The sequence below is a fragment of the Schistocerca gregaria genome, unplaced genomic scaffold (genome assembly GCF_023897955.1).
Source record: "Schistocerca gregaria isolate iqSchGreg1 unplaced genomic scaffold, iqSchGreg1.2 ptg000362l, whole genome shotgun sequence".
In the NCBI taxonomy this organism is placed as follows: Eukaryota; Metazoa; Arthropoda; class Insecta; order Orthoptera; family Acrididae; genus Schistocerca; species Schistocerca gregaria.
The window spans coordinates 1,009,726-1,081,814 of NW_026061819.1; positions in this window are offsets into that span (position 1 = coordinate 1,009,726).

Genomic DNA, 72,089 nt, shown 5'->3' on the forward strand with positions numbered 1-72,089 from the left:
AACAGGGATAATTATAATAGCAATGACAGAAGAAATTTTGGTAGGAATGATCAGCACTTTAATTCAAACAGAGAATGGGAAAATCGAAACAGGTCCTGCGGTAATGACATGAGAGAAGGTAACCCGAGGCAGGGAAACGACAGACATAGGCCTTTAAACGACTAAATGCTCCACTGGGAGTCTGTCAGTTTGAGGCAAGGAATTTTCAAAATCAGGCTAATTTCACCCGGAACAGACAGCACTATAATCAGAGACCTAACCAGTATAGACAGTATGCTATGATCGATCTGTAGATAGAGGTAATGAAAAAATTAAATTTGACAGGAAATTTTGGAACGTCATCAGAGAAAATACTAGAAACAACTGTAATAGGAACCAGGCTACCGTTGATGAAGTAGGCCTAGAAGATGATATAATTGCAAATTTATATAATCAAGAAGAAGCACCTAATGCTGAAATGAAAGGTAAGAATAACTTTGATAATTTTGGATTGTACAAACTTATGTGTGGTGATGTTTTAGATGTAAGTTGTCATAATGATGTTCGTACTGAAGTTTCTGGAGAGTCTGATATTCATGTGGATGTGGTTGGTGAAGATGGTGTTGTGAGTAATGTTGGTGATACTAGTAGTGTTTGTAGTGTAAGCTCAGGCAATGATGATGATAATGTTGATGATAAGGCTAATGGTGATTATGTACTAGAAGATTTTGATGGTGAATTGGATGGAATAGTTTATGTTGAGGTTAAAGAGAATGTTATAAGCAATAGTGTTGAGAATAGTTGTGCCAGGAACTCTAACTACATTCCACATGAGAATCAGATTGTGCCAGTTCAGCTTAGTAATACATCAGGAGACAGGGGGGTTGATTGTGCTGATGCATCTGTGATTATTTTGAAATCTATTTGGGACAAATTTAAAGATTACAGTGATGACAATGATGTTAAGATCAAATTAAGGGAAATTTGTGAACCAGTTTCTGCTTTTAAGCCTAATGAAATCATCAAACGGGGTACTAGTCAGGATGTGAGTGAGGTAAATAGTAATCCAGACATTCCAGTAAATTCCAGTAGACCTAGAAGTTTGAAGAAAGTATTGCCTAATAAAGAAAACCTAAATATGGAACAGAGGTATGATGAGATAGCAGAAGATCTTTTGTATGAAGAACAGGAAGAAAGGGAAAACACCACTATGGGTTGTCCATACATAAAAATTAAAGCTGCAGGTTGGGAAGGGTATTTTTTGATTGACACATGGAGTCCAATTAGTGCCATTTCAAGCAAATTAAGAGATATAATTAACCATGATCCTGACTTTGTTGAATTACCAGTTGTTGGAATAAAAATTAGAGGCATTACTGGCAAACTGAGCAAAATTGTTAATAGACAGATGCTGTTGTCCTTCAGTATAAATGATGTACAGTTTACTCGAGGATGTCCTGTAATAAGTGACCTAAATGAGAATGTACTGTTGGGTATGGACTGGATATTAAAAGCTAATGCAGCATTTGATTGGGAAAAGAGTTTGTTTACCTTTATTGATCCTAAGAGGAGAGTATGTTCCAGTACTGACATGTCGGTTCAAAACTGTGCTGATAAGGGAATTGAAATTAGGGACGTTACATTTTCTAAAGACAGTGGTTATTGTGTAGAGGAAATTACTGAGGATTATGATGATGGAGAATATGGGGATATAGTTCAAGAAAAATTATGGGAATCAGATAATTTGAACCAAGAACAGAAGGTAGAGTTAGAAAGATTATTGTGGAATTACTGTGATGTTTTTGATGATAGACCTGGCAGAGTAAAGAATTACCAATGTAAACTCAGGTTAAAACCACATGAGCCATTCTTTATAAAACCTTATAGTGTACCCATTGCAAAGAGAAAAGATGTAGAAAAGGAACTTCAAAAGATGGAAGAGTGGGGCATCATTGAGAGAAGTAAGAGCCAATACAATAATCCTTTGGTAGTGGTTGCAAAACGTGATGGCAGTGTCAGGCTTGTACTAGATTCAAGACACCTAAATAAGTATGTGGAAAGAGAGACCGATCATCTCGAGAATATAGACGTACTACTTCATAAATTTGAAATAATGAAATACATGACCAGTTTAGATCTCACACCAGGATTTCACCAAGTAGAATTAGAAAATGATTCCAAAAAGTATACTGCCTTTTTGTATGGGGGAAGATGTTACCAGTATTGTGTGGTACCATTTGGGCTGAATGTCTCAGTAGCCGAATTCATTAGAGCAATTGACTTTGTTTTGGGAAAAGATCTTTTATCAAAATTAACTGTGTATGTAGATGACATTTTGATCACTGGAGAAACTTGGGAAGAACATGTTAATACTTTGAGGGAGGTTTGCAATAGATTAAGGAAAGGGGGAATGTCACTTAAATTATCTAAATGTAAGTTTGGTATGAAAAAATTGAAGTTTCTGGGGCACAGTATTTCTGAGGAAGGTATTTTGCCAGATCCTGAAAAACTCAAGGCAATTCCAAAATTCCCAATTCCAAAAACCAAGAAACAACTCAAGTCAATTTTCGGGATGTGCGGTTACTACAGAAAGTTCATTAGTACCCAAGCTCTAAATGCTCCAAGTCTTAACAGATTGCTGAAGAAAAACGCAATGTGGGTTTGGGATCAGGAATGTGAAGCGGCTTTTGAAGAAATAAAAACACAGTTATGTAACAGTAATATTTTGTACCGTCCTGATTTAAGTTTACCTTTTTGCATTATGGCAGATAGTAGTGATTATGGCCTAGGTGCTCACCTTTTCCAAGAAGTAAATATAAATGGGAAAATAGAACACAGGTCTACTGCTTTTGCTAGTCGAACCTTGAAAAAACATGAGAGGCAATACACTGTTACCGAGAAAGAGCTTTTGGCCATTTACTGGGCATTTTCTAAATTCAGAAATTGTTTATTGGGAAACCAGGTAGTTGTCTACACAGACCATAAGGCATTAATTTATATTGAAGAATGTAGGTTGCATCATGGAAGGATTACCAGGTGGGCACTCTTGTTACAACAATTTAATTACTCAATAAAATATCTTAGAGGACCCGATAATGTAGTTGCTGATGCTTTATCTAGCCTACCTGTGGGGGCTGACTTTGAAGATGACAGTGGGGAATGTGAAAAAGAATTCAAAATTATGTATTTAAGAGGGGTGGACAATGAACAAGAAATCAGAGACATTTGTAATGACATCCGACAGAATCAGAAACACGATGAGAACTGTAAACTGGTCAAAAGTTATTTAGGGAAAAAGGGACATGAAAAAGTGGGAGATTATTACAAAATCTACAAAGGGATTCTATTCAAGAGAAACAGTGTACATAGCGATGTATGGAAATTATGTTGGCCTGAATAGTACATCAATGTACTCATCAAGTACATTCATGAAAGTTTTGGTCATTGTGGGATTCAAAAGTGTATCCAGAAAATCCAAGAAAATGTGTACTTTAACAACATAGCCAGGAGGGTTAGAAAAATTTTAACGGGTTGTGACAGGTGCCAAAGAGTAAAAGTATCCAACCAAACTTGTCGAGGATTGATTCAAAACATCTTACCGAAAGAACAACACGAGTTTGTCGCTGTCGACTTATATGGACCATTACCAAAGACCAGAGGAGGCTATTGCTACATTTTTGTTATGGTTGATGTTTTTTTCAAAATTCATTAAGTCATACCCTCTTCGCAAGGCAAACAGTAAGAGCATTATTTCAAAAATCAGAGGAGACTATTTTGGCAGGGTTGGAAAACCTCAGAAAATCTTATCAGACAATGGGACTCAATTTACTTCTGGAGTATGGAAAGCTTTTGTTGAAGATGAAAATATAAGTCACATTCTTATTTCAGCTTATCATCTGTCAGGAAACCCTTCGGAGAGATACATGAGGGAAATTGGGCGATTCTTTAGAACCTACTGCAATACTGATCATGCTAGTTGGATTGACTATGTTGAGAAATTCGAAGATGTTGTGAACAGCCTACAGCATTAGTGTTTTCGCCGTATGAAATACAGTATAATAGCAAACCACCACATCCAATTAGTGATTTCATTGATTTTCCAGTCTGCAAACCATTAAGTACTCAAGAGAGAGAGGAAATAGTGAGAAAGACCATGAAATCTCAAGGTGATAAGAGGAAATGTAGACATGACAAAAGATTGAAGCCTACTCAATTTAAAATTGAAGACTTGGTCCTTGTTGAAACACAAGAGAAGTCTAAAGCCATCAGTGGTGAATTAAAAAAGTTTTTTGACATATATATTGGACCTTTCAAGATTCAGGACAATCCTCATCCGAATGCTTACCGTCTAGTCTACCCAAATTCTGGCAGACTGTTTGACCTACGAAACGTGACCGAACTGAAATTGTACAAAAAAATGTAAAAAAGTATTTTAGATAATAGATGTTTATAGACTTTTATATGTAATCTTACCAGGATATTTTTGTATACTTTGTTATGTTGTATTTATCTGATTCCTCAGGGGAGCATACATTCTTTGTGTGCTAAGTGTTTGGCGAGCACTAGGTCCCCTAGCTATGCAATTGTCATATTTCATGTTCGTATTCTGGCATTGCATCTTACACTTATTCTGTGATCCTGTATAATCAATTTTCTCCACCTGTCAGTCTATCCTCTCTTAGCTTTAAGAAATTATTTAGAGTAAATTTTCTTGGGTAATTAGACTTTAGAGAATTCAAATTTCTGTGTCCTTAAAAACCGGTGCACCGACTATTAAATGCTTTTGCTAATGTTTAACTGGGTTTGACCACTGTGTGCTGTATATTCATAGCGGACTGTGCTATTGCAGCCTGTGATAGCATGCAGTGTATATGGAAACCATACGGACTGTGAAGATGAGACTGAAATACAGTGTGCGGCATTGAGGTATACCGACCTTTAAGGAAGAAGATCACTGACCTTCAAGAAAGAAGATCACCGGTCTTCAAGAAAGAAGACACCAAAGATATGTGTAAAACTTTTCTGTTTTGTAATGTAAGGACATCAACCCTTCCGTGTTTCACGTGGAAGTGCTGATGGGGGGGTTGTGTAACATTACAGGACATATTGGGACATATTGAAGTATTCGATACTGTAGACTTTTAGGGGATGTCGATACAGATATGCAAAATGTAAAGGGAAACTTTGGTGATGTTTAAATATTGTGCTGTGTCAATATTAGGACATTTTGCACAGAAAGAACAAAAATAGAATTAATGTAAATATATATTAGTGTTAGTAACCTATTTTCATTCAATTTTGTAATTATATTTCATTTTGTAATAGAAAGACTCACTGTTTGCTGTAGCTCTGATTAATTGTATAAATTATCAGTTTTGAGCTAAATTATTTCGTATAATATGGACAAGATACATTTAAAAACTCACCAGCTAAAGAGAAAGTCTGGAAATGAACGTTTAATGCACACTTCTCTAACTTTCTATGGAGAAATTCTATATTACGATCGCAAAAATACGAAAACTTGTGAAAACTTTTTCATAACCTGATTTCGAAAGACGATTTGTATCAAGAAATAGTGCTAAAAAGATTTATTTACGTTTTGAAACACGATTTAAATCATTTTACATATAAATAGTTGTTCTAAATCACTCAAGAAATATCCAGAATCAAATGTCAAGATATTTCTGGAAACACCGGTACAAATCTGGTGAAGGTTATCCAGAAGCTGGTAGAAAAATGTTATAAAATCTATTGGGAAATTATGCTTGTAAGAATTTATATGTACTGATCCTTTTACTTAATCTGTACTAAAATTCTGTAATGTCTAATTTAGTTTTAAGTCGTGAATTGCTATCGTATTGTAAACAAAACATTGTCAAAGACTCTGATTGTTTGGAAAGATATTAATACACCTAGGAGTTGTCAGTTGCCAGTTCGGATATGCAGTGCGGTTAGCTCGGAGATCCAGTTATTGAATCTGTGAAGTCTGTCAGTTCTGTTTGTAAATAAACGTCTGTAATGAAGAATTACTTGTTGTCGTCAATATGAACTCAAGACCTTTTGCACGAAGCAGACACCTCCTAATGCAACGTTTTAACTTGGTGTTGAGGAGCTGAAATGTTATAATTTGGTGCAGAAAGTCCTGGGACGTTATAATTTGGTTGAGGAAGCTGGGATGTTATAACGTGGATCGGGAAATGCATACTTTCTGTGATCTGTACACTTGTCCATACGAGCCGTCCATCCTGATATCCGTTAATGACATTTCTCATATGAGGTGCTCAACGTGACGTTCCTCCAATGGAAATGTATCGCTCTGATCCTCAGCTTAAGAGATCACGCACTCTCCGAAATACGCTTGCTCGTAGTTGCGTCGAAGACGCGATCCTGTAGTGTCTGGGTATCATTGACCGGCGTGGCGTCGGCTGAAATGTTACAAGCAATCTGGGTTGCTCCATCCATTGATAAACTAACACCACCCACTCCTTATGACGGAGAAATGCTGGAAGACGATTCTCATCACTTTATTAAACTGTCATTAATATACTTGATTTTCACTATTGTGCCTGATAAAAATTCCAGAGGTTGTGTGTCTTAACTTACATCACTTCAGCTGAGAGAATTCGTGGGAACCTCGGAGTTCGTTTCCCCAAGAGTTGTAGAACGTCCGAGGCACACAACAATGGGAGTAAGGGAGGGACAGCCTGCTCACCGCTCAGAGCATTGAGTCCCCGGTTATAAGTCAGGCAGGGCAGCTACATTGGGGCCCGCAGGGGTCACGCGCCGTTTGGAGGAGGGTGGGATCTTTGGTGTTGCGTGCGCTACTGGCGGCTAGCAGGTCTGAGTCTCAAGACCCGGCGTTAATTCCTTAGCTTTCTGGGATTGTGACTCGCGACGTCGCGCCAAAGGTACCCAGTGCTGCCGCTAGGTGTCACACTCAGCGAGTCGGCACCAGAGACGGAGAGAGAGAGACAGAGAGAGAGAGAGAGAGAGAGGGAGGCCAACGCCGCGACTGTGCGGCAACCGGGTTTCTCTCCAAAAATGTAGCGGAACATACGAATGGACGACAGCCAAGCGCAAACTCTGTTGTTGTACCTCTGACACTGAGGCAAGAACGTAAGATCAAATTGCGGAAAATGAGGTAGTAAACGAGTTTTGAAGTATTGTACGCTTACTGAATCTATAATGCACCTCCCTAGCGCTATTTACGCTAACAGTGTATACAGTTCTGTACAGACATAGTAAAAATGTACATACATCAAAAAAGTTTCGCATCACCTCGGCTCCAAGAGCTCCGGAACCTGTACACAAAATTGGAATTGAGATCAACATGAATATCCTTTGCACCCTTTTTATTGCTAATGAAAGTCAGGCATTGCATCTTGTACCACCATACAGGGACACCTTCGGAGGTGGTGGTCAACATTGCTGTACACACCTCTCCCTCTAATAGCCAGTAGCACGTCCTATTGCATTGATTCGTGCCTGTATTCGTAGTGGCATTTTAGCCATAAGTCCATCAAGGCACTGTTGGTCAAGATTGTCCCACTTCTCAACGGCGATTGGGCGTAGATCCCTGAGAGGGTTGGTGCGTCACGTCTTCCATAAACAGCCCTTTTCAATCTATCCCAGACATGTTCTATAGCGTTCATGTCAGGAGAAGATGCTGGCCACCCTAGTCGAGCGATGTCGTTATCCTGAAGGAAGTCATTCAAAGGATGTGCACGATGGGGGCGCGAACTGTCGTCCATGAAGACGAATGCCTCGCCAATATGCTGCCGACATGGTTGTACTATCGGTCGGAAGGTGGTATTCACGTATCGTACAGCCGTTACGGCGCCTTCCATGACCACCAGCGGCGTACGTCCGCCCTCCATAATGCCATCCCAAAAGAGAAGGGAACCTCCACCTTGCTGCACTCGCTGGACAGTGTATCTTGAGGCGTTCATCCTGACCAGGTTGCCTCCAAACACGTCTCCGACGATTGTCTGGTTGAAGGCATATGCGACACTCATCGGTGGATAGAACGTGATGCCAATCCTCAGCGGTCCATTCTGCGTGTTGTTGGGCCCACCTGTACCGAGCTGCAAAATGTCGTGGTTGCAAAGATCGACTTCGCCATGGACGTCGGAAGTGAAGTTGCGCATCATGCAGCCTGTAGCGCAAAGTTTGAGTCGTAACAAGACGTCCTGTGGCTGCACGAAAAGCATTATTCAACATGGTGGCGTTGCTGTCAGAGTTCCTCCGAGCCATAATCCGTAGGATACGGTCATCCACTGCAGTAGTAGTCCTTGGACGGTCTGAACGAGGCATGTCATCGACATTTCCTCTCTCTGTGTGTATCTCCTCCATACCCGAACAACATAGCTTTGGTTCACTCCGAGATGCCTGACCCCTCCCTTGTTGAGAGACCTTGTTGGCACAAAGTAACAGTGCGGACGCGATAGAATACGGTATTGACCGTCTAGGCATGGTTGAATTACAGATAAGACGAGCCGTGTACCTCCTTACTCGTGGAATGACTGGAACTGATCTGCTGTGGGATTTCCAGCTATTTTGGTGGAACGAATTATGTTTGCAGAAACAAAATAATATAGTCACATAAAACTCTCAGAGTTCATGTGATTAAAGTGAAAGAGCAAATAAATATCGTGATAAGCATCCTTCACAGAAATAGATTATAGTACTTAAAAATTCAAAAGGATAGACTGTATCTGCAGAACGATCTGCTGGTCAACTGCAAATGTGTATTGATTGCCCTTTTTGTACATACTCTAGTCACTGTGAATGTCGAGTAATTCTTTTTTCTCCATTACATGGAGAAACGAACATATAAAGCGCACCAGTACTACTGATGGAACCTTCTGGCAGATTATTCTAGTTCTGAGAGGACGTCTCATCGCAGCGCACTCTCTGCTGCAGAGTGATATTCTTTCTGGGAGTTTTATTAGTATAGACAAGTCATTTCACATGTCTGAATCAAATTTTAATTTATTTGATTTGACTCAAATAAAATCGTATTTTCATTAGAATATTATAATTCAGTATTTCCAGTTGACAAAAAAAATACAATATTAATACAATTAAAGAAACTGCTGAAAATGAGGTTCTAACCTCGAGACTGTTTCAATATGAAACTCAAATACTTACGAATAGATTTGTATTTAAGTGAGCCGGAAAAATATCTCCCTTTTTTAGAATTAACAATTTTGAGTTTTACAAAATTGTCACGTTGTTTTAGTAAACTGATGTCTGGGCACAGATTTTCGAATTACATAAATGTACGTAAAGGAAATCGAACGGCCAGTCCACAAGCTCCTCTAGCCACATAACAACGTATATATACGCTCACAAGCGTAAAATCTATACCAGCTGCTGTCTGAGCAGGGTGAAAGCACATACAGAGCGCATAACAAATCCGGCAATAACTCACGCATTACAGTCATTTTCACGCCTTGAAGAAGAAAGTTTTTCCGAGTCTGACATCCAGTGGCACACATAGTGACGTCACGAGTCACGACACCAGGAAGCTCAGAATTTGACGCTGAGTGTCTTACCTGGTAACATCTGGAGAGAACTGACCAGTTCTTGACGAGGAGCGGCCTGCTGCTGTGTGAACCTGACCTGGTGGGGTTCCAGCGGCGTTTGCTTGGCTTGTTGGAAATTCTGAGTTGTTTATACAAGGCTCTGATTCGTCTGCTGTCATTGGACAGAAGTACATAACGTTTTAAATGACATGCTTGTTGCCATGACGGCCCAAACTGAGGAGTTGAATGTGGATGATCGAACACTCTTGGGTCGATCGTCGTAGAGGAGACTTCTCGTGCTCGATCGCTGAGGGGGGGCGAACATTCTGGTGTTCTGCACTAGGAAGTCGTCCCGACAACTTAGCTCGGTCCACAAGTTCCATGGGGGCGCAGATCTCGTGTTGACGCACACATCTTAGTGTTGCAGGCCCTTTGCTGTTCCTTATCCGTATAAACGATTTGTGAGACAATCTGAGCAGTCGCTTAGGTTGTTTGCTGATGACGCTGTCGGTTATCGACTAATAAAGTCATCAGAAGATCAAAACACATTGCAAAGAAATAGATAAATGGCTCTGAGCACTATTGGACTTAACATCTGTGGTCATCAGTCCCCTAGAACTTAGAACTACTTAAACCTAACTATCTTAGGGACATCACACATATCCATGCCCGAGGCAGGATTCGAACCTGAGATCGTAGCGGTCACGTGGTTCCAGACTGTAGCGCCTAGAACTGCTCGGCCACACCGGCCGGCAAACAAATTGCAACGACCATAAGTAACGAAAAGTGTGAGGTCATCCACATGAGTGCTAAAAGTAATCCGTTCAACTCCCGTCACACGATAAATCAGTCAAATCTAAAGGCCATGCGTTCAACTAAATACCTAGTAATTACAATTATGAACAACTTAAATTGTAAGGAACACACAGAAAATCATGTGGGGAAGGCTAACCCAACACTGCGTTTTTAGCAGGTACATCGAAAAAGTGCAAAGATGGTAGCATGTTTTGCATCAACGCGAAATAGGGGGGAGAGTGTCACTGAAATGATGGAGGATTTGTGATGGAGATTATTAAAACACAGGCATTTTTCGTTGCGGAGCAATCTTCTCACGAAATTCCAGTCACCAGCTTTCTCCTCTGAATGCGAAAATATTTTGTTGACGCCGATCTAGATAGGAAGAAACGATCACTAGGATAAAATAAGGGAAGTCAGAGCTCGTACAGCCGGTCGCTGTGGCCAACCGGTTCTAGGCGCTTCGGTCTGGAACGGCGCTTCTGCTACGGTCGCAGGTTCGAATCCTGCCGCGGGCATGGATGTGTGTGTGGTTAGGTTCGTTAATGTTTAAGTAATTCTAAGTCCAGAGGAATGATGACCTCAGATGTTAAGTCCCATAGAGCTTAGAGCCATTTGAACCATTTGAAGAGCTCGTACGAAAAAGATGTAGGTGTTTGTTATTTCCGCGCGCTATACGACATTTGGAGAATAGAGAATTTTGAAGGTGGTTCGAAGAACCCTCTGCAAGGCACTTCAACGTAATTAGCAGAGTATCGATGTAGATGTGGATGTAGATCGAGATGGCTAGTAATTGGTGAGCACATTGTAGCGGCACCAATTTGTCTGGGAGATTACCATTTTGTAGTTGTACACCACCGCAGTACCGTAAGATTACGGATACGAAGAAAGGTTCTTTTCATTTTAGTCCCGACAAGGAATCACTACATAGTAAAATTCAGATTCGTAGGGTTTATTCACATTGTAATGACACATTCCGACGCAGAGACATACAACACCTCAAAGGCTGCGCCAAAGATCAAATTGAGAGGGATGTAGAATATAATCTCTGTAATGTTCATATTGGATTCGCTTTTGTTTCATACTCCAAGAAGGAGCTAAGAGACACTTTCGATTGTTGCCTTGTGGAGGACGGACGTAATTTCGGACTGTGCGGAAAGGCAGCCATGTTGTTAGTAATCATGATTTGTGCGACGAGCAGAGCAAGTCTTATTGTCTTGTGAATAAATAATTTTCGTAACACTTCGATACTTCTCACTATTTTTTAAAGTGACGTAGCATTGTATTTCCTTGGTTTCCACCGTCTACGTGAAGTGAACCGATGCCGACTTAGGAAGGTACACACGGTCAACAAAGAGAAGAACATCGAGGGCGACTAAAGAATTAATATTGTGGCAGAAGGACTAATTCTACGTCTAAGGTGAGAACTCTGATTAAATCAACAGTGACGTAGAATTCAAAAATGTAATTAATCGGAATGGTAAATTATATTACAGGCATATTTCACGCAGCACTGAATTTGTCCGCATTCAAGCTGGTTAATACAGCCCGTAAAAAAACAAACGCCTTTCAAAAATTCTGAAGTTACAATTCCATGTCCACAATTTTTCCTGTTTACAAAAAACCAAGAAATTTAATTTTTTTTATTTATTTCGCCTCAACATCGTGGAGGGAATGTGCAGCATGAACACATTATCCTTCCCTGGACATTATGCTTTTGCTGATTGTCAGTATTAGTCTAACATGATAGACAGTTAGTCTATTGGTTTTCTTGTGTACGAAGAAGACTTTTTGCAATAAATCACCAGTTCATTTTTTACTTGAATTTCATTTAAAGAATTTAGTGTTCCTTTCATTCGATTTGCATTATTAATTGTTTTTAAAATACAGTTATTAAGTAATTTTATACAAATTGTTCACCCTAGGACCTCATGTAAGGGCCAAATATCAAGTAGCATATTTCCATTGTATTACGTATATCAAAACTGTATCTAAAGGGATTTGTCAGAGTCTAAATAGTCTCCGACTCTGGTAACGATTTCTAATTTCACATACATGTGGTACTGCAAGACTAACGCCTTGAACTGTTCCCATAACCAAAACTACAGGGGACTGAAGTCGAGGGAACAGGGGACCAAGGTGTGCCCCCTCCGCCCCAACCATTCCAAAAGACATGAAGCGTCAGCATCCGATATTCACACACATTGCAGATGAAATGTGACATAATGCATAAACCACATCGGTAGTCTTTACTGATGTGGTACCTCCTCAGACAAGGTAAGCAAAATGTTAACAAGAAGTTGACGATAATGAGCTCCATTAAATGTTTGGAGTAGGATATATGGCCCTAGTAACTGATCACCAAGAATGTCTATCCATTAGTTGACGGAGAAATGAGGTTGATGTACTCTTTGTACACCAGCATAGGGGTTTTCATAAGCCCACACGTGCTGAGTATGGAAGTTCACAGCACGACCCTTTGTGAACCGCAAAGGATCAGAGAAATAAATTCTTCGTCGAAAACAGTGGACCTGCAGCACGCTTCTGTATGGGCCAATGACACAACTATGATAGGCTATCGTGGTCCTCTGGCATTAGTGCCTCGATGTGTTGAAGGTGTTACGGATACAGCAATAGCTCAAGCAGTACCAGCCGAACAACAGGATGACTTATGCCTTCTGTTGGTGTCAATCGCCAAATCCCCACACTGCTGTTGCACGTCTTTCGTCCAGCAAATCTGGTATGTCCTCCTGCATCTTAGGTGTGTGAACTGACTCATGCCATCCACTACTCGTCTTTTGGAAGCTAGAAAATCCGTGTCCTTAAGAAGCAGAAAACTTTGGGTCAACAACTTATCGCATGGTACTCTGCAACGTGGGTATTTTTCTGCGTAGTGGGAACGTGCTTACGGGCTATTTCCAATTGCTAACCCATAGCAGATAATTATATCCGTCATGTCACTTTAGGAGTAGTACGCTTCCATTGTTAACAAGCAGAAGAGAAATGGAAAATTTACCAACCCATTCGTGCACAGTGCATTACAAATATCACAGTGACAGTAAACATTGCGATATGACTTACAGGGACTAGATGTTTGTCTGTGAACACATGTAATATAGAATAACGTGATGCAATTCTGAAATGTACTTAAATGCCATACTCCGAATAAATAAATGCGATACATACCCATAGTTGCAGGCAATTTACTACAAAATAACACACACTAACAACGCTAAAACTATAGTACATGCAACACAACTGCCTGTAGATTACCCAGTGCTCAGACTTGTGTACACTGGAGTACGTCAATACGGAAAGACACGTACAGTAGTGAACGCTATTGACGGATCATGGGTTGGGGTTCGGTTGTTTGGGGAAGGAGAGCTGACAGTGAGGTCATCGGTCTCTTTGGATTAGGGAAGAACGGGGAAGAAAGTCGGCCGTGCCCTTTCAAAGGAACCATCCCGGCATTTGCCTGGAGTGATTTAGGGAAACCACGGAAAACCTAAATCAGGATGGACGGACGCGGGATTGAACCGTCGTCCTCCCGAATGCGAGTCCAGTGTGCAAGCCACTGCGTCACCTCGCTCGGTTCACGGATCATGGGGGCAGCACCTGTGGCCATACGTCACTTGTTTATTTAATATCTACCTTGCGTGTCAGGCGGACATATTCACACCCGAACGTCTTCAGCCACTATGGACAAGTGTAGAGATCTCACGAAGTATGCATTTCTTGTTCTTGTGGTTGGTATCACCTATCAAAATATTTGCCACTATTTCTCCAATATCCTGTGTAGGTATTCCACCCAAGAGTCTTCAGGCGCATTTGCTCTGGTGTTCCGACAGATATTTTCGATTTCGTGTTTGGAATGTGTAGGTGGAGTCAGTCGAAATTAATACTGTTCATTACTCCTGTAATGATGTGCCACTGTCGCCGCAAAGCGTCGGTTTGTTCCCCGTTAAAAAAAAAAAAAAATAATTTATTTTCAAAGCGGAATTTCACGTACCCATTCGGATGGACGGGCCACAAACTAGTCTACAACGTTTTTCGCTTCATCCATTTGTATTAACAGGAGCGGGAAAACTCTAAGAATAACCGATACTCTAACAGCGACAACAAGGCCCTGGCCCAAATTGATAGCTACCGCCACTCTCCGTTTTCCAGTTTTCCTGCTAATACGTATCGCTAAAACGAATACCAAGCTGGACTAATCTCGGGCAGCTCTAACGAATGAGAATGTAAAATTCCGCTTCAAACAGCATTTCGCGTGTAACGGAAACAAACCGAAGCTTTCCGTCGACGTGATGACCAGTACACGTTTGGACTGACTGCATCTACACATTTAAAATATCTACTGAAAAACCAGAAGAAATGTGCCTGAAGACTTTTAAGAGAGACATCCGGTACATTTATACACTGAAGTAGCAAAAGTCACGGAGCACGTCGTAGCATCGTGTCGGACCTCGTTTCACCCAGTACAGAGCATCATCTCCGTGTGGCGTGTACTCAAAAAGTCGATAGAAGTCCCTTGCAGAAATATTGCACGCTGCCTCTGTAGCCACACATAGTTACGAAACACTGCCTCACCTGTTATAGAACACAGGCAGATGCAGCTCAAGTGCGTTCTGGGTACTGATACTCTAATAGAGGTGGTGATATCTGGCATAAAAGCTGAAACCTTACTGCCTGCAGCCTCCTGTAACAAATCGTCCCGTGTGCTGGATTTTTCCACGTGTAGAACATTCGCACTTACCTTGCTCAGAGATCCGTCCTGTTCCGCACCATTCTGTCGCGAGAGTTCCCGCCACTCATTGTCGTTAAGTGGATTATGTTGTGGATCAGCGGGTTCGATTTTCTCCAACTGTGGTGGTCCCGCCAAGGCATTCCTATTCTGCTCACGGTCCCCTCATGAGCAGTCTCTGCTTTCGTGGTGTAACGTTCTCTGGCAGCATGCATCCAAAGTGAAAGTTAAAAGAACATTTCGATGTATAATGTTCATTGCAACAAATAATTTATATGTATTTCTGTTAATTGTATTTCAAAAGGACATTTAAAAGATAATTATGAATTTTGCTATTATAAATGATTATTCAAAGACTGTTAAATACTATCTGTGGCGGAGGATGTGAAAACCGCTACAGAAGAAAGGATATGTTATCAGAAACGACAAAGGCTGTACAAAAATTAGGTAAGATATAAATTGGCAATATATTGTAGTAGAATCGCTTGCCTTCTGCACAGACTGAATGGGAGAGGAACCCGTAACGTTGCATTAGGCTCTTACGTAGTCTTCATTTGTCATAAGTCGATGATCGACGCCATTTTTAGCTGGGATTGTAAACGGTGTGTAAAGATTTTAATTGTTTCTGTTAAAATATATTTATCTAGTAAAATCTGTTTGTCACAATTACTGCAAAGTTCGCACCGGACATTACCCATTTTATTTTAGAATTTCCAGCATTTTATTGGATATCGCTGGCAGTACGGAGCTGCACCGTGAGCGAGCATTCTGGAACAGCGGCAGATTAAAATATACCATCGCAATAACGACCACATCCTAAAAAGGGTACAGGTAGAGGTGAACGAAAATAAAAACGTGTTTCTTTTCACAGCATTCCATAGGCAGAATACAAAGAGATAGTAGATTTTATCTTGTGCATTCACAGGTGGATACAAGCTGCAGCTCTTTTAAATTTTCATTCAAAAAGTGATAAATTCTGAACATAACGTGAAGTGTATTTAAAAGTGGATAAATCTTCAGGAGAGCTTAGAAATATAAAAAAGAATTCATAAAGTAAAGATAGTCTTACGCTTCAAAGCTAGTCGGGCTATATCCAGTAAACAAAAATCCAGTGCAACGTGAAAATCTTTGCTAAGTTCGATGAAAAATTATATTTTCATTCTTGTACAAACAGCTGTAGTCCTTGAATAAAAATATAACTTGAACATTATTTTGGGAACATTCAAAGAAATTCGTTTTTATTAATCTGCAATAGAATATTTCATATGTAAAGTAATAATCATAGATGAAAAATTTATTGCAACCTTTGAAACCTCCCTTTAGAAAAATTTATGAATGATTGTGCTGATAATCTCCTTTACGTTATTTGATTTTCAAACAGCTGAGCAAAACTCAACGTACTCAGACATTTCTCTTTACTTACTCTGATCATCACTAAACGGACTCACAATATTTTAGCGCAACGCAATCTGACTTATATAATCCCCACAAAAGAATGTCCCCGACTAACAATAACCTATACCTTTCACGAATCACTAACCTCATAAAAATCTTCGTTACTCGAACTACTGCAATATAGCGAGCGCCAGTACTGCCAGCTACATAAAAGATTCTAACTATTGAAGGCACTAACTAGAAATCCAGTCCTACAAATTTACTCTGATGGACACACGTCCAGATCATCCGCTCTCAAAACTCTTGTCATCTCTCTCCCCACATCCAACACTGCTGGCGGCTCACCTCCAACTGCGCTACGCTAAGGGCTGTTCACATCCAACTGCCCAACACTACAATAGAGAATATTTCAACAATGCCAACCAGCCACAGACTGCACACAGCACAATCAGTGATTTTCATACAGAGTGCTATGTGGCGTTACCAACATAAAAACCTAAACAGCCTACTTACACCTTTCATTTCTCATGTCCATCCATGTATATGTTAAGTTTAATCTCAACGGTTTCCCAATCAAATTAAACGCAGAAAACAAAGTTTAAAACCAAACGGTCAGCTCCCGAATAATTAAATAGACAGAAAGGCCTTAAAGTGGTTTCTGATCCCACTGCTTCCAGGGTTTTGTGATTGCGTTCGCGTGTCTCTTCATTCCTGTACTGATTTGCCCTATCTTTTTCTATTCCCCAGTTGTTCCCAAATCACCGCCACCCGTTATTGCTATCACCACTCAGCTGATTCCAGCCCCGTAATCGAACTCACTACGACCGCCCGTTGTTGTCGCTACTACATCTACATTTATACTGCGCAAGCCACCCAACGGTGTGACTCGGAGGGCACTTTACGTGCCACTCTCATTACCTCCCTTTTCTGTTCCAGTCGCGTATGGTTCGCAGGAAGAACGATTGCCGGAAAGCCTCCGTGCGCGATCGAATCTCTCTAATTTTACATTCGTGATCTCCTCGGGAGGTATAAGCGGGGGGAAGCAATATATTCGATACCTCATCCAGAAACGCACCCTCTCAAAACCTGGACAGCAAGCTACACAGTGATGCACAGCGCCTCTCTTGTAGAGTCTGCCACTTGAGTTTGCTAAACATCTCCGTAACGCTATCACGCTTAATAACCCTGTGACGAAACGCGCCGCTCTTCTTCGGATCTTCTCTATCTCCTCCGTCAACCCAATCTGGTACGGATCCCACACTGATGAGCAATATTCAAATATAGGTCGAACGAGTGTTTTGTAAGCCACCTCCTTTGTTGATGGACTACATTTTCTAAGGACTCTCCCAATGAATCTCAACCTGGTGACCGCCTTACCAAAAATTAATTTTATATGATCATTCCACTTCAAATCGTTCCGCACGCACACTCCCAGATATTTTACAGACAGAAATGCATAAAAATGGTTTTTCATCCCACTGCTTCCAGGGTTCTCGTGACCGCGTACGTGTGCCCCTTCATTCCTGTACTGATTTACCCTACGTTTTTCTATTCCCCAGTTCTTCCCAAAGGAACTAGGGTGGCCGCGTACGGTCAGTCACTCTGGTCTAGGTTTTCGACTGCGCCCGCAACTGGAATCGTGCGTTTGCGCACCGCGTGACTAGATCGTATACTTAGACACATAGTCCCCCAAATCGTACTCGAACTCTTATTGCGCCGCTTTAAATGCTTCCACATCACCCTTTCATTTTGCAAAAAGATGAGGTATCAGTCCCCTATAACTTAGAACTACATAAACCTAACTAACCAAATGACATCACACTGAAGCGCCTAGAACCTCATGGCCACACCGGCCGGCTGCATTTGGCAGCTGGGATGATGTGACACATGTGGGTTGGCATTATAGTCAGGCAGATACTGATCAGCTCTGCTGCTCCGAACGTATAAAATAAAAATTGATTAGCCTGTACCATGTGTTCGAGCAAACGGGCGGCGCTCGTAAATCCAGAATATTTAAGGAAGAGTATTACGATAGTGTTGTGTGGGCTCGTGCAGCCTCCGACTAGTAGGCTGAAAGGAATGTGTGTGAGTGAATTCCTAAAGTACCAAACTGCTGAGATCATCACTTACAATAACCCCACCTAAGAACAACACACAACCCATGCAAGAGGCAGGACTCGAACCTCCGGCAGGAAGGGCTCTCAATCCGTGACATGGCGCCTCAAACCTCGTGGCTACTCCGCCCGGCGCTGAAAGGAAAGCCTGCCGAAATTCCCTTACTGTCTCACAACGCCGCTATCTGGTCCTCATTGGCATGGCAGGTTCCCCTGCTAAGAAACAACGCACGAATTCAGTTGTGTGTGCTGGGCCACACTGGGGAAAGCACAAATTCGAACAGTTCCGACCAGGCATAGGGTGAATTCAGTTAACCGAGTTCAGGAACAACTCAAACTCACGTAGTGAAAGGAAATGCTTAAAACAGAAGCTTTGCTTTTCTCTCGCGAAGGTCTGTCCTCCGCCGCGAGAACCTCCCGCAACATTGCTTTCCCTGTAATCGCACTTATCCTCGCGTTCCGAGTCCCTCTTTGCACTTTATTCCCTGAGGCTCCAACTCCATCAGCCCCTATACATCTACATTTACATGGATACTCTGCAAATTATATTTAAGTGGCTGGCAGAGGGTTCATCGAACACCGCGCGACCGTTACGGTTGCAGGTTCGAATCCTGCCTCGGGCATGGATGTGTGCTATGTCCTTAGGTTAGTTAGGTTTAAGTAGTTCTAAGTTCTAGGGGACTGATGACCTCAGATGTTGAGTCCCATAGTGCTCAGAGCCATTTGAGCCATTTCGTCGAACAACCTTCACAATTCCCTATTATTCCAATCTCGTATAGAGCGCAGAAGAAACTAACATATATATCTTTCAATGCTAGGTCTGGTTTCCCTTATTTTATTATGCTGGTCGTTTCTTCCTATGTTGGTCTCCGTCAGCAGAATGTTTTAGCATTCGGAGGAGAACGTTGGTGATTGAAATTTCGTAGGAAGCTTCCTCTGCAACGAAAAACGCCTTTGTTTTAATGATCTCCATCCCAAAGCCTCCAACATTTCAGTGACACTCTCTCCCCTATATCGTGATAATACACTTTTTCGATGCACCCCGTCAGTCCTATGTGCTAAGGATCCCACACCGCACAGCAGTATTCTAAAAGATAACGGACAAGCATAGTGTAGGCAGTCTCCTTAGCAAATGTATTACACTTCCTAAGTCTCCTGCCAGTAAAATGCAGTCTTGGGTTAGCCTTCCCCAGAACATACTCTGTGTGTTACTTACAATTTAAGTTGTTCGTAATAATAATTCCTAGGTATTTACGGCCTTTAGATTTTTCTGATTTATCGTGTAACCGAAGTTTAACGGATTACGTTTAGCACTCATGTGGATTACCTCACACTTTCCGTTATTTAAGGTCGATTGCCAATTTTCGCACCATCCAGATACCTTTTCTAAATGGCTTTGCAATTTGTTTTGATCTTCTGATGACTTTATTAGCCGATAAACGACAGGGTCATCTGCAAACAATCAAAGACGGATGCTCAGATTGTCTCCCAACTCGTTTATAGAGATGAGGAACAGCAAAGGACCCTAGAGAACGCCAGGAATCACTTCTGTTTTACTCGATGACTTGCACCACCAAACTCTGATAGGAACATAATTGGTATACACTCTGGGCCAGAAGACTTGCCTTTATTAAGTAATTCATGTTGCTTCACTACTCCAAGGATATCTACTTCGAAGTTACTCATGTTGGCACCTGATCTTGTTTCGAATTCTTGAATATTTACTTCGTGTTCCTTTGTGAAGGCATTTCGGATAACTGTGTTTAGTAGCTCTGTTTTGGCAGCACTGTCTTCGATAGTATCTCCATTGCTATTGCGCAGAGAAGGCATTGATTGTGTCTTGCTGCTAGCATACTTCACTTACGAACAGAATCTGTCTGAATTTTCTGCCAGGTTTGGAGATAAAGTTTCGTTGTGAAAACTATTATAAGCATGTCGCATTGAAGTCAGCGCTAAATTTCGAGTCTCTTTAAAAGACCGCCAATGTTGGAGATTTTGTTTCCGTTTAAATTTGGCACGTTTGTTTCGTTGTTTCTGCAACAGTGTTTTGACGCGTTTGGCGTACCAATGAGGATGAACTGCGTCGTTTGTTAATTTATTTGGTGTAAATCTCTGAATTGCCGCCGATACTATTTCTTTGCATTCAAGTCACATCTGGTCTGCAGTGACATTATTAATGTGGAAGGAGTGGAGGAAGGTGTTATGTGAATTTTTATGTGCTTTTTTGAACAGGTATATATTTCGTTTATTTGTGGAGGACTTGGGGATCTTGGTACGTTCAATAATACCAGTATACGTTTTAATCCTCGTTACTAGTTCAGGATTATTCCTTGTTAACAGGTAAAGCGCGGTTTTCACAACCTTTTACTATTCATGAAGTAACTGCTCGAAATAGTTGTCGGAGAAAGCGTTTAGCAAAATTTCGGATGATGTTTTATGCGTACCTCCGGAATTAAACATGTATTTTCACTAACATATCGAGGATAGATTAAAGGCTCCACGAACTATATTTGTATGAGTCGGGTACGCGTTTGAAATTAAACTCAACTCGTCTTTGAACCTTTCAGCTACTGTATCATCTAAATTGGGAGGTCGGTAAAAGGATCCAGTTATTATTTGATTCCGGTTGCCAAGAATGTCCTCTGTGCATACTAATTCGCAGGAACTGTCTACTTCAATTTCGGGACAACCTGCTTTGAGGTGAGCCACACGTTTCTTCAAGTCACGAGCTACGTATCGTCTCCTCTGGACCAAACCTGGGTGTTGCTCACAGTAGCCGGCAGTCTGTTGCTTTATCGCCACCGCCTGCGGCCGAACTGGTGCTCGCTGTCTCTGCGACGTTAACTCCCGGCTCTCGGCAGCTCTTAGGAACAGGAACTCGGGCGCAGCAAAAGACAGAGTACGTATCGCGCTGATTCTCTGCTCTGCCTGACCCTTCGTGGCTTCCAAACGCCCGGCAGCCGCTCTCTCAGCTCGGGACAGTAGCTCTACGCGTTCACTTTGGGACAGCCACGAACGTCGCCATAACCTTGCTCTCCTGTTCTTCGAGCACTCTGTTTAGCGGCAACTGCTCGCTTTCAGCTTCACAGACGCTTCTCGACGACCCTCGACGTTTTCGCTAACTCGATCACTATTTCATCCCGTAGCATCTTCTAAAGTCATTCGCTTTACCTTCCACGTTCCGTTCGAGCTTAAGATTCGCAGCTTCTAAGTCATCAAATAGCTTTTCATTCACTTTCCTCGGCTCATTAAATTTCTCTTCAGTCCCTTCGTGAGTTCACCAACCGGCACAGAGGTTGTTTGAGCATAGTGGAAAAAAAATTTGCATGCAGTTAATGCAATACTAAATCTAACCATAGTACATAACATCGTTAAATGAACCTGTATAATTAATCAATGGATTGTGAATTTGGCACATTAGTTCTACTCATTCCTCTCTCTGGGTACTTCGTTATCACTGTCTTTTTGTGCAGCATATAAAAATCAGGCTAATATTTCAAAGAAAGAAGCAGTTAAGAGCATCGAGTTGCAAGTCTGGCAGCTATTTGGTGCGTTCTGAAGTAGTTAGAGGACACACGATTTGAGTTTTCATGAAACACATTTATTCAAAAATAGCCACGAAGAATTATGGGTGGACATTCTGTAGATATACTTAAGTTGTGCCTGAACACGAAATAAACTAATCTGATCTGGCAAGAAGAAATTACATAGCGCAATTTAACTATGCATACGTGAGGGAAAAGAGAGGAAAGGGAACAGAAACATATGACATCAGTTATCCAATCAAGCTTCACACGAAAACGACGAAATTCAGAGGAACATTACCTGCATAGCGTGCATGCACTAACATCAAAGGGGTTTACACCGATTGAAACATCTTGTTACAGCAAATACACCACCTGAGAATTCACGCAAGCATCATGGAAAGAAGTCACCTGAGTTGCACATCCAACTGTTTCAAACAGATGTGAGTGAAAATCGCTAAATGTATAAATCAATGAGAGTACACCACTGTAAGAACGAATAGATCATGAATCACACCGAATTCATAATAAAACCATCAAGGCGGAAGGCCCCAATGATTCGAGAAACATATGGCCCCCATTAAACAAAGGCAGCTGCTACACGTTCCCACAAAACACGGAAATGCAGTAACGCAAATATTCACCCATCACTTATCAGTTAAAATAACACGGACCAACTATTGAGATTCAGTAATAGAGCGCAACGCTCACAGAATAAAGACAACTCGAGATCACAGCAGAAAATAGAACATGTGATAAACTACAATACATAAAAAGAAATATCGCACATACACGAAAACACAAGTTCTGTCATATTCACAAAGCTTTAAAGCACATTAACTCAGGCTAACCATATCCCGTAGAGCGCATTGACACCACAATAGTAGAAAGGAACAAAGCAAACTCCGGACACTGACAAAATCATAGACTCAAGCATTGCCTATCAAGAGCAATGTAAAGCAAGAAGTAATCGAAACACTTCATTCAGGCCAAGAGCTTTTCCGAACGGCTCCACGCATGAAGACCGCGTTTGAAGCTACGACCTATCTCATCACTGGCAGGAGAGGGCTCACTTAAGAGCACAGCTACATCCACCGAGTTCAGTACGGAACCGCGCGACTGCTACGGTTGCAGGTTCGAATCCTGCCTCGGACATGGATGTGTGTGATGTCCTTAGGTTAGTTAGGTTTAAGTAATTCTAAGTTCTTGGGGACTGATGACCTCAGATGTTACGTCCCATAGCGCTCAGAGCCATACATCCACCGACAGCCACCGCTCGGCTCGGAGCGCATGGAAAGCCCACACGGGAAACGGACAATACCAACTTGACAACCACGAAGCTGTCGAACAGCACCGATAGACCTCTTTGCCCACGTAAGAGGTACAAAATTGGTTATCCTGTGCTTCTAGCAGACGAAAAGCAGCTCAAGTACCAAACCCAAGACAAACCTGAAAAGACACATAAAAAGACCTGGTCACACAAGGTAGGCTAATGGACGAACTTTATAAATATGGGGCTAGATTACACATGGAATATTAATGGATCACTTAAAGTACTGACATACTGATGCGCAGAACGAGTTGCTTGCACTTAACGTCAGATTATCACTGAAACTTCTCAGTCCTTCTGGGAGGGTTAGTAGAACCAACTGCAGACAAACAGAATCAAACAGTGCAATAGTCTTATGAAGCGACTCTACACAGACATTTCAACATATCATAAACACACTAATTATAATCCTTCATGCAGTGATTTTTGCGTTTTCTCCTGTGGAGTTACGGGGTACTTTTATTGATATGAGCGTCCACTGTCTACATCTATATCTCCATGGGTAGACTGCAAATCACACTTAAGTGCCTGGCAGAGGGTTTATCGAACCACCTTCACAATAATTCTCTATTATTCCAATCTCGAACAGCGTGGTGGAATAACTAACACGTATATCTGTCAGTGCGTGCTCTTATTTCCCTTATTTTATTATGATGATCGTTTCTCCCTATGTAGGTCAGCGTTAACAAAATATTTTCACGTTCGGAGAAGAAAGTTAATGACTGAAATTCCGTGAGAAGATTCCGCCGCAACGAAAAACGCCTTCGTTTTGATGACGTCCTCCCCTAACTGTGTATCATGCAGTGACACTCTCTCCCCTATTCTATATTAATACAAAACGAGCAGCGCTTCTTTGAAGTTTCTCGATGTACTCCGTTAATTCCATCTGGTAACAATCCCACACCGCGCAGCAGTACTTCGAAAGGAGACGGACAAGCACAGTGTAGCTAGACTCATCAGTAGATCTGTTACATATTCTAACTGTTCCGCCAAAAAAACGCAGTCTTTGGTTTGTCTTCCCCGCATCATTTTCTCTCTCTTCTTTCCACTTAAGTAGTTCGTAACTGTAATTTTTAGGTATTAATTTAAAATTACGGCTTTTAGATTTGATTTATCGTGTAGCCGATGTTTAACGGATTCCTAGTAGCACTCTTGCGGATAACCCCACACTTTTCATAACTTTGCGCTAATTGCCAACTGCCAACTTTCGAACCATACAGATATCTTTACTAAATCGTTTTGCAACCGATTTCGATCTTCTAATGACTTTACTAGACATTACCTACAAACAGTGATCGTAGATGGCAACTACTCATGATCGCAACAGAGTTTCACTGGACACGGGGAGAAGAACATTTTTCCATAACACATCCGTCAGTAGTTCTCTTTGATGAACAGGATGTGCTTCACTTCAGCAACTGCTTCATTTCTGCACTACAATAGGGTGTCTCACGGAGACCTAGGAGCTATAAAGAGCTTGGAAAATCTCTGTCGGCTAGTCTCATAGTCTTTAAACCGGAGATGCTTATTTTGCTGTAATTGGTTTTGTGGAACCGAGAATTCATTGAGATCTTCTCTTGCAATGCTGCGTGGTGATTGCCCTTTAATCGCCTTAATGAGCTCAGGTCTTATTGCCAAAGGTAATTCAAACTGAGTTCGAGGATGTTATAAATGCATAAGATCCAAAGATAATGAGATGTAGATTGTTTACATAGGAAAGTATCACTTTGCTTATGTCACCGAGAAATACTGGCAATGAGTGTTGTGTATAGAGTGGCTAACTTATACTTCTCCACAGTACTGCTTGTGAGTCAGGTAGATCTGTGGTACATCTACATCTACATCTACATCTACATGACTACTCTGCAATTCACATTTAAGTGCTTGGCAGAGGGTTCATCGAACCACAATCATACTATCTCTCTACTATTCCACTCGCGAACAGCGAGCGGGAAAAACGAACACCTAAACCTTTCTGTTCGAGCTCTGATTTCTCTTATTTTATTTTGATGATCATTCCTACCTATGTAGGTTGGGCTCAACAAAATATTTTCGCATTCGGAAGAGAAAGTTGTTGACTGAAATTTCGTAAAAATGTCTCGCCGCGACGAAAAACGTCTGTGCTGTAATGACTTCCATCCCAACTCGTGTATAATATCTGCCACACTCTCTCCCCTATAACGTGATAATACAAAACGAGCTGCCCTTTTTTGCACCCTTTCGATGTCCTCCGTCAATCCCACCTGGTAAGGATCCGACACCGCGCAGCAATATTCTAACAGAGGACGAACGAGTGTAGTGTAAGCTGTCTCTTTAGTGGACTTGTTGCATCTTCTAAGTGTCCTGCCAATGAAACGCAACCTTTGGCTCGCCTTCCCGACAATATTATCTATGTGGTCCTTCCAACTGAAGTTGTTCGTAATTTTAACACCCAGGTACTTAGTTGAATTGACAGCCTTGAGAATTGTACTATTTATCGAGTAATCGAATTCCAACGGATTTCTTTTGGAACTCATGTGGATCATCTCACACTTTTCGTTATTTAGCGTCAACTGCGACCTGACACACCATACAGCAATCTTTTCTAAATCGCTTTGCAACTGATACTGGTCTTCGGATGACCTTACTAGACGGTAAATTATAGCATCATCTGCGAACAGTCTAAGAGGACTGCTCAGATTGTCACCCAGGTCATTTATATAGATCAGGAACAGTAGAGGTCCCAGGACGCTTCCCTGGGGAACACCTGATATCACTTCAGTTTTACTCGATGATTTGCCGTCTATTACTAAGAACTGCGACCTTCCTGACAGGAAATCACGAATCCAGTCGCACAACTGAGACGATACCCCATAGCTCCGCAGCTTGATTAGAAGTCGCTTGTGAGGAACGGTGTCAAAAGCTTTCCGGAAATCTAGAAATACGGAATCAACTTGAGATCCCCTGTCGATAGCGGCCATTACTTCGTGCGAATAAAGAGCTAGCTGCGTTGCACAAGAGCGATGTTTTCTGAAGCCATGCTGATTACGTGTCAATAGATCGTTCCCTTCGAGGTGATTCATAATGTTTGAATACAATATATGCTCCAAAACCCTACTGCAAACCGACGTCAATGATATAGGTCTGTAGTTAAATGGATTACTCCTACTACCCTTCTTGAACACTGGTGCGACCTGCGCAATTTTCCAATCTGTAGGTACAGATCTATCGGTGAGCGAGCGGTTGTATATGAGTGCTAAGTAGGGAGCTATAGTATCAGCGTAATCTGAAAGGAACCTAATCGGTATACAATCTGGACCTGAAGACTTGCCCGTATCAAGCGATTTGAGTAGCTTTGCAACCCCTAAGGTATCTACTTCTAAGAGACTCATGCTAGCAGATGTTCGTGTTTCAAATTCTGGAATACCCCATTCGTCTTCCTTGGTGAAGGAAGATCGGAAAACTGCGTTCAATAACTCCGCTTTAGCGGCACAGTCGTCGATAACAGTACCATCGTCACTGCGCAGCGAAGGTATTGACTGCGTCTTGCGGCTTGTGTACTTTACATACGACCAGAATTTCTTCGGATTTTCTACCAAATTTCGAGACAAAGTTTCGTTGTGGAACCTATTAAAGGCATCTCGCATCGAAGTACGTGCCAAATTTCGAGCGTCTGTAAATATTAGCCCATCTTCGGGATTTCGCGTTCTTCTGAACTTCGCATGCTTTTTCCGTTGCCTCTGCAACAGCGTTCGGACCTTTTTTGTGTACCACGGGGGATCCGTTCCATCTCTTACCAATTTATGAGGTATAAATATCTCAATTGCTGTTGCTACTATATCTTTGAATATGAGCCACATCTCGTCTACATTCGCATAGTCAGTTCGGAAGGAATGGAAATTGTCTGTTAGGAAGGCTTCTAGTGGCACTTTATCCGCTTTTTTAAATAAAATTATTTTGCGTTTGTTTCTGATGGATTTGGATGAAATGGTATTGAGCCTAGCTACAATGACCTTGTGATCACTAATCCCTGTATCAGTCATGATGTTCTCTATCAGCTCTGGATTGTTTGTGGCTAAGAGGTCAAGTGTGTTTTCGCAACCATTTACAATTCGCGTGGGTTCGTGGACTAAGTGCTCGAAATAATTTTCGGAGAAAGCATTTAGGACAATCTCGGCAGACGTTTTCTGCCTACCACCGGTTTTGAACAAGTATTTTTGCCAACATACCAACTATAACCGTATGAGTGGGGTATTTATTTGTTACGAGACTCAAACTTTCTCTGAACTGTTCCGCAACTGTATCATCGGAGTCTGGGGGTCGGTAGAAGGAGCCAGTTATTAACTTAATTCGGCTGTTATGTATAACCTCCACAGACACCAATTCGCACGGAGTATCTACTTCGACTTCACTACAAGATAAACCACTACTGACAGACACAAACAGTCCAGCACCAATTCTGCCTGATCTATCTTTCCTGAACACCGTCTGAGACTTCGTAAAAATTTCTGCGGAACTTATTTCAGGCTTTAGCCAGCTTTCTGTACCTATAACGATATCAGCTTCTCTGCTTTCTATTAGCGCTTGAAGCTCAGGGACTTTTCCAGCGCAACTACAACAATTTACAACGATAATTCCGACTGTTCCTTGATCCAAGCAAGTCCTGTATTTGCCAAGCACCCTTTGACATTGCAGCCCATCCCGCACTTTCCCGAGGCCATCTAACCTAAAAAACCGCCCAGTCCACGCCACACAGCCTCTGCTACCCATGTAGCCGCCAGATGAGTGTAGTGAACTCCTGACCTATTCAGCGGAACCCGAAACCCCACCAACCTATGGCGCAAGTCAAGGAATCTGCAGCCAATACGGTCGCCAAACCATCTGAGCCTCTGATTCAGACCCTCCACCCGGCTCTGCACCAAAGGTCCGCAGCCGTTTCTGTCAACGATGATGCAGATGGTGAGCTCTGCCTTCATCTCGTAAGCAAGACCGGCAGCATTCACCAAATCAGATAGCCGCTGGAATCCAGAGAGAATTTCCTCAGATCCAGAGCGACACACGTCATTAGTGCCGACATGTGCCACCACCTGCAGCTGGCTGCACCCTGTGCTCTTCATGGCATCCGGAAGGACCCTTTCCACATCAGGAATGACTCCTCCCGGAATGCACACGGAGTGCACACTGGATTTCTTCCCCTCCTCAGCCGCCGTATCCCTAAGGGGCCCCGTTACGCGTCTAACATTGGAGCTCCCAACTACCAGTAAGCCCACCCTCTGCGATTGCCTGGACCTTGAAGGCTGACAATGATCCTCTGAAATAGGGCAGGCAGCTGCATCTGGCTCAGCCAGAGACAGTGCCTGAAACCGGTTTGTCAGACACACCGGGGAGGCTTTCTGATCAGCCTCCGGGGACGCCTTTCGCTGCCTGCCAGGCCTTGGAACGACCTCCCAATCAACCACAGGCGAGGGCTCAGCCCCACTGCGGGCAGCAACCGGGGCAACCACAGCGGCAGACCAATAACTTAGGTTATCTGAACATGAGAGAAACTACAGATTAAGAAAGAAAGGTTAAACCTTTGCTAATTATCTGATAACAGAAAACTAATCGCTCAAATTATGTTGATTGTAAGATTTTACATTCTGTAAAGAATATCAAAAGGATGATCCACCTGGAAATACTTGAAATGAAGAAACATATGACTCAGAATGCCATGTTAGTATTAAATGACAAAACTCAGTTTCCTTGGGTCTCTGAGTGGAGGACCATCCTGCAGGTGATGTGCTGTTCATTAGGTAGGTTTGTTGCAGATACTGCTCACCTCTCCAGAGGCATATTTTGTAGTGCTGTTGTACAAACACAGTAGCTTTGATTGGAAGCATCAAAATATCGCTATGACATCACACAATCTGACGATGTATTTGGTATTTATGTATCACAGTGTAGTATTTGTTATACATAGAATATCTTTGGTTAGAAATTCTTTATTATGTATTAGACGAGACGTCACTATTTCTACCAATTTCTTCATTTCTAACACTATGACGTAACACACACACTAGTAATGGAGTGGTGGCTTAGCAGTGATCCGTAAATCGGAACCACGCTGGACTGTGATTGGCAGATAGAGTCACAATGGCGACGTGACGCCGGGAAAAGTGTGGTGGAAAATACGTAAAATTGTGGAAAATCTGGTAGCAATAAGAAAAAGAAAGAAAAATACATAAAACTGAGGAATACACAAAAAATATGAAAATGGGTAAAAACTACAAAAAAATATGGAATAATGAGAGTACTTCCTGGATGCGGCATCCGCTGGTGCCTCTAATTATATAATACTGGTATTAACAAATATAACTCAAGTGACATGACTTAATGTAATTCGTTACAAACAAATAGCCATTGGCTGATGCCGCCCCCCCCCCCCCCCCACGTGCTTTACAGCTCTGGAGTAGCCCCTCGCACTCAAGTGTCCCAGTTATAAAAGAGGGGAGGAGGTAATGCTTGATCCTCATTGCTTAGAGGGGAGAGTAAGTGAGCCGGTTGTCGTCACCTTTGTCACATGACAAAGTTGCCTCGATGACTACTCTGGGGACTTTAATCAATTCTCACTGGTTCTCGGGGAATAGGGAGGGGGGGGGGGGGTGTTTACCAAGCATTCCCAAGTTGGTAACCTGACACCTAATGTAAGATATTTGCAGATTCAACACACCTATCCTGCAGTCCTCCATTGCCTCAATAGACATCTCTGCTGGCCAACGTCCCGTACTGAACAGAAAGACTTGCTATGTGGGTCCCATTAAATAATGTAGACGGCATTAGCACATCTGCATCTTAGCAGGATGACCAACTGAAAATAGAATGTTTGCAGTGGTGCACATGTACATTTAGATTGGAGATCTGCATCTCAAGATTGCACATAGACCGAGTATTGGGGACTGAAGACGCCAAATAAACTGTTTCAGCGCAGTGGCTCCGGGGTAAACTGACCTTATGGCATCTTCCTCAACCGAATCAGTGCATAGCAGCTAGGAGAGAAGGAGCGCAACGTCAAACTGATAAATGGGCTCATACTGTCAAGTTCTTTGTAACTTGACAGTATTATGTAATCACTGAAATAGCGTTACACATGCAGTAACCACTCACAGACAGCAAGTGCAGCTCTAGCAGTGGAGGGTGTACGCATAGCGTGTCAGGGGACGCGGTAAACGGTGCAGTCGTTGATAGGAAAAGGAGAAACTGAATTGGCGACCAAAAGGGCACGACAATTGTTTTTCGAGCCAGGGATAGAAAGGGCTAAGTTTAAAAATTGTTCGCTGTCACCGTGGCTGAAGCATGAAGTCAACGGTAAGACGGCGCTAACCAAACCTGGCGCCAGTGGAAGTGTAGTGCAGCGCGCCCCACAGATGACAGGAGTGAATGATGGCTGTGGAGACGTGTACGGCCGAAGAGACGAGCAGCTGTTGAGCAGCTGGCCGCCCATCTTAGCCGAGGGGCTGCCGACTGCGTCTCCTCAGCGGCCGTTCACCACACGTTGTTGTGTCTGAACCTCTACAGCAGGCGCCCGCTTCAGGCTTCGTCGTCGACAGAGGCTGGAATTCGCAGCCCAGTACCGTAATTGGACGTCCACCCAGTGGCAACAGATGGCCTCATCACGTGGTTCCCGTTTTTATGGTCCACTAGACTGACGGCTGCTGGCGTTTATGGCTAGAAACATCTAAAAGAAAACACCCGGCAACAGTCGTCAGAAGAGTCCAGGCCAGAGGCGGGAGCGTTGTGGTATTGGGAACGTTTTCATGGCAAACCCTGAACAGTTTTGTGAACGAAACGGCATTCGTCATCTAACAAGTGCTCCGTTTCACCCGCAGACCAGCGGACAAACAGATCGCTTCATACGGACTTGCAAACAACAGTGGCCAAGCTTCTCACCACCTACACATTTACTATAATACAGAATAAAATCTGATTAATAGTTTAAATTAAAAACCTCGGAATGGTGTTTTATTGTAAAATTATTAAGATTCTAATTCGGAACAGGCGCTGCAACTCTTTTCCGCCTCCTATCGCTCACACCCACGAGACGGACCATCACTGCCGGAACTTCTGCACGGCCGCAACCATAGGTCAGTGCTTCACTTGCTACACCCACCACAGCACCCGGTGCCGCGAATGGGCCGCAGGTACCGCTTCGTGCCGCGTAATCTTGTTTTTTTTTTTGTACTGTTTATGGCAACAGTGAGCGCTGGTGCAAGAGGCGTGGTTCAGGAACGCATTGGCTCTTTACATATTTGATTGCAGCTCCGAATGGTTTGCACCGCCGCCATCAGAACCAAATTCGTGCGTGTCATCTCTCCACCATTCTGCTGCTTTCCTTCCCCCATGTTCACTGCCTCACAGGGGCGCACAGCCTTCGTAGATGCCCGCTGGTGCCACCAAGGATCAGATGGACGATACGCCCTCGCCCTGACCGTACCCGCTCGCCGACCCAATGGAGGTGGACATGGCATCTGCATCGCCGTCGCCCTCGTCGCCCCAGGACACGCCCTTAGGCCTGAATGTGCGGCCTGGCAGCAGTTTTCTGGAGTGCGTTGCTGTTGCCTCACAAGCCAGAAGGCAGGGTACAGCCAGAAGCACGCCATTCTCCACAGCTACGGCTCCTCGCTCATCTCTACGTCCAGCATCCTGCCTCCCTCCCCATTGTCATTAACTGCCTCACTACACGGCAACGGTGTGCCATTTCGGGGGGAGGGGGGGGGGGGGGAGGTAATGTGCTGGCATAAGTTCTCGCCAGCACAGCAGGTGACACAGAGGTTGTGAGAAGATTGATTGTAGTCACCGGAGCAAGCGAGCCTATCGGGAGAGAGGCCAAAGACGCACTCGCAAACAATGCGCCGCCAGCGCCCTCTCGACCTCCAGTATTTAGATCGCCGCCGCAGATTTGGGGTGGAGAGGGGGGTAGTCAGCAAGCGTCCAGTGAGTCAACGAACTGAGTCATCAGTCACAGCCTAATGGGAGTCGAAATCGCAGTTAGCTCAGCCTCTAGCTCACAGTCAGTACCTAGCCATCAGAATAGTGTGCATAGTCCAGGTCTTGTGTGAAGTAAATGTCGGCCATCTTAAGTAACTTCTTGTTCTTATAAGTAAAGAACCCTGTTAATACACCCATGCACTTTTTGTTATAGAAGAGGATACTGGCCACCAAACAACATGCTCTCCTTGCTTCGCACAATACAAGTCTACAGTGACAACAAGACGACACAAAATTCCTTGAATGATCTTGTCATTCTGGAAACCACAGTGGATCAACACAAATATGCGTCTATGTCAACCTCTACATGCAGTTTGTTTTTCCTAAGCGCGATGGCATCTACCAGCAGGACAATGCAACGAGTCACACAGCTCACAGTGTACGAGTGGTTTCAAAGAGTGGCTGGATGGGGCTGCTCGTTCCATGCTTGCTCAGCTGAGACAAGTAGCCAGGCTGGCCACGGCTGTAGACTTGGCACGGCTCCACATCCCTGCCGGTACCTTCCAGAACCTCAGCGACTCTCTTCCCACGCGTCTCCCAGCAGGTTTGTGTTGGGATAGCAACTTTCTAACGAAATACGACACAATTAAATAAGAAACACCTCGAATATGTCGCTCTTGAATATCTTAAGAATTCTCTTCATTATTGAGTACCGTACAAAAAATTTATTACCATTAACCTATTCACTGGCATTGAAATGCATAGTGTAAAGGCCTTGTCCATGTATGTGTGTAATGTCCATAGAACTACTTAAACCCAACTAACCCAAGTTCTAAGGGACTGATGACCTCAGATGTTAAGTCCCACAGTGCTCAGAGCCATTTCGTAGAGGCCTGTAAGCGTAAAATCGTTAGTTCGAATTTCGCTATTAGCATCCACTTTTACTTTTATTTAAATACCGAATTTGTGATGATATGGAAACGTTTCTTATCAAGTATCGAATCACATTTTTTAATAAAAATAACGTCCTTTTTAAAATTTATTGGGTACAAAAATGCGAAACATCAGATACAAAATAAACCCTATTTTCATTTCTAGAGATTGAACTACGTAGTTGATGAACAACTTTCTTATTTAATAAACGCATTTCGCCTCTCTATATCAAATTTTTACGTGGTCAGTAATTCGAAATGGAGAGATTTTATTATCATTAAAGACTATGAGATAATGTCAGTTAATAACATTTTCATTTGTTAATAAATGTGAAACATAAATACTAAAAATAGACATTGTTACTAGCAAGATTCGAATCACAGCTACGCTCCTTTTTACTTTTCCCATTTAGCTCCGTCTTACGCTCACCATAAAAGAATTCCTAAGTTGATGGAGGCTTGTAGCTCGTAACGGTATTTTCCTCACAGGATTCGACCTGATTCCTCTTCCAGAATGCTTAAGTAACCCTCTCAAAACTATAACCTGGTCTTTGTACAAGGTGAGCTGCTTCGTGAAAAGCAGAGAAACAACTTCTTCATACAAAAGAATGGAATAAACTGTGAAGTAACACTCCTCTTCGCAAAATTGTTAAACATCGTCACGCGAAGAAAGGAAGTTATAAAAAATTACTCTGGAAGACAACAAGAAAAAGGCTCCTCTTCACAGGAAAAACAAGCAATAACAACTCTTCTTAAAAAAAACAATCAAAATACATGTACAGCGGCTATTAATCTATTTTACTGGGAGAAATTTCTAGAAAATTGCAGGAAAATTATTTCTATTTCTGTTGTAAGTTGGTTATTAAAATTACTGTTGCATATTTAAGTAGTCACTAACGCCCGTTGTGTCTCTCGTTGAAGTGAGTATGTAAGGGACAATGTGAGTCACGTACCACACGCAAATGTTATGTTAGAACTGCCAATCCGATGGTAATATACACTGAAGAGCCAAAGAAACTGGTACACCTGCCTAATATCGTGTAGGTCCCCCACGAACACACAAGTGCCGCAACACGACGTGGCATGGACTCGACTAACGTCTGAAGTAATGCCGTACAGAACTTACGCTGTGAATCCTGCAGGGCTGTCCATAAATCCATAAGAATACGAGGGGGTGGAGATCTCTTCTGAACAGCACGTAGCAAGGCATCCCAGATATGCTCAATAATTTTCGTGGCTGCGCACCTTGGTGGCCAACGTAAGTGTTTAAATTCAGAAAAGTGTTCCTGGAGCCACTCTGAGGCAATTCTGGACGTGTAGGGTGTCGCACTGTCCTGCTGAAATTGCCCACGTCCGTCGGAAAGCACAATGAAAGTGAACGGATGCAGGTGATCAGACAGGATGCTTAGGAACGAGTCAGAGTAGTATCTAGACGTATCAGGGGCCCCATATCACTCCAACTGCATTGAAATTTGCAGCAATTTTCGAAAGGACTGCACTTCTGTCACATTGAACGATTCTCTTCGGTCGTCGTTGGTCCCGTTCTTGCCGAATATTTTTCCGGCCACAGCGATGTCGGGAATTATATGTTTTGCCGGATTTCTGATATTCACGGTACCCTCGTGAAATCCTCGTACGGGAAAATCCCCAATTCTTCGCTACCTCGGAGATGCTGTGTCCCATCGCTCGTGCGTGGACAGTAACATCCCGTTCAAACTCACAATCATGACCTATTGTAGCAGCCTTGACAGGTCTAACGACTGCGCGAAACACTTGTCTTACGTAGGCGTTGCCGACCGCAGCGCCGTATTCTCCCTGTTTACATACCTCTGTGTTTGAATACGCATGCCTATACCAGTTTCTTTGGTGCTTCAGTCTATTTTCTAGCGGTATGGTTGAAGGCGCCGTGTGCGTGACACGGGCCAATCATTTCGCTGCACACTCACTTGCGGAGGAATATATTAAGAAGATAATTATAAGAGTTCTGTGAAGGTTACAGAACTTCCGAGTATATTAAGCAAAGGCGATATTTCAACCTTTTTTGAGAACTGTGTCGTACTATACGTACGCAAGGAAGTACACGTGCGACACTGACCTTGAACTGCGGTAGGTATGAAGGAAGTGGCAGAGGGCAATTCAGCAAGGTCCTCTCGTCTGCCTCAGAGCAGGTTACAGCAACGGAGCGTATCCGGTATCGGGACATCATTGTCGTTTCTTTCGTGTCAGAAGCGCTACTTGAAATTTCTCTATAGAGCGTAAGAACACGTTTGCAGGAAATTGTTGGTCCACTTTATCAGTTTTGATGCAATTTTTGTGATGGCGTAGTGGCGCTATCGCAGGTCAAAAACGACACACTCAGAAAATGTTCGTTAAAAAAAATTGTTAGTAATACGAGCAATATCGTTTCTTTTTTGCGAGTTAGTAGTATATCGGTCAAATATAGTAATGGAAATCCTAATCACTTACAGTCTTGACCAGTAACCCTCACAATAATAGCATTACCAGGGGGGGGGGGGGTACTTTGTACCCACCTTTTGAAAATATTGAAATCTACTCGGGTACTTTATTTTCTTAAGTTTTGTAAAAAATGTTTGTTGTCTTTGATGAAATCTTCTTACAGATTTTATGATTGTTTTACATTTTTCGTTTAAGCTTAATCCGAAATTTTAAGTTGAAGGGAGGTGGTCATAATGTCTTACCCCCTTGGTAGTAGATGAGACTTCCACAATGTTTGTCTTACTCCACAAATAACAGCATTATATGACCGTAGAACACATGGAAATTATATTTCTCTGGACTGATAGCAACAATAGTCCCAACAATGATTCATTTCCCTTTGTTTCTTTATTGTTTCCTGTTCAGTGGCACTTAGTTCAGTCTTAATACAACTGTGCTTCAAAACTTGTCGACATTCACTTACTGATGGAGAAATACCACAGATTTTGGAAGAAGCTACGGCTTCTCAAATGGAATCTGATCAAACTGAAGCTGTAGTGAGTGGACCTGAAGAGGATTGTGTTGTGCGCTAGGATGTGGACAGTGATAGAGTACTTACAGAAGCTGATGATGAACTCTGGGTACCTGAAACTGATGACGTCGCAGTTTGCGAGGTTAGTGACAAGGATATTACAAGCACTGGAAAAATTTATACCTCCAAACCACCTCAAATTAGAAGACGAGTAGCAGAAAACACAGTGAAAGAAAGAGAAGGCATAAGAGACGAAGGTAAACTAGGAACAATAACAGACATATTTGAAGAGTTTTTGTCTCCAGAAATTGTCAACATCATAATAAAGCATACCAATCAAGAAGCATTGAGGCAGAAAATACCCAAGACAGACAGACAGACAGACAGACCTGCGTTCATAGCGTATATAGGACTATTTTTTATAATGGGGAAGGAAAACGACAGTAAGTCATCATTTATAGATTTATGGTTCTATACTTAAGGAATGTTTGTTTATACTGCTACAAGTCGTACCAGATTCGAGCAGCTTACTAAAGTAATAAGATTTGATCACAGAGAGTCACGAAGCGATCGCAATAAACGTGATAAGTTTGCTGCAATACAAGAAGTTTTTGATAAAAAGAATGAATTTTGTCCAAAATATTATTCTGTTGGGATGCACACTGTTATTGATAAAAAGTTTCCATTGTTCCGTGGCAGGTGTCCCGTCAAGGTCTTCGTGAAGGAAAAGCATGGTAAATACGGTGTACTTAACACGCATGCTCACAGACGCTAAAACCAGATATGTTATCTGCACGGAGCCTTATGCTGGGAAAAGAAATAATGGTACACAGCACTCAAATTCCGTTGCAGCTGTGGTCAAACGCCTGAAAGTTCCTATACATAATTCAGTGAGAAAGGTCACCACATACAGATATTACACTTCAATTGATTTGGCCGAAGATCTATAGAGGAATCACAAGCTGACTCTCGTGGGAACATTACAAGCTAATTGGAAACACATACCTCAAGAACTGAGAGACATCTCAAGACGAGAATTACATATTAGTGTTGGAAATATTCCAATCACAATTGTATCCCCCGTAAAAAACCCAAAAGAAATCTGCTATTTCTATCATCTGATCATAAATTTATACTATAATGAGACTAAAGGTGGCGTTGACACGATAGATCCAATGGTGAGGAAATATTCAACTAAGAGGGCTACAAGAAGGTGGGCGCTATCTCTTTTCTGTACTCTTGTGTACATAGCAGTGGTGAATAGGTCTACACTATTTTTGTTGAACTTGCCGGACTGGGATAAGAAGAACCTAGTAAGTGACGACTTATTCTTCAAGAACTTGGACTACAGCTCGCGAAACCATACACTGAAGAAAGGGCTAAAAATATTTCTGGACTGCCAAAGCCTGTAGTTTCAAGAATGGAGGGTATTCTCAGAGGAAAATCCAGCAGGACTACGGTGCAAAGGAAGCTCATGGAGGTAAAGGTAGATGTCTTTTGTGTGTTAGTGAAAGCCTTTCGAAAGCAGAAAAGTACAACAAAGTGAACAAAACAATAATAGTCTGCCACAATTGTAAGAGGTACATATGTGCAAAACAGCAAAAAACTGTTGTATGTTCCAAGCCCAAGAAAGTCGTGAATAATTACTCTCACGACACTATGTTATGTACATAACATATATTTCTATATTACGTCAGGTGTTTGTAACTATTTTAATTATAGTAAAGTGCACTTCAATAGTATTATAACGACTTTTACTAATAATTTTTCTCAAGATAATTAGACTTACTTAACTTAAAAGTGAAGTAAGTGAAAGGTTAAAACTGTTTTCAAAAATGCATTTTATAAGACGTTTTGAGGTACTGGATCCTGATTATGTTCATAACGCAATTTAAAAACAAGTAATGAAACGTTTTTATTTTATAAATTCTTTACGGTGGGTACAAAGTAGCCCCCCGCCCCCCTCTCTTTGGTAATACACGTTACTGAAAATGGCTTGGTATTGAGAGTGTTAAAACTGCACTGGAAGGAGAGTAAATAACTAAATCTTCTCACTGTGTACTTCACACAAATTATATACATGGTTGTATGTATATGTGTATGTATGTATGTTCGTTCCACACCTCTGCCTAAACCACAGGACGAATTTCAACCAAACTTGGTGCACGTATCATTTACTGAGTGGAAAGGAGCACTGTGGTGGTAAGGACCACAAGGGTTGGGGGTGGGGGGTGGAAGTGCAAAACCAGCGCAGCCCACGAGCCAGAACACCCACTCTTCAGTCATCCAGCATTTGTAGCTCAGATCACTTACAGACTTGCAATAAACTTGACACATAATTTCAAATCTTTACGAAACTTTTTCTCTCTCTTAACACCAAAAAATGATGAAAACAAAAAAATGTCGCTTACTACAGTGTTGCTGTTCACTTGGCAAGTGACGTTTTAATTAATTGGGTATTTGTTGCTAACGTTTTCGTGGCCAATTTTTTATGCAGACAGTATTCGCCTATAGCTCTGAATGTAGCAGAAAATTACATCGTGGAACGACATTTACACTCCTGGAAATTGAAATAAGAACACCGTGAATTCATTGTCCCAGGAAGGGGAAACTTTACTGACACATTCCTGGGGTCAGATACATCACATGATCACAATGACAGAACCACAGGCACATCGACACAGGCAACAGAGCTTGCACAATGTCGGCACTAGTACAGTGTATATCCACCTTTCGCAGCAATGCAGGCTGCTATTCTCCCATGGAAACGATCGTAGAGATGCTGGATGTAGTCCTGTGGAACGGCTTGCCATGCCATTTCCACCTGGCGCCTCAATTGGACCAGCGTTCGTGCTGGACGTGCAGACCGCGTGAGACGACGCTTCATCCAGTCCCAAACATGCTCAATGGGGAACAGATCCGGAGATCTTGCTGGCCAGGGTAGTTGACGTACACCTCCTAGAGTACGTTGGGTGGATCGGGATACATGCGGACGAGCATTGACCTGTTGGAACAGCAAGTTCCCTTGCCGGTCTAGGAATGGCAGAACGATGGGTTCGATGACGGTTTGGATGTACTGTGCAATATTCAGTGTCCCCTCGACGATCACCAGAGGTGTACGGCCAGTGTAGGAGATCGCTCCCCACACCATGATGCCGGCTGTTGGCCCTGTGTGCCTCGGTCGTATGCAGTCCTGATTGTGGCGCTCACCTGTACGGCGCCAAACACGCATACGACCATCATTGGCACCAAGGCAGAAGCGACTCTCATCGCTGAAGACGACACGTCTCCATTCGTCCCTCCATTCACGCCTGTCGTGACACCACTGGAGGCGGGCTGCACGATGTTGGGGCGTGAGCGGAAGACGGCCTAACAGTGTGCGGGACCGTAGCCCAGCTTCGTGGAGCCGGTTGAAAATGGTCCTCGCCGATACCCCAGGAGCAACTGTGTCCCTAATTTGCTTGGAAGTGGCGGTGCGGTCCCCTATGGCACTGCGTAGGATCCTACGGTCTTGGCGTGCATCCGTGAGTCGCTGCGGTCCGGTCCCATGTCGACGGGCACGTGCACCTTCCGCCGACCACTGGCAACAACATCGATGTACCGTGGAGACCTCACGCCCCACGTGTTGAGCAATTCGGCGGTACGTCCACCCGGCCTCCCACATGCCCACTATATGCCCTCGCCCAAAGTCCGTCAACTGCACATACGGTTCACGTCCACGCTGTCGCGGCATGCTACCAGTGTTAAAGACTGCGAAGGAGCTCCGTATGCCACGGCAAAATGGCTGACACTGACGGCGGCGGTGCACAAATGCTGCGCAGCTAGCGCCATTCGACGGCCAACACCGCGGTTCCTGGTGTGTCCGCTGTGCCGTGCGTGTGATCATTGCTTGTACAGCCCTCTCGCAGTGTCCGGAGCAAGTATGGTGGGTGTGACACACCGGTGTCAATGTGTTCTTTTTTCCATTTCCAGGAGTGTAGTTTAGGCGACAAGACTTCATAAACACTGACTGCGTGGAAAACTACCATATCATGCAAGACGTTTAAATCGATTACTTAGTTGCTACTTATTCTATTTGCAACATTTTTTGCAGACAATATCCACATTTGTCGCTGAATGTACCTACAATGTATCATTCTACAGCTCATCTCAGTATTTGACATGTCTCCTGAACCATGAGTGAAAAACGTTCAGATTATGCATGACGTTTTAATTTATCACTTATTTGAAACCAACTCTAGTCGCAAACATCATCCATATATGCCGCTCAACGTACCTAAAAAAATATATAATTTTATAACAAATAGTTCAAGAGATATTACGTCATAAACAGTGAGATGCGCGAGAAACTGTCAGATGATGTGTGACGTTTTAATTTATTACTTCTTTACTGCCAACTGTGTTCACAACGCATTTCGCAGATAGTGGCCACGTATACTGCTGGATCTACCTGGAAAATTATCTTTTTGTACAACACATATTTCAGGATATACGACGTCATAAACATTTAGCTATATGAAAACACAACAGCAGGGTGAAAATTCGCTAGGCGTACAGGTGAAATATGTATACAAATATGATCGAAATTTGTCTGAAATTAGGTGACGTGTACGTATACGAGCAAACTAGCGGTAAAATGCTCATCCTAATCCTTGGAACGACTTCAGTCATATTTGGCACACATATTAGTCGCTGTCTAGAATGAAGAGCTAAAATCCACCAGCTTCCTGCTGGGGTGAGCGTGATAGCGTGGAGAGAGACGAGGGGAGGAGGAGGAGGACATGTACAGCAGAAGAGAGGAAATGGACAGAGAGAGGGGAGGGGACGAGATGGCAAGAGACAGGGGAGGTGTGGAGGCCGTGGATAAAGGAGGGACGGGGGAGAAGAGTGGATAAAGAGAGAGAGAGGATGGCTAGAGAAAGGGGGGAAGAAGGTGGACAGAGTGAAGCGGGAGGAAGAGATGGAATAACGGAAGACTAGAAGAAATAAATACTTGCTCAATGCCTGGTTTCTCTTCTAGTTAGAGTACTTAATTTTTTGTTCATTCAGGCTTCGAAAATTAATAGACAGTGAAGCTACATCAGGCAGTGACAAGCGGCAGCACATCGAGTCGAACTAAGCTCGTGTGACAGACAGGGGTGCCGCGAGGCATTCCACGCTGATACGACTCTGTATCGTACTGAATGGAGGGTGGTGATCCGCCACACAGAATACCAAAATATCACAAGAGTAGCGACTATGTTAAGGTACGGTCGCAGAGACCGACACTAGCGCTCCAAATGGCCTGGCGGTGAACATTGAATTCGGGGAAATATGACGTGATAATCTGTATTCTTGCTCTGCAAAATGCGAGTACTATATGATAATATTTTTCATTTATATGAGTGGGTCTGGTGCCAAAGTGCATTTATTTTAAAACCCAATAATGCAATTTCTACCGTTTGGCTGTAATCGAGTTGAAATTATGTTCCCGATTAAGACATCTCTACCGCGCGACCGCTACGGTGGCAGGTTCGAATCCTGCCTCGGGCATGGATGTGTGTGATGGCCTTAGGTTGGTTAGGTTTAAGTAGTTTTAGGAGACTGGTGACCTCAGATGTTAAGTCCCATAGTGCTCACAGCCATTCAAACCACTTGAGGACCTCTCTATGTGTATTGCAGTCTTTGAATTGCATTGCAAATACGTTGCTCGTATTCTGTTTAATTTTTGCTGACATCCGTATTATAGGGTGAACTAAATGCTTCTGTATTTGTTTTTGTTGCATGCTAAAGGACGCTGGTTTTGTTTCGCGGTGTTCTGCAGACTCACGTATTTTTGTTACAGCTTAAGAACCTCGATTGAAATCCATTGTTAGTGTACTCTTCGTATCCTTTGTTATTTTTGTTCCCATTCGTTTTTCGTACTCCACCAAAATTTTCATTGACTTCTGCTAAAATGCACTATCTGCACTGCCTGTTAATAACGTGTGAAAACATTTGCTAGTTACTGAGACTACGAAACAGACATCTACACCTACATCGACACTCTTCGAGCCATTGTGAAACGCATGGCATCCAGTGACGAGAAGCAACAGCACTCAATGCAGAATTAGATACAAGTTCCGCAACAGATGTAATAATGTGGAACAGCAATACTGTCGACACCCGCTAAGATGGAGTTCTTCATTAAAAGCGTGAAAGTACAGGACACGTATGTAAACAGATATAAAGTGTTGTGTTGGCAGAAGAGCCAACACCGTGTTACAAGAGGAGGCCAAAATGCACGCGTTTTAGCACACGCAGGCTGGCGTGAGGAGGAAAGAACTATACTGACGTCAGATCTGGAACATGACAAGGAATTAGAATTCAGAAAGCGGACGTAATTATTTTGATACTTAACTTTAATCCATTAATGATGAACGTCGCTCTTGACGGTACATGATTCACAATATTATCTGTTCAGAATATATTCATATTAACTGAATATGGCGCCTTGCTAGGTCGTAGCAAATGACGTAGCTGAAGGCTATGCTAAACTGTCGCCTCTGCAAATGAGAGCGTATGTAGACAGTGAACCATCGCTAGCAAAGTCGGCTGTACAACTGGGGCGAGTGCTAGGGAGTCTCTAGACTATACCTGCCGTGTGGCGGCGCTCGGTAAGCAATCACTGATAGTGGCGACACGCGGGTCCGACGTATACTACCGGACCGCGGCCGATTTAAAGGCTACCACCTAGCAAGTGCGGTGTCTGGCGGTGACACCACATAAAGTATAATAAAAGCGGCGTTCTTAACAATTGTCTAAATCGCGTAGTTAACACACAGATTCGTAAGTGGTAACAAAAATCATAAATCTCAGAACATCGTGTGAAGAAACCAACTTCTGTTTTATATGAACAACAACCAAATATGGAATCATTTACCCGACCCAGTATTACTGATGTCAACAGAGCTCAATCAGAATATGAGCAACATACTTACAACGTAACTCAAAGAGTGCAAAGCACACAATAAGGAATAAGAAGCACAATGATTTGAAACGAGCATCTGTTAAGTTCCGTTCACTACGGAACGAAAACAAACACAGAACCTAACGATCATCCAATAAGAAAGCGACATGATGCATTAATAAACTTGCAGCACTGCAAGTGGCCTGACAGCGAACCGAAGTCGTGTTACGTGTAGCCCCTACACGGGTTTCACCCCCTGTTGTGGCTGTCCCTGCACAGTTCGTAGCCAGTGTTTCTGGTGTCTGTTTAAAGCAACAGTCTGGAACGCTCTGTATCGACGCAAAGAGGATTATATACTGAGCATGGTGGCGCAGTGGTTACCACACTGGACTCTAGTTAGGGAGAACGACGGTTCAAACCCATTCCGCCATCCTGATTTAGGTTTTCGGTGATTTCCCCAAATCGCTTCAGGCAAATGCCGGGATGGTTCCTCTGAAAGGGCATAGCCACCTTCCTTCCCCATCCTTCCATAATGTGAGGGACCGATGGCCTTGCTGTTTGGTGCCTTCCAACAATTCAACCAACCAACAGTGGATTACATGTACCGAAATCCTGGCCAAAATTATTTTTGATAGTTTCAAACCTTTAAAGCACTCCCTTTCACTACTAGGTTAACTGTAGTTGTGAATACCCCTAAACTACTCCACTGCCGTCCATAGAGATGGGCCTGGGATGACTCGGCATGCATTTGTTAGTTTGTCTGCCTGTCTTTCAGTTTGTACCATGCCACTTTCCACTAGTTCTTAACCTTTTGTACTTGAAAATTTCAAAGTTGATTCGTGTGATACCCTTAATTTGCTGTACCGATTTTACTGGTGACGTGATGACAGGACTGCTTCTACTAGGGCACCGAATTGCTCGTCACGTGTGTGATTGTTCCATATGTAGTTAGTTTGCCATACTTTTCTCGCAATTTTTAAATGCGCCTTCAAACTAATTATACCTATGTACTGTGTTATATATGTGCGTATTGAGAAGTGAATGTTAGTGTGTGTAATCTAGGTTGGTTCTGCTACGTTGACTTGTCTAATGTTACCGATCACAGCAGGTGATTGTCCCAGGCCTCTCGCAAAGTTCTTTTCAATTGCACGTTGGTTTATTTTCTTACTTCTCGCAGTTCACAGCCTGATGCGATAGATGGTGCTGCATGCATCGCTAGATTGCAAGCAAAATCTATCTACGTAGGGGGGCAACATATCTGTATGCTCCACCGTGACGTAATCCAGCAAATCAGATGCCTTCCTATGAGTATGAAAGAGGGAACCTTGCCAGTTCACGACAGTCAGTTTTAGTCCCTGACGACGATGGTGGAGGGTATCATCGAAAGCGTGGAATTTTCTGAAAATTTGACGAGGCAAGTGAACCGAGAACCTTTCATGTACTTGCTACAATAGTTGACCAAACGTCCATTTTTGCCATTTTGGCGATAATTTCGGTAAATATACTCCGGTGTGCGGCACAGGTCAGCACAGCATGGGCAACATGTTGGTGTAATGTGTTGAAAGATAATGTCACGAAGATCTCGGAGAAGGGTCATAGCCACCGTCCTTAAGGCGCCAGAAATGTGATAGGTACAGTCCAAATTACCATCTGTGTGGACAAGACGCGATCATCTTATTTACCCAGTGGTACCCCATACCAACAAGTCAGATGATGAGCCCATGAGAAGATGACGAAAGCAGCCTGGCAACGTTCGTCCTCCTCAGAGCTTGCATGCATGGATACGTCCAATGTGATGTTGTACACAGGACTGGGACTCGTCTGCAAATACGACATAGTGCCACTCTGGTATGTCCAGTCTCCTTGTTGGGAGTTCCACTGTCGGCCGCCTCGGTCTCCTGCCGCGTCGATGTGGGCTTCGACAGCAGTTGTCGCTGGACGTCGCCGCACTGTCCGTGAGGGCGCTCTTCTGGCCACCAGTGAGCTCGCTGCGTTCCATGACACAGGGAACCTGGTGTGTCTGTGTGGTCCTGCACAGCCAACCAAACAGCACGTCGAGCCTCTCAGGCGCTAGTCACGTAGGGCCATTAACAGCCTACGTGACCCTCGCGAACCGATGGGCACCATATTCACGTGACTGCGCGAGCAGCGTAACGACAAACTGCAGTCTCGGACTTTGGTAAGTGCTGGTAGACGTTTCCCCTTCGTACACATGGTGTCACACAGTCTTCCCACAAACAAACACCACTCAAATGCGATTTCTGAACGACAAACCCGCTGTAAAATCTTTACTTACATACAGAGCATAGTGGCAGCTGTGGAAAATCACTGGTCCACATCTACCCTATACCTTGCAAGCCGTGTAATATGCTGTGGCAGATGGTGGAATCCGTGCTGGATACAGTGGCCGATGCGCAGGGAACAGTTACTGAGCGATTTCATTTGTTTCTTTAGGCGGGGCCGACCTTGTCTGGCCACTTCCAGCCGGCTGGCGACACACTGCGATGGCAGAAGCGAGCCACACGCCCTGCGTTCTTCCTCAAACGATTTTACAGATACTATTCCGTAAAAAAAAATCTTTTTTCCCTACTTATAGCTTTATATGCCAGCTTCGTGTGACGTGCCCATCATTTCGTTAATGGTGACATTTATTATGGTACTTCGATTTAAGTAAGACACTGCATGAAATATGAAAAAGTTTAAAATAGAAAATAGGGGTTGCTAAGATTTTGCGTTTGGTACACATTACATAATATGTTGTCGCGTATAAAATTCAGCTGAGATAATGAATTTTTCTTTAGACTTTGGTGGAAGTCTCAGTCACCAATGACGGAAAAATTAATCTGATGTAGCGCACTCATCTGCAACCGTCCGAGCCAGCGAAAGAGCCAGAATGAGATATTCTCAACATTCCTCACATCTCAAACGGTTTGAGATATGGAAACAAGATTTTCGCAAATGACAGCACGCAAAGAGAAGAGTGCTTTGCCGTATGGTTAACATGCAAAACTTAATTATTGACCGCATTATACGATGAAACAATGTAATTATTAAGGGGCATCGATAGCTGGTGAAACGAGACATACTGTGGGATATAGTACAACGTAAGTGAAGACATTACAAGCTCATTTTTGAATCGGCGATGTGCTTTTTCATAAACGTTTCCTCCCTATTTTTCCTCAGTTTCTCACTTAAAAAACTTCATAACCACTGTCCATTTTCAATTTCTCGCCGCGTAATGAACAGTCCATTAAAATTTGGGCACGCAGCCGCGCAAATAAAATTTCCTCCGCTGATATTTCGGCCGCGTATCGTCCGGCCATCCTCAGAGTGAGTCATAAGACTGACGACAAGATGCCAAGCGCGGCCTTAGATGCTCCACCGAAGCGGTACTGCGCATGCGATTGACAGATGTTGGTCGGCGGCAAAGAAATACGCTTATACATGCACCGCCTGTGGCGAAGGCGTACAGACATTTGATTCGCTTATCGATGTATGATCGGCGGCGGTGACACCGTGACGACTTCTCTGCAGTTCAATTACCCCAAGAGCCGGATTCCATGCTTTGTCCAAATTAAAAAAAAATTATCTCTGCTTATTAAATTATTAGCTGCTCTAATCTCTATACCTTGACGGCAGATTCCCAAAAGGAAGACGTGGATGTTAAAATATTCACATCACTGTAATTCATGGAATGACCTGTACCAAGACAATGTTCGGCCACAGCTGACTTGTCTGGCTGTAATAAGCGTTTGTATCTTCGATGCTCTACACGTCTCTCATGAACGGTGCGTGTTGTTTGATCTCTGTACGATTTCTCACAATTTCCGCTATAAATCTGATACACACCCGCTTTACGAAGCTGTAAATCGTCCTTCACAGAGTAAAGCTGCAGCAGTCTTCGTTGGGGGGGATGGGGGGGGGGGGTGAAAGACCACCACAACACAGAATTTCTCAGGAATACACCCACATCGGCAAAAAAGTACTAGATTTGAAAGAATTACTATCTTCTTCCTAGGTTTTACATTGAATGCTCTACAAATTTGTTGCGGAGAAAATCCATTCGATTTAAAAATGCTCTTAAGGTATGTGAGCTCTTGTTGCAAATTGTCTTTATCGGAAATACAGGGTGCCCTATGCACTAAGGTCTTAAGAACACATACGATCTGTGAAGGGTGATGGCAGCTACTGGCATGAACATTTAGATTTGTATACGTTGGTTTCCGGTATACGGCGTGTCCTAATGTGCCATCAACTTTACGGCGAGCGACAACATCCAAAAATGGGAGGTAGACGTTTTTTTTAATATTTCCATAGTAAATTTGATACTAGAATGGATGGAATTCTAATGCTCAAGAAATCGATGTAATTCATTCATCCCGTGCGTCGATACCACAAATGTGTCGTCCACGTACCTCCAGAAGACCGTTGGTTTAAAACTTGCTGAGTCCAGTGCCTTGTCCTCGAAGTCTTCCATGAATAAATTAGCTACCAGAGGGTAGAGGGGGCGTCCCATGACAACACCATCGATCTTGTATGAATGCATGGTTTCTCGGCGATATGAATTAATAAAATATTCTCAGGCTTCCAGCGGTTAAAATCGCACGAGCTTCCGACCGAGCTCTCCCCGGTCATTGTCAAGTGGTAAGACTGACTGCTGTGTCGACGTGGCCGCGTCGTTATACAGCCGCACTGCTAGCTGTGACGTCACTGGTGCTCTCTTCCTCGACAAACAGGGTGTTGCAAAAAGGTACGGCAAACTTTCAGGAAACATTCCTCACACAAATAAAGAAAAGATGTTATGTGGACATGTGTCCGGAAACGCTTAACTCCATGTTAGAGCTCATTTTATTACTTCTCTTCAAATCACATTAATCATGGAATGGAAACACACATCAACAGAACGTACCAGCGTGACTTCAAACACTTTGTTACGGGAAATGTTCATAATGTCCTCCGTTAGCGAGGATACATGCATCCACCCTCCGTCGCATGGAATCCCTGATGCGCTAATGCAGCCCTGGAGGATGGTGTATTGTATCACAGCCGTCCACAATACGAGCACGAAGAGTCTCTACGTTTGGTACCGGGGTTGCGTAGACAAGAGCTTCCAAATGCCCCCATAAATGAAAGTCAAGAGGGTTGAGGTCAGTAGAGAGTGGAGGTCATGGAATTGGTCCGCCTCTACCAGTCCATCGGTCACCGAATCTGTTGTTGAGAAGCATACGAACCCTTCGACTGAAATGTATAGGAGCTACATCGTGCATGAACCACATGTTGTGTCGTACTTGTAAAGGCACATGTTCTAGCAGCACAGGTAGGGTATCCCGTATGAAATCATATTTACGTGCTCCATTGAGCGTTGGTGGAAGAACATGGGGCCCAATCAATACATCACCGACAAATAATGCCTGCCCAAACGTTCACAGAAAATCTGTGGTGATGACGTGATTGCACAAATGCGTGCGGATTCTCATCAGCCCACACATGTTGATTCTGAAAATTTACAATTTGATCACGTTGGAATGAAGCCTCATCCGTAAAGAGAACATCTGCACTAAAATGAGGATTGACACATTGTTGGATGAACCATTCGCAGAAGTGTACCCGTAGAGGCCAATCAGCTGCTGATAGTGCCTGCACACGCTGTATATGGTACGGAATCAACTGGTTCTCCCGCAGCACCCTCCATACAGTGACGTGGTCAACGTTACCTTGTACAGCAGCAACTTCTCTGACGCTGACATTAGGATTATCGTCAACTGCACGAAGAATTGTCTCGTCCATTGCAGGTGTCCTCGTCGTTCTCGGTGTTCGCCAGTCGCGAGTCATAGGCTGGAATGTTCCGTGCTCCCTAAGACGCCGATCAATTGCTTCGAACGTCATCCTGTCGGGACACCTTCGTTCTGGAAATCTGTCTCGATACAAACATACCTCGCCACGGTTATTACCCAGTGCTAATCCATACATCAAATGGGCATCTGCCAACTCCGCATTTGTAAACATTTCACTGACTGCTAAACCACGTTCGTGATGAACACTAACCTGTTGATGCTACGTACTAATGTGCTTGATGCTAGTACTGTAGAGCAATGAGTCGCATGTCAACACAAACATCGAAGTCAACATTACCTTCCTTCTATTTTGCCAACTGGAGGTGAATAGAGGAAGTAGGGTACATACTGACGTAACTAAAATGAGCTCTAACATGGGAATTGAGCGTTTCCGGACACATCTCCACATAACATCTTTTCTTTATTTGTGTGTGAGGAATATTTCCTGAAATTTGGCCGTCCCTTTTTGTAACACACTGTATATAGTCATGTTTTCATTCCGCGTCCGTCGCGCCCGTTTTAACATCGCGATAGTCGGGTTCCGTCCTTGTTGATGGTGTTTTCAGCGGTTTTCATTTCAATAGCTTCTTTTATGACGCTATCGCAAAATCCCTCCTTCATATCGACATGTTTCGTCGAATAGAATTCGATGTCCACTTTCTAAGGCGTGTTCTTCCACGGCTGAATTTTCTGGATAGCGTAGGTGTAAGCACCTCTCGTGTTCCTTCCCGACGTTGCTCTACCATGCGTACTGTTTGGCTGACGTAGTAACAGCCACACTGACATGGTATCTTGTACACTCGAAGCGTTCTAAGATCTAGATCGTCCTTCACAGGCCTCATGAGCTGACGAACTTTTGCTGGGGACCTGAACACCGATGAAATGTTATATCTCTTCAGGAGCCGGCTAATCTTTCCCGACACTGTACCACAGAAAGGCTAAAAACAAGTTTCTTGTTTTCTTCTTCGGTGGTGTTCTCTTCTCTCTTAGTTTGTTTTTTGCGTGTCGCGCCAGATATAGCCTGTGATACCTGTCCGTGGCTGTAACCGTTTTCCCGGAAGACGTTTCGGAGGTGGCTCAGTTCTAGTGGCAGACTTGCTGCGTCTGGGACGACTTTAGCACAATGAACGAGGGTATTCAGAAGGCCACTTTTTGTGCCGGATGGTGGTGGCTGAGTTACCGATCTGTGTGTGTAGGTTTCCAGCGGGCACTGTGGCTGAGGTGCCCGTTGGTTTTCCGTCGAACGAGTACGCCAAGCAAGGGCAGTGCATCATCTGTCTCGACTTCCATCGTAAACTTGATGTGGCCGAGGAGAGCTCGGTCGAAAGTTCGTTGGATTATAACCACCTGACGCGGCTGGAAGCCCGAGAAAATCTTATTAATTCATATCGCCACGAAACCACGCATTCATACATGGCGTACCTCTACGGGGGGGAAACGTGGCGCCTAGGGAACCTGCTTGGGAAGAAGGCTAACCTGTTAAGCTCTCTAGCCTTCCTGCTACGCTGTCGAGATGAGAACGCGATTCCACGATTTACCTCGGCAGCCAGGTGAATCTACCGTTCAGCCAGCTCTGCCCTGTTGCGGGAAACGATACACTTCACTAGGAGGCAGCTGGATTTAAAAGGTCGCGAACTGCTGGCTATACATCTGCAGTTGACAGAGGTACTCTCACAGTTAGATTTTGAGTGGGTCGACGCGGCCACCACAGCAAAAGAAGGCCACAGAGAAACAGAAAGGGTAGTTCGCGCGGATTTCTTAACAACAACACGGTGCAGAACGGAAATCAACAGAAGGAACAGTCATCAATATGACGGAGAAAGAGGTCGATGCGGGTGCCATTTCGGCGCTTAAGAAAGGTATTAACTTCGCACCAGCGCTTCAGAGCATCCCTGTCTGTGATGATATAAGTGGGGTTGAACAAACAATCCGTAAGATGCCTAGTGAGAATGCTGACGAAATTCATCGCGAAACGTGTCGCATCATTTCAAAATCTAAACCACCGAGGTCTAACTTGACTAGGGCTAAACGCAATGGTCTTCACGCACTCCGCAACGACGCACTCATCGTGGTTCTGCCAGTCGACAAGGGCAATGCATCCGTCATTGTAAATAAAGCTGACTACGATGCCAAAATTCAGTTAATGCTTGAAGAGGATATATAGCGTTAACTGCCACGGGACCCGACGTCAAGAATAATGAGGAAGACATCAGAGCTTCTAAAACAGTCAATGCTGGAAGAGGGCGTTATTAAGACTCTCCTCCCTCAGGCGCCGAGACCACCTACGCTTTCTGGACTACCAGAAATCCACAACCGGATTCTCCTCTTCGTCCCATTGTGAACACCATTGGGTCACCCACTTATAGACTGGCAGAACACCTGACCAGCCTCCTTGCACCGCATGTGGGTCGTTGTGTGCATCACATCAAGAACACCGTCGACTTTCTCAACAGAATTAAACAACTGCGTCTTAGTCAAGGAGATATGATGGTTAGTTTTGGTGTGGTCTCCCTGTTTACACGTGTTCCGGTCAAAGACTGTATAGATCTCCTCTCCCAATTATCTGATAGCACAATTGTGGGACTGTTTAAGCACACAGTGACATAGTCGTACTTCCTACATGGCGGCCAGTATTTCGACCAGTTGGACGGCGTGGCTATGGGAAGCCCTCTGGCTCCATCCATAGCCAAACTTTTTATGGCAAAATTTGAAGACTTCGCCTTGGACACGGCTCCAGCTAAACCAAGTTGCTTTTAGCGTTACGTCGATGACACTTTCATCATGTAGCCCCATGGTCGTGAATTTTTGGAACACCTGAACAGCATTCACGGCCACATCAAGTGTAAGATGTAAGTCGAGACAGAGGGTACATTGCCCTTGCTTCACGTCCTCATTCGACGGAAAACCAAGGGGCCCCTCAGCCACAGTGTCTACAGAAAACTGAGACACACACACACACACACACACACACACACACACACACACACACACAGATCAGTATCTGCACGCTCTCAGCCACCACCATCCGGCACAAAAACGTGGCGTTCTGAATACCCTCGTCCATCGTGCTAAAGTCGTCCCAGGCGCAGCAAGTCTGCCACTAGAACTGAGCCACCTCCGAAACGTCTTCCGGGAAAACGGGTACAGCCACGGACAGGTGTCCAGGCTATATCTGGCGTGACACGCAAGAAACACACCAACAGAGAAGGGAACACCACCGAAGAAGAAAGCAAGAAACTTGTGTTTTAGCCTTTCTGTGGTACAGTGTCGGGAAAGATTAGCCGACTCCTGAAGAGATATAACATTTCATCGGTGTTCAGGCCCCCAGCAAAAATTCGTCAGCTCATAAGGCCTGTGAAGGACTACGTAGGGCTAAGAACGCCTGGAGTGTACAAGATACCATGTCAGTGTGGCTGTTACTACGTCGGCCAAACAGTACGCATGGTAGAGCAACGTCGGAAAGGAACACGAGAGGTGCTTACACCTACGCTATCCAGAAAAATCAGCCGTGGAAGAACACGCCTTAGAAAATGGACACCGAATTCTATTCGACGAAACATCTGTCGTTATGAAAGTGGAGGGATTTTGCGATAGCGTCATAAAAGAAGCTATTGAAATAAAAACCGCTGAAAACACCATCAACAAGGGCGGATGTTTGCAACTCAGCACAGCCTGGGACCCGGCTATCGCGATGTTAAAACGGCCGCGATGAACGCGGTATGAAAACATGATCATATATGGCGTGGAAGAGAGCACCAGTGACGTCACAGCCAGCAGTGCGGCTGTATAACGACGCGGCCACGACGACACAGCAGTCAGTCTTACCACTTGAGAATGACCGGGGAGAGCTCGGTCGAAAGCCCGTGGGATTTTAACCACCCGACGCGGCTGGAAACCCGCAAATTTTTATTAACTATCAATCTTCTCATAAAATTCACCATTAAACTGGAAATAAGATGATAAAAGCACATGATCAAATAAGGCCGTAATGTTCGTATCAAGATGTTGGCTGATAAGAGAAAGAGTCCTTTAAAGGTACCGGTGCATAATGACAGCAACGTCAGGCTAAATAATAATGATGTGCTAGTTAGTTTTGACGTGTTAAGTCTCTGAATAAAATCCATAGAATTACGAATGTGGTGACTCCATTTTCCTACCAATTGTTTTAATTAGGAAGTCAAGTGTTTGGCAGAAAAATACGTCGGTGAACCAATAGCGCTCGTTATAGGTCTCATAGACCTCTACACTCTCATACTTAGACATTTTGTGAACTTTAGGAAGACCATAATATCTCGGTGGTACTTCTTTTGACTTCCTTTGGTAGTGATGAAGCGTTCAGCAAGGCAGCAGTCCATACTGTCACCTTGATAGTAGGATCTTTGTTAATCTTCCGTTATGCACCAGAACTAAGTTGACCACATAGCTCTTCCTTGTAGACTTTCTGAGGCAAAAGGACGGGAGCATTACCCGCACGCGCTGCAGTCGGAAAACTATAAGCGCGATGCCATAGATAGTACAAGGGTACTAATATCGATACGCGCTGCTGCTGCGACTCACGGAGACAGAGGATAACAGCATAACCGCGAGAGACTAATCACAGAATATCAACCAAAACCAAGATTTAATGGGAAGCATAACACGAGCCAGCCACGGCTCAACCTCCCGCCCTCAAACAAAAACGATGCTGGAAGGGGGGGGGGGGGGGGCTACTTAACCATCAGACTAACTAACTGGATTTAACCTGGCTAAGGTGAACCCAGTACTGGTTACCGGAATGGTTATCCTTAACCAGCAGATTCACCGGGCCTAAAATGCGCAAATTGGTGCTAGGCCCCAGAAAATGAGGAGTAAATTTACTCATATTTCCGACACGCAGCTGCCTACTGGGGAAACTACGGACATAGACCTGATCTCCTAGCCTCCCTCTAAAGGTTCGCCGATTACGATTGTAACGCTCACCTTGATTATTATGGACCCTGAGTATATTACGTCTGGCACGGTTCCAGTTTTCATTGATGACTTGAGGAACTAGATCTTGAATTCCCCACAAGATCTAAAAAGGGGAATTAACAGGGTAGGAAAGGATCAAAGAGGCGGGAGTAGCTCCCAAGGCTTCATGATTGGTGGTATTAAAAGCAAAACTAAGCCAAGGAAGACTAGAGTCCCACTTACTAGGCGTTTTCTGAAATCAAAGCGGATTTACGATTTCGGTTAACCCTCTCCGTAAAGCATGCCTGCGGATAATACGACGCAGTCGTGATATGCTTGACACCGTTCTGAAAATAGGACGCCTTGAAAGGAGCCGAAAGGAAGGCCGGCGCATTATCGCTAACAATTTTCTTAGGGGGGCCAAAAACAATGAAAACTTTAGTTAAATGAGAAATAGTGGTGGTAGCAGTGACGTTACGGCTCGGAAGGAGCCAAGTGAATCCGGAGAACGCATCAATAATAACTAACACGTATCGATGACCTTTCTTAGTACGAAGAAAGGGTCCTAGATAATCGATATAGAGCTTGTGCGTAGGACAGGACTCGCGCTCAGAGCTCAGCAAACCCTGTTGAAGAGCATTCTTGGGTTTGACTACATTATACAGCCGATATTGCTATACCATCTCTCTGACATTTCGCTCCATGGTGGGCCAAGTCAAATGCTCCTTGACTTTTTTCAGAGTCTTAGGAACTTATAAGTGGCTACCCACCAACGAATCATGAAAGTACCGAAAAACCGGGCGCACCAGAGCTACTGGCAAACTTCTTTAACTGCTTCGCATGCCCGACCCTTTACGCAGAATGCAACTGTTAATAATATACTCATGCGACAGTTCCCCAGCCAAATAGGGTCCTGATCCCGACGCTGAGCGACATTAAACTAAAGAGGAATTTCTCCCAATCCTGCCTCCATCTGTCTCCCGGGTTCCCTCACTAGGTGTAGATTCGGCGAACTACCGGCTGAGGACATCCGCAAGGATATTTTCAGTGTCTCTCACGTGTTTAACTTCAAATTAAATGCGTACCTCTCATCTGGCACTACGGCCAGTTTTACGGCTAAAATACCAGCATTAGATGTGTCATTTTGGACAATAAACCTTTTATTAAAGTATGGTACTCCTAGAAATGGACGATTGGCTACAGCTGCCTTAATATACTCAAACGCGGGCTCCTGGACAGGTCCTTATTCAAAACGCACTCTCTTCCGGCACTGTTCGTTTGAGGTCGCGGCCAACTAAGCAAAATTAGGGACAAAACGCCTAAAATAGTTCAACATGCCTATGAACCTAGCAATTCCGAGTTTATCAGTAGGCGGAGGCAACGCCCGTATGGTCTTAGTTCGTTCTTGTTCGATGCGAATACTCTGACCTGACACTAGGTGACCTAAGAAGAACACCTGCTGCCTTTCTAATGTCATCTTACTGGGTTTAACAGTCAGCCCGGCTCCCTGAAACCTCGAAAGAACTTTCTGGATATGATCCAAATGGACTGAAACGAACAGCTATAGATGACTAAATCGTCCAAATAATTATAGGCAAACACTAATTTCAAGTTCCTAAGGATATTATCCAGCAAACGAGTTGCCAAACCAAAAGGAACTCCGTCAAACAGATTCCAATGAGTACAAAATGCGGTAACATGTTTACATTCTTCAGCTAATGGAATCTGACAACAGGCTTGGTTCAAACCAAGAACAGTAAACCAATTAGTACCGGCAAACCAGGTAACAGTTATGCAGATCAGAGGCAGAGGTACATTCGAAGGCAACCTTAGTGTTCAAGCACCCGGTAGTTAACCACAGGTCTGATATAGTGCTCCTGATCCTTGGGAACATGGCATATGGGGGAAGCATAAGTAGATGTAGAAGGCGTAATAACTCCTTGTTGGAGCATTTGTGATATTCTCGCCTTCAGTATCTTCACCTTAGGAGGTGAGAGGCGACGTGGGGGCTGCCTGACAGGACTATCGTCGGATAGAAGGATATGGTAATTAAGAACATTAGTGACACTCAAGTTATCACTAAGAAGCTCAGGAAAACTCTGTAACAAATCCCGTAATTGAGAAGCGTGATGCGGCGAGAGATGGGTAAGATCAAACTCATTAGCCACATCCTGAACGGCCAATGCATCTGCATTTCGATGCACAATACGTTTAGCGCACTTATAAAACGAAACATAAGGTGGCTTGCGGAGTATGGATGTAGATGTAGAAACTTCTCCACAGGAGCTAACTTAAAGAAAAAGGTGTGCCCAGAATAATCCAAGAATAACCCAGTATTTACTGAAATCACATCCCAAAATTAGATCGACCGGCAGCTCCTTGACCGAGGCTAATGACAAGGGCCAGGAAAAATCCCCCATCGATATACTCCCTCGGACCCAATCATGCAGAGGCAACACCTGGTCATTGGCCACCCGACATCTCTGCACCGGAGAAAGCACCGACCGAAGTTTCGTAAAATGACCAGCTTCCAAAAACCACTCGAAGCACAATAATGAAAATGAGCTACCAGAATCGGAAAGAGCACAGATCGGTTCGCCACCTACTCGAGAACAAACGTAAGGCGAGGGCGGTGAAGAGGGAGCGACAACACAGGTACGCCAGCGTCTAAAGGCTCGATCACGAGATAGCTGCCCAGTCCGGCGTCATTTATTGGCTCTGAGAGCGCGAGGCTGAATCCGAGAGCGCTCCAAGTGAGCCGTGCTGCCGCACCTGAAACAACCCCGGGGTTCCAGTTTTACGGCTTCAGCGGATGCAGACACTTCGGAATTTCCCTTGCCAGCGCCGGTGGCCTGCCCCTTAACTTCGTGACATACATCGTATCCAAGTGGCAACGCCCATATCGCTACAACCGCGGCACGGAGTTCTTCCCAAGCTGAAGGCTGATTACGGAAAACATAGTGCTACTTATCCGCAACGCGCATTCCCCTAAGAACAATAGACAGCGGCTGTTGTTCAGGCAAATCGATTAACAAAGCCAAGGACGCCGTCTGAACTCTGTCCACATACTGATGTAACTGCTCTTTATCCCGCTGCATCTCCCAAATGTAACGACATTCAAGCTGTTTTCGAACTCCGGTGGTCAATCTCTGCCTAATGACGAGCTCCCTCAATTGCTGTAAGGAGAACACTTCAGTCATGGCTCGGAAGAGGAGGTTCTGCAACGCACTTCTAGCTAACAGGTACGGCAGTGACAAAATTACTTGGTGTGGAACCACGAAAGGGAGAAGCATAAAGTTCAAGACGAACCGACAACCGTAATAATTTTTCGACCTGTTCAAGCCACTCCACGACTAATTCAGTAATATCACGAGAGGATTAGGCAACTTGGCAAACATTGCGTCTAACTTCACCGAGGACGTAACAGTACCATCCCGGGCAGGCTCTCGCCCTCTCCCGAACACAGCAAGTCCCGCTCCTCAATCCACTTCTCACCAAATCTAAACACGTAACATTAAACTGCAATGCACTAACCAAAGAGCCCAATTCGGCGGCTAATTTTTTATGGTGATCTTCCAAAGCTAACATGCCCAAATCCGCTTTCCGATTTGTTAAATACATTAACTGGGCCTACACCCTATCCAATAGACTGGCACTAGGTTGAGTGCCTTCCAAAACGCAAATAGTGTCCTCAAGGCCCCTAACAGCCTTCAACAAAAATTCAGTGGCCGCTCCTGTCTCACCCAACACCGCCGGCGTGACGTCAACCGGCTGAAAAACGGCAGCACCTAAACGGGCCACTAAATCCGGATCACTGCTCTCAGTAGCTTGGCGCCTTATTTCCAACTCGTAAACAAGATGTTCCTGAGCAGGCCGATCCCCGGACTCTGACTGACCGCCATTACAATACACCTGAAACAATCAACACCCAAAACAATGTGGTGTCACAGAACAGAAATAAAATTGAAACTAACAGTAACTGAAATGGCAAGAACACAAACGTAACCACGCTCTGCTACCAGTGAAATCCCTGGGCTAGCAGGACGGAGCGGATGCGGTTATATTTGTGGAAAGAGGTCAAAATATGTTACTGTCAGTTGCACACCATCATACAAAATTTATTTCTTAAAACACACAATCAGACAAGCAAGAATCAAAACTCTCAAGGTTTTAACGAAAGACCTCCTTTGATTTAATTTAGATCGGCAGAAGGCCACATCGAAAATCCAAGGCACAAGGCCTAAGCAAGGTACAGGAGTTCTTCTGGCGGTTTCACTTCTTCAGAATTTTTTATCTTCAATATAAATAGGCTGAAAGCCTTAGATTTAATGTTATCCCATATAACGCGGCTGAAGGCCTCACGTTAATCAAGAATAGTCTCGCGGCTTAAGGCCGAGACAAAGATTTTCAAAGTTTAATTTAAATTGGCTGAAAACTCGGTTGAAGGCCGCATATCAACAAAACAATTTTACGGATTTTGCCTGGGAAGAAGAGCTTTCAATTTGAAAAGGCTGAAGGCCTGATCTCAAAATACTTCGTGTAAAACTCTGCTGCAGGCCTCATATTAAAAAATAACAATCTTATGACTTAAGGGCAAGACAAGGATTTTGAATTTTTAATTTAATGGAGATTAAAACACACATCATGGAGAAAACAATTTTACGACTTAAGGCCTAAAGGAAGAGATTCTGAATTTCAACTAAAATAGGATAAAGTCTTTATCCTAAAATGCTTCACATAACTCTCGGCTGAAGGCCACATACGAAACCCAAATAATCTCACGTCTTAAAATTAAAAATTGGAAATTTCTTTGTCTGGGCTTTAACTGAAAAACTCGGCTGAAGGCCACATAAAAACTACAAAATATTTCTTCCGGCTTAAATCCTAGACAAAATTTTCAACTCTTGATTTGAAAAGGCTGAAAACTCGGCTGAAGGCCACATACCTACTTGAAACCAATTTACGGCTTAATGTCTAGGCACAAGGAATTTGCAATTTTAATTTTGAAAGGCTGAAACTCGGCTGAAGGCCACATACCAGTCAAGAAACTTTTTTACGCCTTAAGGCCTAAGAAGAAAAGCCTTGAAATTTCAATAAGCAAAAACTCCGCTGAAGGCCACACACAGTACTTAAGACTAAAAAGGAAATCACTCTGTAAAACACAAGGAGCGGCGCTCAGAAGGTTCCAACCTGGGGAAGTAACTAACGCACTTTTAGGTGAAACAGGCAGCCAGACCGACAACTTCTTAATCAAAAGGCAACCCAACAAAAAGCCAGCCGAGGAACCAACCAACAACATCAGTTCTACTGCACCTGAACAGCAAAACGACAACAAGATGTCAATCGCACAACGTTCCGGATACTGGTGGCCAATCAAGCCAAATGAGAATAAACGCCCAAAACTACCAACATCTCAGCTGTCACACTACACGCTGTGCTGTACAATACCAACACGATGTGGAAAATACACTGCCAGAAACTACGTCAACAACCACTTTAAGTCACTGGAACGTCAACGGCCACAACACAGGAGATACCTCTGGTACACTTAATTTAAGTCATTCCTTCATTAATGAAGTTTAACACCACACAGGAAGACGGCTGCAATTCTAATCGACTTGAACGCACACACGTTGTTGCTCGCGTGGATCTCTCAGAAAGTGACAACCAGGATCAAACCAAGAGATGTGATAGCAGTTGAGGCTTGATAGTAGGTTAAGTGAGCACTCAACTTTAGTGTTCAGTTTCGGTGGCTGACGAACTTCGTAACCCTCGCAAGAAGTGCCTCACAACTCCAACCGCACGTGCACGCCGCCAGCGGCTCCGGTCTGACCACGCGCCACAGAGACTTCCTCGTTGCTCTGACCCAACGGACCGACTGTCACACACAGCACACCCGGAAAACATATCCGCCACACCAGACATAGTACAGCAGTACTAGTATCGATACACACTGCTACTGCGGCTCACGGAGAGAAGACAGCAACGTTATTGCGGTAACCACTGGGCTACAACAAATGATTAAAAAAAAAAAAAAAAAAAAAAACAAGGCACCCATCCAGCCAGCCACGGCTCACATACGTTGCAAAGAGCAATGATGCTGACAATTCTTTTCAGTATTCAATACTGCCTTCTCACGTTGCCATCCTGATAAGTCAATGTTGACTTTTATAGAAGACATATTCATTTTCCAAAAACATCGCAGTTCTTCCACATAAAACATGTTCCTTAATTCTACAACACTTATTCAAAAAATGGCTCTGAGCCCTATGAGACTTAACATCTATGGTCATCAGTCCTCTAGAACTTAGAACTACTTCAACCTAACTAACCTAAGGACAGCATACAACACCCAGCCATCACGAGGCAGAGAAAGTCCCTGACCCCGCCGGGAATAGAACCAGGGAACCCGGGCGTGGGAAGCGAGAACGTACAACAGTTATTGTTTCTATACAGGCTACACTTTAGTTTCTTTTTTTGGCGTGCTTTTGCCTAGAGCGGAATGCTGTCTGTGTATTTCATTGGTCAAATTTTTCAGTGTAACGAAAATATGATTCTCTATAAATTGTTCGAAGCAAAGAGTAGGATATGACCAAATGAGGAAGCAAATAGACCAGCGTAAGGCCTAGTTTTGCGAAAAACGATTTAACTTCTTTAAATAAATCAGGGTAACTGAGAAAAACTTAAATCTTTCGTTGCTGTCATACTAAAGTCATACGCAGTGTTTAGAATTGTCACGTCGATGTCTCATATCTGCCTAGTGTTAGCGAGATGCTTTAGGAGCTTTAAGTAGAATGCTATGGACCACAGGGTGTACTCAAAAAATGTCTGAAGTAACTAATTGTGTTTTCTTATACATCATAGGTATTGTTTTGCAACACTACTATAAATCTCAGAAATTCTGCTGGTTTGTACATAATGCGGATGTAGAGGAAGATAGATGCTCTAGAAAATGGCGCAAAATGTGCAAAATATTGATTTGTGTTATGTCAAAATCATGTGTAAATATTATGTCGATATTTTGTGACCATACTTTGTCCATAATTAGCGTCCTGATACAATCGCTCTAAAACAAAAAAATTAAGTCTGAAATCCTAGGTTCACTTGAAAATATGTATCTATTAGGCTGGTGCAGAAGTTCACAGCTTTTTTTTTTTTTTTTTTTTTTTTTGTCAGCTGGTATTCAGGTTGCTATGGGTATATTTAACGATTGTCAGTTGTTATTGTTAGTTCACTGTTGCTATTTGAGTTTACATGTTGAAATTTTGTGTCTGAAGATAGTGAGTGGAGCTGTCGACGCTACAAAATGGAGTACAAACAGGATAAATCGGAACATTTCCTACATTTTACACGGTCTGAGTTCATTCGAGGAGCTACAGCAGCGGAGGCACCCAGAAACATTTGCACCGTGTGTGGGGATAATACTATTGGACAGAGAACTCTAAGGAAGTGGTTTTCTCTTGATAAGGAGGATCGTTTTGACGTTAATGATTTCGCTGTTTGATGGAAGTCGTTCACACTCATGAACCCACAATGATCCACGCGAGTGTACTCGAGAGCTGGTAAACTGCAATTATTTCACCACCGTACGAATTTAAGTGCAATGGGAAAGGCTCAAACATCAAGGGTACGGGTGCCGCATGCCCTAAGCCAAAATCACAAAATCAGCAGGTGACCACATGTGCATCATTGCTTGGCTCGTGAAAAACAGCGGCGATGACTTCTCCGTATCGCTATTGGGGTGCAAAATAACTGATGATGGTCGAAGTACAGAGGATATAGAATATACACTGGCAATGGCAAGGAAAGCGTTTCTGAAGAAGAAAAATTTGTTAACATCGAGTATAGATTTCAGTGTGAGGAAGTCGTTTCTGAAAGTATTTGTATGGAGTGTAGTCATGTATGGTTCAAATGGTTCAAATGGCTCTGAGCACTATGGGACTTAACATCTATGGTCATCAGTCCCCTAGAACTTAGAACTACTTAAACCGAACTAGCCTAAGGACAGCACACAACACGCAGTCATCACGAGGCAGAGAAAATCCCTGACCCCGCCGGGAATCGTACCCGGGAACCCGGGCGTGGGAAGCGAGAACGCTACCGCACGACAGCCGTGTATGGAAGTGAAACATGACGATGGAAGTGAAACATTACGATAAATAGTTTGGACAAGAAGAGAATAGAAGCTTTCGAAATGTGGTGCTACAGTAGTATGCTAAAGATTAGATGGGTAGATCACATAACTAATGATGAAGTATTGAATAGAATTCGGGAGAAGAGGAATTTGTGGCACAACTTGACAAGAAGAAGGGACCGGTTGGTAGGACATGTTCTGAGGCATCAAGGGATCACAAATTTAGCACTGGAGGACAGCGTGGAGGGTAAAAATCGTAGACGGAGACCAAGAGATTAGACGGAGACCAAGAGATGAATACACTACGCAGATTCAAAAGGATGAAGGTTGCAGTAGGTACTGGGAGATGAAGAAGCTTGCACAGGATAGAGTAGCATGGAGAGTTGCATCAAGCCAGTCTCAGAACTGAAGACAGCAAACAACAACAATGCTAACACAGGGAAACGAAAGGAATGGTTGAGCCCAGCAAAGCAGCAACTCCCCGAACAACGACCTGTAATCATCTACAAAAGATGATGTTATGCATCTAGTGCGCTACGAATTGCTTCCCCGAAGTGTAACCATCACTGCTGACGTTTATTCTCAGCAACCGAGACGTTTTGCAGACGCAATCCAAGAACGACAAAGAGGAAGACCGCGTGAAGTGATGCTACTCCAAGATAATGACCACCCGCATTTTGCTAGGCTGAGGGAAGACACTATACGGGAGTTGTGTTAGGGAGTCCTTAAGCAACCACGTTATTCAGCTGATCTGGTGTCCTCAAACACAGATACAACCTTGAAGGAACTTCCCTTCCAAATGAAGATGCTCTATGAATATGGCTCAACGAGTTCTTCGCCTCAAAACCACGTGATTTCCACAGTCGCGGAATATAAAACGTACTCCAGCGTTGACAGATTGTTTTAAATAGAGAAGGAGAATGTATTATTGATAAACGTCTGTGTTACGTTAGAACTTATGCACCAGACAAATACCTTTTCTGCATGAGACACGGCAGTCTGCAGAGCTTATCGGTGTGACGGGATGCCGCAGCGTGAGGGGAACGTGCATCCAGCCATGAGGTTGCCCCGCTGAACCGCAGGCGTTCATGAACAGTACAAGGCGTAGGGTAGTATCTGACAACTTCTCGCGCTTCAAACTACCCATTTCAGCGGTAGTATTGCTCGTAACGGGAATATTTTTCAATCTCTGAGTTTTGACGTTATAACAACAGCAGCTGCCGAAGAGCACTGAAACACATAAATCAAAATAAGGCAGCTGTAGTAGACGAAATTCCTTCAGAATTCTTGAAACTTTGGGTGAACATACCTTCGTAGCACCATTCCACTTAGTAAGCGAGATATATGTATCGAGTAACACATACTCTGACATCAATAAAAAATATAAAACAGCAATTCGGAAGATGCTGACATCTGTGAAGAATATTACGGCTACGAAGAAGTCTCGGACGAAATATCAGCACAGGTCAGTTACTGGATGCAGCAGTATTCCGAGCACTTTATTCACCGTGGTCGTTTCTTTACGTTTGATTAGCCAGATAGGATTCTACAAGCAGTCAGCTGAATTACTTCTTAGCAGCTTCCCTTACGGTTGGGCAATGCCTTTGCCACACACATAAAAAAGAGACGTATTTCACAAAAAGATTGTCAATGTAAAAGGATTCCTTTCCTGGTTAATGGTTGGTTTACGATATCTCTCAGCATTCGCAACCACTGTATCCTGATGATTAGTAAATCTTCTTGGCCGCAGTATCATCCACGGGCAATTATCGTCCTAACTTACAGGCAAAGCAAGTGGATGTCCTTTCTGTGCATACAAAAGCTTGGTGAATGTTGGGCGGTCACATCATTGACCGGCGAGTTGCCATACCTACCTGTCACTCTGGGAATGATGGGATTCCCTCAAACATATATACATGAGATAGTCCTTCAGATGTACGCGTGAGACTCCTAGCAGTTGACGTCTAAATGTGGTTTTTTATGTATTTATTTGCAATGGATTTCGGTGTCTCTCCATTTTCTGGCATGTCTACGGTACCACGTGATCAGGCGTGTACCGGGTAATCATCAATATACACATGTCTCATAGAGGGTATAACACCAAAAATGCAGACAAAGTACCGTCTGCAACATCCAAAATTTTCGCCGTTTAATTTTCGTTGATATCTTGCACTATACTCTTGATTCTGATGCTATATGCTGTACTACAGAAACTAAATACATCAATACTTCGAATACGTATTAAATAAAAATTTGACTGTATATAATTGATTGTAATTATAATGGAAGTATTATAAATTGCCGGGTAATAGCCAAGGGAACTTTATTGAGATGTATCAATAGCAAAGACGAAATGATAATAGCTGTACCGATGTTTATCTTTGCGCATGGAGAGCCTCTGTCGCGTGGCGTGCAGATGGGAGGCAGAGCAGTTTGTGTCATGAAAGAGTACGGAAGTGTTTGTTGAACGCTCCGGCCGACCCGGTGTGTACCTATACTCGCGCCAGTGTAGACATCCCTCACTCGTTAACCTGCGATTACTGAGAGCACGGTAGGAGTGGACCGGCGGGGGAAGCTGCAGTTTCAACTGTTGCCTGTCCCGTATGTATCCGTGGCTCTGGAGACGACTCGGGGTTCCTCTCATCAAGCAGCAGCAGCAACAGCAGCTCCGCATTGTCGTCGGCTACATACTTGTCATCCGCACAGCTACAATATCGAAGGACTGTTAATTGACAAACATTGTAGTGTAGAGAGGCTTCAACCAGCAACATTTCATTCACAGAGTGTGAATAACTTGAATAATAACTAGCAAAAGTTAAAATTTCTAGGACACCTGTGTTGCATTGTCCTCATACATTATTACTATGCAGGGTTCCTTTCCTTTCCATGCAATCGTCGAGTGTCATATGAATATCAAAACTGATTAAATATTTACTGCTAGTTTCGTGTACTTCATACTGACCAGTTTCAGTCTAAATTTTCTGCCTTAGTAACTACATTGTTGTATTGCTTAACAGAAGCTACTTACAGCAAAGTAAGTTTCGCTGGCAAAACAAATAACTACAGATACAATATAAATCTCCCACATGAACCATGGACCTTGCCGTTGGTAGGGAGGCTTGCGTGCCTCAGCGATACAGATAGCCGTTCCGTTTGTGCAACCACAATGGAGGGGTATCAGTAGAGAGACCAGGCAAATGTGTGGTCCCTGAAGAGATGCAGCAGCCTCTTCAGTAGTTGCAGGGGCAACAGTCTGGATGATTGACTGATCTAACCCTGTAACACTAATCAAAACGGCGTTGCTGTGCTGGTACTGCGAACGGTTGAAAGCAAGGGGAACTACAGCCGTAATTTTTCCCGAGGGCATACACCTTTACTGTATGCTTAATGATGATGGCGTCCTCTTGGGTAAAATATTCCGGTGGAAAAATAGTCCCCCATTTGGATCTCCGGGCGGGGCTACTCAAGGGGATATCGTTATCAGGAGAAAGAAAACTGGCATTCTACGAATCGGAGCGTGGAATGTCAGACCCATTAATCGCGCAGGTAGGTTAGAAAATTGAAGAAGGGAAATTGATAGGTTACAAATTGATATAGTGGGAATTAGAGAAGTTCAGTGGCAGGAGGAACAAGACTTCTGGTCAGGTGAATACAGGGTTATAAATACAAAATCAAATAGGGGTAATGCAGGAGTAGGTTTAATAATGAATAAAAAATAGGAGTTCGGGTAAGCTACTACAAACAGCATAGTGAACGCATTATTGTGGCCAAGATAGATTCGAAGCCCACGCCTACTACAGTAGTACAAGTTTATATGCCAACTAGCTCTGCAGATGACGAAGAAATTGAATAATTTCTTTTATTTCATCATAAATTTCTTCAGATGGTGAAGGAAGACGAAAATTAAATAGTCATGGGTGACTGGAATTCGGTAGTAAGAAAAGGGAGAGAAGAAACATAGTAGCTGAATATGGATTGGCCTTCAGTTGCTTCAATTTCTTCATCTGCAGGGCTAATTGGCATATAAACTTATACTACTGTAGTAGACGTGGGCTTCGTGTCTATCTTGGCCACAAAATGCGTTCACTATGTTGTTTGTAGTAGCGCGTAATGGGGCCCCTTAGGGATATGGCGGCTAAGAAGGGGAAGAAATCCAGTGTGCACTGCATGTGCATTTCCGGAGGAGTCATTCCTGATGTGGAAATGGTACTTCCGGATGCCATGAAGAACACAGGATGCAGACAGCTGCAGGTGGTGGCACATGTCGCCACTAATGACGCGTGTCGCTTTGGATCTGATGAAATTCTCTCTGGATTCCAGCGGCTATCTGATTTGGTGAAGGTTGCCGGTCTTGCTTACTAGATGAAGGCAGAGCTCTCCATCTACAGCATCGTTGACAGAACCGACTGCGGACCTTTGATGCAGAGCCGGGTGGAGGGTCTGAGGGTCAGAGGCTCAGACGGTTTTGCGACCGTGTTGGCTGCAGATTCCTTGACTTGCGTCAGAGGATGGTGGGGTTTCGGGTTCCGCTGAATAGGTCAGGAGTTCACTACACTAAGCTGGCGGCTACACGGGTAGCGGAGGCTGTGTGGCATGGACTGGGCAGTTTTTTAGGTTAGAAGGCCTCGGGAAAGTACGGGGAGGGCTGCAATCTCAAAGGGTTCATAGCACATACAGGACGTGCTTGGATCAAGGAACAGTCGGAATTGCAGTTGTAAATTGTTGTAGTTGTGCTGGGAAAGTCCCTGAGCTTCAAGCGCTAATAGAAAGCACAGAAGCTGAAATCGTTATAGGTACAGAAAGCTGGCTAAAGCCTGAAATAAGTTCTGCAGAAACCTTTACAAAGTCTCAGACGGTGTTCAGGAAAGATAGATTAGGCAGAATTGGTGGTGGACTGTTTGTGTCTGTCAGTAGTGGTTTATCTTGTAGTGAAGCCGAAGTAGGTACTCAGTGCGAATTCGTATGTGTGGTGGTTATACTTAACAACTGAATTGGCTCCTCCTACAGACCCCCAGACTCCGATGATATAGCTGCTGAACAGTTCAGAGAAAATTTGAGTCTCGTAACAAATAAATACCCTCTCTCTAACGGTTATAGTTGGTGGGGACTTCAACCTTCCCTCGTTATGTTGGCAAAAATACTTGTTCAAAACCGTTGGTAGGCGAAAACATATTCCGAGATTGTCCTAAATGCTTTCTCCGAAAATTGTTTCGAGCAGTTAGTCCACGAACCCACATGAATTGTAAATGATTGCGAAAACGCACTTGACCTCTTAGTCATGATGCTATTAGCTCTGGACTGTTTGTGGCTGATACAGGGATTAGTGATCACAAGGTCGTTGTAGCTAGGCTCAATGCCATTTCTTCCAAATCCACCAGAAACAAACGCAAAATAAAAGCGGATGAAGTGTCACTAGAAGCCTTCCTAAGAGACAGTCTCCATTCCTTCCGAACTGACTACGCAAATGTAGACGAGATGTGGCTCAAATTCAAAGATATAGTAGCAACAGCAATTGAGAGGTTCATACATCATGAATTGGTAAGAGATGGAACGGATCCCCCATGGTACACAAAACAGGGCCGAACGCTATTGCAGAGGCAACTGAAAAAGCATGCGAAGTTCAGAAGAATGCGAAATCCCGAAGATTGGCTAAAATTTACAGACATGCGAAATTTGGCACGTACTTCGATGCGAGATGCTTTTAATAGGTTCCACAACAAAACATTGTCTCGAAATTTGGTAGAAAATCCGAAGAAATTCTGGTCATATGTAAAGTACACAAGCGGCAAGACGCAGTCAATACTTTCGTCGCGCAGTGCCGATGGTACTGTTACCGACGACTGTGAAGGTAAAGCGAACTTACTGAACCCAGTTTTCCGAAATTACTTTACCAGGGAAGACGAACAGAACATTCCAGAATTTGAAACACTAACAGCTGCTAGCATGAGTTTCTTAGAAGTAGATACCTTCGGGGTTGCGAAGCAACTCTAATCGCTTGATATGGGCAAGTCTTCAGGTATAGATTATATACCGATTAGGTTCCTTTCAGATTACGTTGGTACAATAGCTCCCTACGTAGCAACCCTTTACAACCACTCGCTCACCGATAGATCTGTACCTACAGATTGGAAAATTGCGCAGGTCGCACCAGTGTTCAAGAAGGGTAGTAGGAGTAATCCATTTAACTACAGACCTATATCATTGACGTCGGTTTGCAGTAGGGTTTTGGAGCATATACTGTATTCAAACATTATGAGTCAACTCGAAGGGAACGATCTATTGATACGTAATCAGTATGGTTTCAGAAAACATCGTTATTGTGCAACGCAACTAGCTCTTTATTCGTACGAAGCAATGGCCGCTATCGACAGGGGATCTCAAGTTCATTCAGTATTTCTAGATTTCCGGAAAACTTTTGATACCGTTCCTCAAAAGCGCCTTCTAATCAAGCTGCGCGCCTATGGGGTATCGTCTCAGTTATGTGACTGGATTCGTGATTTCCTGTCAGGAAGGTCGCAGTTCGTAGTAATAGACGGCAAATCATTGAGTAAAACTGAAGTGATATCAGGTGATCCCCAGGGAAGCGCCCTGGGACCTCTGCTGTTCCTGATCTATATAAATGACCTGGGTTCTCTTAGGTCGATCGCAGATGATGCTGTAATATACCGTCTAGTAAGGTCATCCGAAGACCAGTATCAGTTGCAAAGCAATTTAGAAAAGATTGCTGTATGGTGCGGCAGGTGGCAGTTGGTAAATAACGAAAAGTCTGAGGTGATCCACATGAGTTCCAAAAGAAATCCGCTGGAGTTCGATTACTCGATAAATAGTACAATTCTCAAGACTGTCAATTCAACTAAGAACCTGGGTGTTAAAATTACGAACAACTTCAGTTGGAAAGAGCACATAGATAATATTGTGGGTAAGGCGAGCCAAAGGTTGCGTTTCATTGGCGGGACACTTAGAAGATGCAGCAAGTCCACTGAAGAGACAGCTTACACTACACTCGTTCGTCCTCTGTTAGAATATTGCTGCGCCTTGTGGGATCCTTAGCAGGTGGGATAGGCGGAGGACATTGAAAGGGTGCAAAAAATGGCAGCTCCTTTTGTATCATCGCGTAATAGGGGAGAGAGTGTGGCAGATATGATACGCGAGTTGGGGTGGAAGTCATTAAAGCAAAGACGTGTTCCGTCGCGGCGAGATCTATTTACGAAATTTCGGTCACCAACTTTCTCTTCCTAATGCGAAAATATTTTGTTGAGCCAAACCTACATAGGAAGGAATGATCATCAAAATAAATTAAGAGAAATTAGAGCTCGAACAGAAAGAATTAGGTGTTCGTTTTTCCCGCGCGCTGATCGGGAGTGGAATGGTAGAGAGATAGAATGAATGTGGTTCGATGAACCCTCTGCCAAGCACTTAAATGTGAATTGCGGAGTAGTCATGTAGATGTAGATGGGGGGTAAGATATGAAAGAGGAAGCAGCCTGGTAGAATTTTGCACAGAGCCCAACTTAATCAAAGCCAACACTTGGTTCAAGAATCGTAAGAGAAGGTTGTATACATGGAAGAATCCTGGTGATACTAGCAGGTATCCGATAGAGATTTAGGAACCAGGTTTTAAGTTGTATCTTACCGTTGTATAGTCTAAGAGACTTCCAGGGGCAGATGTGGACTCTTACCACAATCTATTGGTTATGAACAGTAGATTAAAACTGAAGAAACTGCAAAAAGGTGGAAATTTAAGTACATGGGACCTGGATAAACTGACTAAACCAGAGGTTGTACAGAATTTCAGGGGGAGCATAAGGGAACAATTGAAAGAATGAGGGAAAGGAATACAGTAGATGAAGAGTGGGTAGCTTTGAGGGATGAAATAGTGAATGCAGCAGAGGACAAGTAGGTAAAAAGACAAGTGCTAGCAGAAATCCTTGGGTAACAGAAGATATATTGAATTTAATTGATGAACGGAGAAAATATAAAAATGCCGAAAATGAAGCAGGCAAAAATGAGAACCACAGGAAGTGCAAAATGGCTAAGCAGGGTTGGCTACAGGACAAATGTAAGGATGAGGAGGCTTATCTCACTTGGGGGAAGATAGATACAGCCTACAGGTAAATTAAAGAGACCGTTTGAGAAAAGATAACCAACTGCATGAATATCAAGAGCTCCGATGGAAACCCAGTTCTAAGCAAAGAAGGGAAAGCAGAAAGGTGGAAGGAGTATATAGAGGGTCTATGCAAGGGCGATGTATTTGAGGACAATTTTATGGAAATGGAAGAGTATGTAGATGAAGATGAAATGGGAGATACGATACTGCGTGAAGAGTTTGAGAGAGCACTGAAAGACCTGAGTCGAAACAGGGCCCCGGGAGTATATAACATTCCATTAGAACTACTGACAGCCTTGGGAAAGCCAGTCGTGACAAAACTCTACCATCTGCAGACGAAATACCCACAGACTTCAAGAAGAATATAATAATTTCAATCCCAAAGAAAGCAGGAATTGACAGATGCGAAAATTACCGATCTGTCAGTTTAATAAGTCACGGCTGCCAAACACTAACGCGAAATCTTTACAGACGATTGGAAGAACTAGTAGAAGCCGACGTCAGGGCAGATCAGTTTCGATTCCGTAGAAATATTGGAATACGTGAGGCAATACTAACCCTACGACTTATCTTAGAAAATAGATTAAGTCTACAAATGCTAGAAACGTATGTTTGCCTTTCCTTAGAGTATTCCAGTCAACACTGTCAAAAGTTTTCTCTCTTTCAATTTCTGAAGGTTGCAGGCGTAATATACAGGGAGCGAAAGGCTATTTACAATTTGTACAGAAACCAGATGGCAGTTATAAGAGTCGAGAGGCATGATAGGGAATCAGTGGTTGGGAAGGGGGTGAGACAGGTTTGTAGCTTCGCCCCGATGTTATTCAATCTGTATATTGAGGAAGCAGTGAAGGAAACAAAAGAAAAATTCGGAGTAGGTATTAAAATCTATTGTAATACTATCAAAGTTTTTATTTCATCTCAATGTCATCGGCAAACCTCACAGACAGCAAAGGACTACGAACAGCAGTTATGCGGAATGGATAGTGTCTTGAAAGGAGGATAAAAGATGATATCAACAAAAGCCAAACGAGGATAATAGAATGTTGTCGAATTAAGTCGGGTGATGCTGAAGGTATTAGATTAGGAAATGTGACACTTAAAGTTGTAAAGGAGTTTTGCTATTTGGGGAGAAAAATAACTGATGTTGGTCGAAGTAGAGAGGATATAAAATGTAGACTGGCAACGGCAAGGAAAGCTTATCTGAAGAAGAGAAATCTGTTAACATTGAGTATAGATGTAGGTCTCAGGAAGTCGTTTGTGAAAGTATTTGTATGGAGTGTAGCCATGTATGGAAGTGTAACATGGGCGATAAATAGTTTAGACAAGAAGAGAATAGAAGCTTTCGAAATGTGGTGCTACAGAAGAATGCTGAAGATTAGATGGGTAGATGACATAACTAATGAGGAGGTACTTAATAGGATTGGGGAGAAGAGAAGTTTGTGGCACAACTTGACTGGAAGAAGGGATCGATTTCTAGAACATGTTCTGAGACATCAAGATATCACCAGTGTAGTGTTGGAGGGGAGCGTGGAGGGTAAAAATCGTAGAGGGAGACCAATATTGAATACACCAAGCAGATTCAGAAGAATGTAGGTTGCAGTAGGTACTGGGAGATGAAGAAGCTTGCACAGGATAGAGTAGCATGGAGAGCTGCATCAAACCAGTCTCAGGACTGTAGGCTACAACAATATAAATTAAGAGAGCGCTATTTCATTTACTCTGTATCAACCTTAGAGAGTGACTTCTGCTACCTTGGTATTTATTTGATTGTTGTTATTTTAAAAGTGAAACCGATTTCTCATATGTTTAAAGGTAATTCAGTTCTATCTTTCAATAGTAAAAAATAAATGCTTCCCGTTTTCTAAATTTTGCATTAAGTTACACTGAGGTTACTGAACGTCTTTTTT